This window comes from Equus quagga, chromosome 16, assembly GCF_021613505.1.
Source record: "Equus quagga isolate Etosha38 chromosome 16, UCLA_HA_Equagga_1.0, whole genome shotgun sequence".
NCBI lineage: Eukaryota > Metazoa > Chordata > Mammalia > Perissodactyla > Equidae > Equus > Equus quagga.
The window spans coordinates 37,184,782-37,256,870 of record NC_060282.1 but is presented as its reverse complement, the minus strand read 5'-3'; the positions used below and the strand labels follow the sequence as shown (position 1 = coordinate 37,256,870).

The window sequence follows — 72,089 nt, the reverse complement described above, 5'->3', positions numbered from 1 at the left end:
GTGGGCATAGATGTTAGCTCAGGGCCAGTCTTCCTCAGCAAAAAGAGGAGGATTGGCAGCAGTCAGTTCAGGGCTAAAATTCCTCAAAAAAATAAAAAAAATCCCACAGTATTGTTAACTATAGTCACTATGCTGTACATTACATCCCCAGAACTTATAACTGAAGTTTGTACCTTTTGATCACCTTCACCCATTTCCACCACCTCCCATCCCCACCTCTGGCAACCACCAATCTGTTCTCTGTATCCCTGAGTTCAAGTTTTTGTTTTGTTTTGTTTGCTTGGTTTTAGATTCCACATATAAGTGAGATCATAGTTTTTGTCTTTCTCTGCCTGACTTATATCGCTTAGCATAATGCCCTTAAGGTCCATCTGTGTTGTTGGTAATAGCAAGATTTCCTTCTTTTTTATGGCTGAATAATATTGCATTATACACACACACACACACACACCACATTTTCTTTATCCATTCATCTGTTGATGGACTCTTAGCTTGCTTCCATGTCTTGGCTGTTGTAAATAATGCTGCAATGAACGTGGAGGTGGGACAGATGTTTTCAAGTTACTGTTTTTGGTTTTTTTTCAGATAAATACCCAGAAGTGGAATTGCTGAATCATCTGGTAATCCTATTTTTAATTTTTTGAGGAATCTTTGTACTGTTTTCCATAGTGGCTGCACCAATTTACATTCCCACCAACAGTACACGAGGGTTGCCTTTTCTCTGCATCTTCGCCAACACTGGTTATTTGTTGTCTTTTTGATAATAGCCATTCTAACAGGTGTGAGGTGATAACTCATTGTGGTTTTGATTTGCATTTCCCTGGTGATTAGTGATGTTGAGTACCTTTTCACATACCTGTTGGCCATCTGTATGCCTTCTTTAGAAAAGTGTCTATTCAGATCCTCTGCCTATTTTTTAATTGGATTGTTTGGTTTTTTGCTGTTGAATTTTATGAGTTGTTTATATCTTTTGACTATTAACCCCTTTTCGGATATATTATTTGCAAATATTTCTTCCACTCAGTAAGTGTCTTTTCATTTTGTTGATGGTTTCTTTTGATGTAGTCCCATTTGTTTATTTTTGCTTTGGTTGCCTTTTACTGACCTTTTTTTTTTTTTTTAAAGGAAGATTAGCCCTGAGGTAACATCTGCTGCCAATCCTCCTCTTTTTGCTGAGGAAGACTGGCCCTGAGCTAACACCTGTGCCCATCTTCCTCTACTTTATATGTGGGACGCCTACCACAGCATGACTTTGCCAAGCAGTGCCATGTCTGCACCTGGGATCCAAACTGGCGAACCCCAGGCCACCGAAGCTGAACGTGCAAACTTAACTGCTGCGCCACTGGGCCGGCCCCACTGACCTTTTTTATTTTTTAAAAAAATCAACCCTTGTCTTTGAGAAGTCTGAAGTCAGAAGAAGAGTATGAATTAATAAAAATCAAAGAAGATCCCTGTGAGACAATAACAGGGTTGTCATTTGTCTGTGTGCAGGAGTTGTTTGTGAACTTCAGGTGTCTAATGACAGAATGGAAAATTCCACAAATCATGAATTGGCATGCAATGCCCCCCTGTGGACTATTGCAACAAGAAGTCTCAATGTTTACATTGTTTTTAGAACTTTTAATCAAATACCTCAGTTCTTTCCCATCTGCATCATTTTATTGTCAATCCACCTTAGAATATTAAATACAGAGCACATCTTAGGCCTTGAAAAGTACAAGAAGAGAGAATACACCTTAAAAAGTGACATTCGACCAAAGTAACAAAGGACTTCAAAGGCAAGTACAAAAGGCTACATAGTAGTACACAAAAGTGAACTCCTTTAATGTTAGAAGAACTGATAAAAACAATGCAGGAAATTATTCTGATAAAGCAAAAAATCTGCTTTCTAGGCATATTACTTAAAAGGTAAAGAAGCTTTCACAATCTGTTATCAAAAGCAGACCAAGAAAACCTTGTATTTTTAGCAGAAAAGAAAGCCAAATTTCAATTTTGCTTTTTTGATATTAAAACTCATTCATTCCAATCTTATCCAGCTCTGACTGTGCATACAATTCCTTTCCCAAGATTCCTTTTCATAAACCTTCTACAATTTTCTTTTTATGTTCAGATTTTGTCCTATGCTTTCCTCTTTCCCATTCTGAAATAACCAGCCTCTCTTTAAGACAAAAGTGCTTTCTTTTCCCTCAACAAAATGCATTTTCATTCCTCATACCTTCTTTAACCAAAACATACATCCTACTTTCCTTGCATATGAAAGTGTTTCCCTTTTAATTTCTGGTAGCTTTAGATACATATATTAGAATTCTTAACCCTTAGAATCCTTAACTTCTAGTGAAAACTAAGAAAAAAGTAATTGTGAACTGGCAAATTTATAAATATATTTTCTAGAAGTATATGCCCTTTTAAATAGTGCAATCTTTCAATGTGGTACAAGACGTGATTAATAACAGACCCAAATTTATCTTCGGTTTCTTTGCAATAGGAAGCCAAAAGTAGATAAATCTATGTTCAGTAATTAATGTTTTAGTATTTTATCTTGTTAGGAAAGTGATCCAGGTATTCAATAAAATTCCATCATTTAATTTAACTTAGCAAAACTCAGGTTATCAAAAAGATTTTGGAAGCTATTTTTCAAGCACACATAGCATAAAATATAATTATTGCACCCAAAAAATCTTCTCATTTTCATCTGTCTAAATAATTTTGTTCCCGACAATTATGTTTAAATTACTCACAAAAACTTCATGTGCTATTAAAGCAATTAGCTATCATCTTATTTTTTCTTGCTGACAAATTTTGCAACAGAGGTAACATGAACTTGATAAACCCAGGTAGAGTGAAAGTTGTGTGTCTGCATTACTGAGTGTTGATGACTCTAAAGACATGCCTGTTTAGATTAAACTAACAACCTTAAGATAGCTTTTATTTACTAAAGATTAATCATAGATAACATAAACTTGAAAAGCATCTGGGTTAATTTCTATTATATTTCTGAGATTTAGGAATACTTAATTTATAAGCACTTAATTTCAAGCCAATTGAGTAGAGCTCTTTTACAAATTAATTTTGGTAAAACCATCCAGATGTTTAAAAAAATCACATAACTATCATACATCCATAGACACATAGACATAAACAGGACTCTTATAGCTTTTGTTTTAAATTTTTTAACCATGTCTCAGGTACAAAACTCGAAAGAATAGTTGGATCCAAATTGCGTTTCTGGCAGATAGATTAAGTTAAGCTTACCTGCCCAGATGGCCAAAGAGTTTGTTGTTTTTTAAACCAAGATTTTTATTTGCGTGCTGTTGAATTCTAGAATTATTTACCCCTTTTGAGAGAAAGAAATACAGTATGATATTTTCTAAAAAATATCATCCTAATAATGAATAGGACTGGAGTTTCAGAAGAGAAAAATGTATGGTGTCATAGCTGAAGCCTGAGACAAGTCAGGGGAGAGGAACGTGAGGCTTCAGAAGCCGCTTTGACTTCTTTCAATGGTTTGTTCATCTTGGTTGATTTAGAACTGTCATCTGGCAAAGAGGCTATTCTGGAGTCTTGGATATGTTTGGAAGACTCCAGGTACCAATTAAATAGGCGTACCACTCAGTTTGTTTTATTTTAGAGCCATGACTGTCTAATTTAATTCTAAGAAAAGCAAGTTTGGGGAGATCAAAAGTTCCCTATGATGGCCATTGGTGTTCTAAATTTTTTTTGGTTAAATCAGTTCATTTAGTTAAAAATTCACCTGAAGAGGGACCATAGTTTTGTTTTGTTTTGTTTTGTTTTTGAGGAAGATTAGCCCTGAGCTAACTACTGCCAATCCTCCTCTTTTTGCTGAGGAAGACTGGCCCTGAGCTAACATCCATGCCCATCTTCCTCTACTTTATATGTGGGATGCCCACCACAGCATGGCTTTTGCCAAGCGGTGCCATGTCCACACCTGGGATCCGAACCAGCGAACCCCAGGCTGCCAAGAAGCAGAACATGCAAACTTAACCGCTGCGCCACCAGGCTGGCCCATAGAGACCATAGTTTTTAAACACAAAACTAGCTGGGGTCCCTGAAGGAGGGCTGCCTTTAAACATTTAGATGACTGGTATCCCATTTCTCACATTTCCCCAAGGACAAAAGAAAATTCCTAGCTAGCCCACTTCCAAAAGGAAACTTACTGAAGTTTCAGCATGCTTCCTAAAGGAAAATAACCAAGCACTCACCAACAACAAAGCCTTGACACCAAGGATGAAGCCCTGAATCAGAAAGGACAAAGCCTCTCATGATTCTGAATAAAGTTGGAGAGTTCAAAAAGCAAGGAATGCTGAGCTCAGAATTCAAGAGGAGACTTACCAAACTGAAGGTAGGTGGTGACTCATGGAAGCAATGAACACAAGGGGCTCAATGGGGGTACTTGCTCAATTTCAGGGATTACCATCTTTTGGGGGTCACCTCCCTCAGATCCCACTTCTGACACCATGTAATGTCAACTTTGAAATAAAATAGCCAGTTACCTTACTAGCAAAATGAGTTTATTCAAGAATAGCCAGACAAACTGAAGTTCAGAAAATGGAAACAATGGTGGACCATAGACAAATCCAGAAAACAAAGGAGGGGAGCTTGCTTTTATAGAGAAAATGGGGAGTTGGTAGGGGCTGTTCTAAATGAAACATTGGAGGAGAGTGAGAGTTCAGGGTGGCGATGGCTCCATTGGCTGGGCTTGTTGCTGGGAGGAAAAATTCTTCCTCCTTCTGGGGCAGTAAAGTAGCAGCCAACTTCCTGTGGGAGATGTAAGGTGCATCTCTTCCTGTTTGGAGTAATTGACAATGAGTGGTAGAGCTTGACAGCTTTCTCTACAGGCTTTCCTGATTCCAATTTTATTTGAGGTCTCCTTAATTTTCACAATACCAAGGGACACAGTCCTCTTGCTTCAGGAGGCCTCTGGGTAAGGTTTCCCATTGTCAGGTTTACTGTCATAGGCACACACTGCAGGGGCACTGTTACTCCTCTCACTCACTCCCTGGTCCCTGAGGTGGCCAACTATGTTCTGTTTGGCTCCAGCTTAAATCAGAGGTTAAAAGAGCAGAGGGATTAATTCCAAGTTTCAGCCAAATTGGGAAGTGGCAGCAGGAACTAAAGTAGTGCTGCACAGGAACATTTAGTCCTGGTTTTGCATAACACCTGCAGAGACACTCACACTCACACAATCTTTGGCATTCTTTAAATCTTTCCCTAGCATGTCATGGAGACACAGATCTTGAGAAGAAAAAATGTTCTTTGTTTATCTTAGGTATTTCTTTCAGTGGTACGTGGATGCCGTTGGCAAATATGTTAGAATTATAAACCAGAATGATAAGCCAGTGAAGAGTTAAAATAACAAGAACTGGCCTTTCACAGTCCCGTAAGGTACTCAGGAAAATCGGTTATATTAATGACAAAGTAATAGAAGCCAAATTACCCAGGATGTTGATGAAAATGATTGTCACTTTTTGTGTATCCAGTGACAGATGTGGATTTGCCAGGGTTTACTAAGTCCTTGTAAAGGGACAGTCATGGCTGCAGGCTTTATCATGAAGAGGGTTGTGCAAAGTCAAGTGCTATATCTAGCATGTTGGTTTTTCAGTTTGTTTTTCTTTTTTAAAGTATTGTTTAAAAAGATGTGTTGGAAGTAGTTCAAGTAGTCAAGAAAGGAAACCAAATTCAGGGAAAGAAAAGATATTGTGCCATAAAATAACAAACAGCAAAGTCCTGGGTATTTGTCATAAGGGTGCTAAATAGTAAACAGAGCTAGTTGCAGTCTTCTCTAAACTGGTGGGAATATTTACTTGAAGTATTAGGTAAATCAATGGCACATCCAAGTTGGTGGTTTCTGTACTTCCTGTGAAACAGATCTATGGGCCCAAGTTCATCGTCGGGGCTGGCAACCATCTTCAGGGAGGTTATATCTTTGCTCATGGTAGTTCTGCTCAGTAATAATAATGTTCAGGAAGAGGTCACTCTGGGTCAAGTGCTCCAAGAACTTTGCATGGATTATTTCAATTAAATCTTTACAACAGCTTGTGAGGTAGCCCTATACTCATCCTCATTTTGACGTGAAGACATTGAGGCGTAGTGTGCAAACTTAACTTGCTGAAAGTCCTACAGCTAGTAAGTGACAGTGCTGGGATTTGAACCTGGAGGGGTCTGCTTCTAGAGTCTTCTCAACCAGCTGAGCCACTGTGCTAAACTGCGCCTTCCACAGTTTCTCTTCTACCTTGTCGCTCCTTGAATCCTGACCCTCACTCCAGTCTGGCATTGGGCAGAAGGTGGGGTGGGTGGGCATAATGGTAACAGAGTCTGTATGGAAGGCAGATTTTGTCTTTGTGCTTCATCTCTGGGATGACTATGGTGACCTCCCTGCTGTCCACATATGGGTGATTTGTTGCTGTGCTCATCTTGGCTGCTGCTAACAACAAATTCCCAGCATGCTAAGAGGACACAGAGGGATTACTAAGTAAGGCCAGAGGGGCAGAGTTTCCTATAACCTACCCAATATTCATCATTCCCTTTTATCCTTAGAAACAGAATGCTAATTTTATTCCAGGTGGCAATGAGCTCAATTGAAAGAATAGATTTCCCTGACTCCCTTGTATGCAGCCATGTGACTAGGTTCAAGCAATGCGATGTTAGCGGAACTGTTATGAGAGTCTTCGGGATTAAAGGATGCTGATTCAACAGGGAGGTGAGTTCTTTTGCCTCCTTTCTCTTTCCTGATGCTTTAGATGCAGCTGTGACAGCTGGTGCTCCAACATCTGGCTTGGATATTAAGGTCATTTACTCTATAGATGGGCAGTGCTTCTCAAACTTTAATGTGTATGTGAATCACCTGGGGATGTTGTTAAAAATGCAACCTTGATTCAGTAGGTCTTGGGCATATTCCCTAGCACTTTTCACTGAGAGAGCTTAGGTGCAATGATCCTCTTAATATATATGAGCACACCTGATGCCCAGATCTTCACTTATAAATGCTATTTTTATTTACACTAAAAGAAACCAGGGCTGCTTGGAGAAATGGCTGATTGTAGGGCTGGAGCAGAAAAAATATAAGAAAAATCTGTAACTTGTTCCAGGAGTAAGACAGTGCTCAAAAAATAATGGGAGCATGTCAAAAAGGACACAGAAGCCAGCTTTGAAGGGACTGCCACTACTCACATCAGAGGCAATTTGAGCACTATAATTAATAGTAGTAACAGATGATAACTCATTGAATAAAGTAGGAAACCATGAATACATATAGATATAAATAAATCAATGCATAAATGGAATGTCAAGGAGGAACTGGATATTTACATAGTTTCAAAATACCTCCCTACAAAATACTTATTAATTACAAGGGGAAAAATAGTAGCTTCACAGTGTCAGATACCAGCTTAATCAAGCATTCAAAATGGACATCATTCGTAATGGGATAAACTGAAATTATGGGCCACATGACAGGATGTGATGAGAAGAAAGCATCAATTCTGTGATATTTCTACCAAAAATATATGTAATCTCAATCTTAAAATAGGGAAACATTAGACAAACCAAAATTGTGGGACATTCTACAGAATATCTGGTCTATAATGTTCAAAACTGCCCAGGTCATGACAGTTAAGAATGAACTGAGAAATTGCTCCAAATTAAGGGAGACAAAAAGTCACGTCAACTAAGTATAACACATGCTATTAAACTAGATACTTTTGCTGTAAATAAGATCCTATCCTTATTGAAACAATTGCAGAAACTTAAATGAGATCTGTAGATGGTAGTAGTTTATCTATGATTTGGATGGTGATATTATGGTTATATGGGAAAATGTCCTTGGTTATAGGAAATAAACACTGAAGTGTTCAGGGTGAGGGACATCAGATTGGCAACTTACTCTCAAATGGTCATAAAAAAATTCTTTGTGCTATATTTCCAACTTTTCTATAATTTTGTGATTGTTTCAAAGTAAAAAATTAAATTTGATTTAAAGAATAGCATGCTCAGCAGTGTGGCAGAACACCGATTCAGCTGCTCCATGGACATAGACGTAATTATTTTAATTTGGCCATGTCCGAATCTCTTGTTTGAAAATGTAAAAATCATTGTTGTAGGATGTAATGGACATTGCTGAGTTTTGCTTTATAACTCCCCATCCCCAATCCCCCCACTGCCCCAAGTTATGAGGTACTTTTACTTTCTGCTTTATTCTGAATTTGTTTTTAAGAGAAGTCATTACTTTATTTTTTTTTATTTTTTTTTGAGCAAGATTAGCCCTGAGCTAACTACTGCCAATCTTCCTCTTTTTGCTGAGGAAGACTGGCCCTGAGCTAACATCCGTGCCCATCTTCCTCTACTTTATATGTGGGACGCCTACCATATCATTGCTTTTGCCAAGCAGTGCCATGTCCACACCCAGGATCCAAACCCGTGAACCCCAGGCCGCCAAGAAGCAGAACGTGCAAACTTAGCTGCTGCACCACCAGGCCTGCCCTGGAGTTTGACAATATTAAGCATAATACCTTTACATTACTGAGTACTGAGAGAGGACCCAAATAGCATGAACCATATAAGAAAAAATTGATATTTTGGACTTTATCAAAATTAAAACCTCTGCTCATCAACAGTTATCATTAAGAGAAGGAATAGGCAAGTCACATACTGGGAGAAAATATTTGAGACACATATATATATAACAAAAGACTTGTATTCAGAACATATAAGGAACTTCTACTTCTTAGCAATAAGGAGAAAAAGCCCAATTTTTAAAAAATTGGGCAAAAGATTTGAACAGGTATTTTACAGGATAAGATATACATACAAGTGGCCAATAAGCAAGGAAAAAGTGCCTAGTATCACTAGTGGTGAGTAGTAGAAATCTTTCAATTAAGAGAGGCTTAAGGGACATATCAGAGACATGTCAACCAATACCAGGAAATTGAATTTATTTAAATCCCGATTCAGACAACCTGTAGAAAAAAATTCTAAAATAATTGAAGATATATGAACAATGACTGGATATTTTATGGTATTAATAAATTATTGTTAATTTCTTTTAGCTAGAATGATGGTATTGTGGTTATAGTTTTAAAACAGTCCTTATCTTTTATAGATACCTCCTGAAATAGTTACCAGTAAAGTAACATGCTGTTTGAAATTTGCTTCAAAATAGTCTGGGGGGGTGCTGGCCCAGTGGCATAGTGGTTATTAAGTTCATGTGCTCTGCTTCAGCATCCCGGGGTTCGTGGGTTTAGATCCTGGACATGGACATACACACTGCTCATCAAGCCATGCTGTGGTGGAGTCCCACATACAAAATAGAGGAAGATTCACAAGGATGTTAGCCCAGGGACATTCTTCCTCAAGCCAAAAGAGGAAGATTGGCAACAGATGTTAGCTCAGGGCCAATCTTCCTCACCAAAAAAAAAAAAAAAGTGTGGGGGGCATGTGGATTTGGGGGAGATACATAAAATAGGCCAATAGTTGAAAATGAGTGATGGGAAAATTGGATTTATTACATTATTTTCTCTATTTTTGTATACAGGTGCAAATTTCCAAAATAAAAAAGGAAAAATGCCAAATATGAAAATTGAGAGAAGAGAGAGAAAAGAGGTAGAATAGGATAATTGACCATAGATAGTTAATATGTAGGCATCAAAGGATACTCTTAAAAATTCAGTTAAGGTAATCCATAATATCAACAGGTCAGAGAAGAAAAATCACATGATCATATCAATAGATGTAGAAAAAGCATTTGACAAAATCCAACACCCATTCATAATAAAAACTCTTAGCAAACTAGGAATAGAGGGGAACTTTCTCAAGTCGATAAAGATTATTTACAAAAAAACCCTACAGCTAATATCGTACTTAATAGTGAAAATCTTGAAGCTTTCCCATTAAGATACAAGGCAAGGATGTCCCTTCCCACCACTACTTTTCAACATCATACGGAAATCCTTGCTAATGCAGTAAGGCGAGGAAAGGAAATAAAAAGTATACAGAAGGAAGGAAGGAAGACATAAAACTCTGGTTGCAGATGACATGACCATCTATGTAGGAAAAAAAATTTACAAAAAACCCCTCCTGGACTAATAAGCAATTAAAGCAAGGTTGAGGATACAAGGTTAATATACAAAAGTCAATTGCTTTCCTACATACCAACAATGAACTAGTGGAATTTGAAATTAAAAACATAATACCATTTACATTGGCACCAAAAAAAATGAAATAGACATAAATCTAACAAATAGTGTACAAGATCCATACAAGAAAACTACAAAACTCTGATGAAGGAAATCAAAGAACTAAACAAATGGAAATTCCATGTTCATGGATAGGAAGAGATTGTCAAGTAATTTTGTGGATATCAACAAACCAATTGTAAAGTTTATATGGAAAGCAAAAGACCCAGAATAACCAACTCAATATTGAAGAAGAAGAACAAAGTTGGAGGACCAATGCTACCTGACTTCAAGACTTACTATAAAATGACAGCCATCAAGATAGTGTGGTACTGGTGAAAGAAAAGACAAATTGATCAACAGAACAGAATAGAGAGCCAAGAAATAGACTCCCACAAATATAGTCAACTGATGCTTGACAAAGGAGCAAAGATAATACAATGGAGCAATGATAGTCTCTTCAACAAATGGTGCTGGAACAACTGGACATCTACTTGCAAAAAAAAAAATTTACACACAGAACTTACACCCATCACAAAAATTAACTCAAAATGGATCATAGGCCTAAATGTAAAATGCAAAACTATAATACTCCTATAAGATAATCCATCCTAGGAGAAAACCTGGATGACTTTGAGTATGAAGATGCCTTTTTAGATACAACACCAAAGACATGATCCATGAAAAATAATTGATAAGCTAGACTTCATTAAAGACAGAATGAGAAGGCAAATCACACGCTGGGAGAAAATATTTGCAAAAGACGTATCTGATAAAGGACTGTTACTAAAATATGCAAAGAACTCTTAAAATTCAACAATAAGAAAACAACTTGATTAAAAGATGGGCAAAGATCTTAGCGGACACTTCAAAGAAGATATACAGATGACAAGTGAGTATATATGCTCCACATCATATATCATCATAGAAATGCAAATTCAAACAATGAGATATCACTACACACCAATTAGAATTGCCAAAATCCAGAACACCAACACCACCAAATGCTTATGAGGATGTGGAACAACAGGAACTCTCATACCTTGCTGGTGGGAGTGCAAAATGGTACAGCCACTTTGGAAGAGTTTGGAGATTTCTTACAAAACTAAACATACTCTTACCATGTGATTCAGCAGTCGTGCTCCTTTGTATTTACCCAAATGAGCTGAAAATTTATGACCACACTAAAACCTGCACATGGATGTTTATAGCAGCTTTATTTATAATTGCCAAAACTTGGAAGCAACCAAGATGTCCTTCAATAAGTAAATGGAACAGTTACATCCAGACAATCGAGTATTATTCAGTACTAAAAAGAAATGAGCTATCAAGCCTTAAAAAGACATGGAGTAAACTTAAATGCATATTACTAAATTAAAGAAGCCAATATGAGAAGGCCACATCCTGTGTGATTCCAACTATATGACATTCTGGAAAAGGACACTATGGAGACAGTAACAAGATCAGCGGTTGCCAGGGCTGTGTGTGTGGGAGAGAGATGAATTGGCAGAGCACAGGGGATTTTTAGGGCAGTGAAAATATACTGTATGATATTATGATGATGGATATATGTCACTACACGTTTGTCCAAACCCATTGAATATAAACCTAAGAATGTACAATGTGAATACTGAGGTAAATTGCGCACTTTGGGTCATTATAATGTGTCAGTGTAGGTTCTTCCTTGTTTAAAAAAAGTTACCATTCTAATGAATAATGCTGGTGATGAGAGAGGCTATGCATGTGTTGGGGCAGGGAGTTTATGAGAAATCTCCATACCTTCCTCTCAATTTTGTTATAAACCTAAAACTGTTCCAAAACAATAAAGTCTTTTAAAAAAAGAAAATGTTATATTTTGGAGAATATGTGAAAATTCTCAATACTACTCTTGCAACTTTTCTGTAAATTAGGAATTGTTTCAATGAAAGGTAAAAAAAAAAGCAAAAGTATGTCATCTTTCGAGTAATTAGTTTCTAATTTTAGAAATTCATAACCTGAGAAAAAATATTCAATGTTTGAACTATTCATTCAAAAAATATAACTGAATACCTGCTATGTGCCAAGCACTAAAGCTAGAGAGAATACTCAGTCAGGACCCTACGCTTAAGTGCCTTTGCGGAGAGAGAGGTCTGACTCTATTATCTGCTTTTTCCACTTTGCTGAAGTTACCCTCATCTAGGATCCTAGCATTAGGGGTGGACTTCAGTGCAAATCCCTGAAATGTCATCATTACTTTTGTTGTCATTGTTGTTACTGTAGTCCACTTCTTCAAATAGCAAAAGTCCTTTGTAGCACTTGAGAAAAGGTGAATAAAGATAAAGGAAATTAAATATTGGTTTGCTTGAATATCATAAGTAATACTATACACTTTAAGACATTTCATTATATTAATACAATGATAGTCCACATTTTAAGACTTGCTCTGATTTACCAAGGTTTTGAAGACATTTTCTGTTTCTTTGGGAATCAATATGAAAATGTCGATTGCACTGCAATTTATCAATGTTACATCATCTCTGGAGTTTTTGTCTTATTCCAATGCACTAAATCAAGTTGTAGTTTGCTGGTGACCTTGGCAGAGCAATTGTAACTACAGCATATAATATCTTACTTGCTGCCTTTTCTGTGATTCAGAGACCTAGTCACAAGCTTGCTTTTATCATAACAGCCAAAGACCGACAACCCAAGTTTCTATGAACTATAGAATGGATAAATTGTGATATATTCATATGATGGAATACTATACAGCAACAAAAAGAGAGTACAATATGGATAAATCTCACAGGCATGATATTGGACAAAAGAAGTCAAACACAAGAGTCCCTTTTGTGTGAATTCATTTTTATGACGTTCAAGAACAGCTAGCAAATGTATGGTGATAGAGGTAGGAAAAGTGTTTATCTTTGAGAGAGGGAGTGAATATTAACTGAGTGGGGACACAAGGGAGCCTCCTAGAGTGCTGAAAATGTTCTATATCTTAATCTGGGTGGTGATTATAAATATTGGCTAAAAATCATAAAGCTGTACTGTTTAGATTCTTACACCCAGCTCTATATAAATACTTAATTTAAAAAAATTGAGTAGAGAGGCTGGCTCCGTGGCTGAGTGGTTAGGTTTGCACACTCTGCTTGGGTGGCCCAGGGTTTTGCAGGGTCTAATCCTGGGCTGGGACATGGCACTGCTCATCAGACCCGCTGAGGTGGCGTCCCACATGCCACAACTAGAAGGACCCACGACTAAAAATACACAACTATGTACTGGGGGGCTTTGGGGAGAAAAAGGAAAAATAAAATCTTTAAAAAAAATTAAGTGGAATTCATGTAAAACTAAAATCTGGTTGTAGTAAAAACGACAACACCACCAAACTCAAGGCAGAGCGAGGGGTGTGATGTTCCCAAATTGCCAAGTATCAAAGATGTAATTAGAAGCAAATACTCCAAGAAAATACTCTATCAAGCTTGTTGATGGTATGCTAAAAGTCTTCTAGCTGCCTTCACACATGATAAATACACCATCTCTCCACAAGTCCACTGGTTTGCTTCTTCACAGGGAGAGCTGAGATGGAATCTGTGTTTGTACAGGATCTATGTTTACACTCAAATGCCACAAAACAGATCAGTCATCTCTTTTTATGGAAATATGTTTGACATATAACATTGTGTAAATTTAAGATGTACCACACGTTAATTTGATATATTTGCATATGATAATATGATTGCCATTGTAGCAATAATTATCACCTCTATCATGTTGCATAATTATCATTTCTTTTTAGTGGATGGAATAATTAACTTCTAGTCTCTGAGCAAGTCTGATGATTATAACACAATATTGTTGTCTATATTCACTATACTGTGCATTAGATCTCTAGGACTTATTTACTACTAGTTGCAAGTTTGTGCCCTTAAATAATATGTGTCCCATACCCCCAGCCCCTGGTAACCACCATTTTACTCTGTTTTTGAGAGATTGGCTTTTTAAAAAATTATTTATTTTTATATTGAGTATAATTGGCATATAACATATAGTAATTTTGCATGGACAGCCTAATCATTCAAGATTTGTATACATTGCAAAAAAATCACTATAAGTCTTTTTAACATTGATCACCATACAAACTTACAAAAATTTTTTTTCTTGTGATGAGAACTTTTAAGGTCTATTCTCTTAGCAATTTTCAAATATGTGGTACAGTGTTATTAACTACAGTTACAAGCTGTACATTACATCTGCAGGACTTATTTATTTTATAACCATAAATTTGTACCTTTTGATCCCCTTCATCCATTTTGCTCACCCCAAACCCTTGACTCTGGCAACCACCAATATATTCTCTGTATCTATGAGCTTGGTTTTTTTTTTTTTTTATTTCACATATAAGTTAGATCATATGGTATTTGTCTTTGTCTGACTTATTTCATTTGGCATAACATGCTGAAGGTCCCTCCATGTTGTTGGCAATTGGCAAGATTTCCTTCTTTTTTATGGCTGAATAATATTCCATTGTGTATATACTACATTTTCTTTATCCATTCATCTATTGATGGACTTAGATTGCTTCCATGTCTTAGCTATTGTAAATAATGCTGCGGTGAACATGGCGGTGCATACATCTTTTTGCGTTAGTATTTCCTTTGGATAAATACCCGGAAGTGGAATTGCTGGATCATATGGTAGTTCTATTTTTAATTTTTTAAGGAACCTCCATACTGTTTTAAATAGTGACTATGCCAATTTATATTCCTACCAATAGTGTATAAGGCTTTGCTTTTCTCCACATTCTTACCAACACTTGCTATTTTTTGTCTTTTTGATAATAGCCATTCCAACAGGTGTGGGATGATAACTTGTGGTTTTGATTTTCATGTCCCTGGTGGTGATATTGAATACCTTTTCATGTACCTGTTGGCTATCTGTATGTTTTCTCTGGAAAAATGTCTATTCAGATCCTCTGCCCATTTATTAATCAGATCAAATTTTTTTGCTATTGAGTTGTATGCATTCTTTATATATTTTGGATATTAACCCCTTATCAGATATATGATTTATAAATATTTTCTCCTATTCTGTAAGTTGCCTTTTCATTTTGTTGATGGTTTCCTTTGCTGAAAGAAGCTTTTTAGTTGGATGTAATCCCACTTGTTTATTTTTGCTTTTGTTGCTTTTGCTTTTGGTATCATATCCAACAATTCATCACCAAGGCTGATGTCAAGGAGTTTACCACTTATGTTTTCTTCTAGGAGTCTTATGGTTTCAAGCTTTATATTCAAGTCTTTAACCCATTTTGAGTTAATTATTGGGTATGGTGTTAGATAATGGTTCAGTTTCATTCCTTTGCATATGGCTGTCCAGTTTTCTCAACACCATTTATTGAAGAGACTCTCCTTTCCTCATTGTATATTCTTGGCTCCTTTGTCATAAAAATTAACCATAAATACATGGGTATATTTCTGGGCTCTCTAGTCTGTTCCACTCATCTATGAGTCTAATTTTATGCCAATACTATACTATTTTGATTATAGAGTTTTGTAATATAGTTTGAAATCAAAGAGCATGATGCCTTGAGCTTTGTTCTTCTTTCTCAAGATTGCTTTGGCTATGTGGGGTCTTTTGAGGTTCCATACAAATTTTAGGATTGTTTTTTCTATTACTGTTAAAAAATGCCATTGGAATTTTGATAGAGATTGCATTGAATCTGTAGATTGCTTTGTGTAATATGGACACTTTAATGATATAAATTCTTCCAATCCATGAGTATGGAATATCTTTCCATTTATTTATGTCGTCTTCAATTTCTTTCATCAATGTCTTATAGTTTTCAGTATACAGGTCTTTCACTTCCTTAGTTAAATTTATTCCTAGGTATTTTATTCTTTTTGATATAATTGTAAATTGTTTTCTTAATTTCTCTTTCTCATAGTTCATTATTAGTATATAAAAATACAACAGTTTTTGTATATTGATTTTGTATCCTGCAACTTTACTGAATTTATTAGTTCTAACAGTTTTTTGGTAGAGTCTTTAGGGTTTTATATATATCATGTCATCTGCAAATAGTGACAATTTTGCTTCTTGCTTTCCAATTTAGATGCATTTTATTTCCTTTTCCTGCCTAATTGCTCTGACTTGGATTTCCAATACTATGTTGAATAAAAATGAGGATAGTGGGCATTCTTGTCTTGTTACTGATATTAAAGGGAAACTTTTCAGCTTTTCACTGTTAAGTAGGATATTAGCTGTGGGCTTGTCACAGATGGCCTTTATTATTGAGGTATGTTCCCTTGATACCCACTTTCTTGAGAGCTTTCATTATAAATGGCTGTTGAATTTTGTAAATGATTTTCTGCATCTATTGAGATGATCATATGATTTTTATCTTTCATTTTGTTAATGTGATGTATCACATTGATTTTTGCAGATGTTGAACCATCTTTGCATCCCTGGAATAAATCCCAGTTGATCATGGTGTATTATCCTTTTAATGTATTGTTGAATTTGGTTTATTTGTTGAAGATTTTTGCATTTATGTTCATCAGGGATATTAGACTGTAATTTTCATTTCTGTGGCATCCTTGTCTTGTAATGCTATCAGGGTAATGCTGGCCTCTTAAAATGAGTTTGGGAGTGTTCCCTTCTCTTCTACTTTTTGGAAGAGTTGGAGAAGGATTCGTATTATTTCTTTAAATGTTTGGTAGAATTCACCAGGGAAGCCATCTGGTCTTGGACTTTTGTTTGTTGGGAGGTTTTTGATTATGATTCAATCTCGTTATTAGTAATTGATATGTTCAGATTTTTTATTTCTTCATGATTCAGTCTTGATAGGTTGTATGTTTCTCGGAATTTATCCGTTTCTTCTAGGCTCTCCAATTTGTTGACATATAGTTGTTCATGTTAGTCTCATGATCCTCTGTATTTCTATGATATTAAATGTAACATCTCCTCTTTCATTTCTGATTTTACTTGACTCCTCTCTTTTTTTCTAGGTGAGTCTAGCTAAAAGTTTATCAATTTTGTTTATCTTTTCAAAAAACCAGCTCTTAGTTTCCTTGATCATTTCCATTGCCTTTTTAGTCTCTATTTCTTTTATTTCAATTCTGATCTTTGTTTCCTTCTTTCCACTAACCTTGGGCATTGTTTATTCTTCTGGTTTCTTGATGTGGAAAGTTAGGTTGTTTGAGATTTCTTTTGTTTCTTGAAGCAGTCATTTATTGCTATGAATGTGCCTTTTAGAATTGCTTTTGCCTCATCCCATAAGTTTTGGTATGTCATATTTCCATTTTCATTTGTCTTAAGGTATTTTTTGATTTCTCTATTGATTTCTTTTTTGACCTACTGGTTGTTCAGTAACATGTTGTTTAATCTCTACATGTTTGTGGATTTTCCAGTTTTCTTCTTTGATTTTTTAGTTTCATAACATTGTAGTCAGAAAAGATGCTTGATATGATTTCAATCTTCTTAAATTTATTAAGACTTGTTTGGTGGCCTAACATATGATCTATCCTGGAGAATGTTTCATGTGCACTTGAGAAGAAAATATTCTGTTGCTTTTAGATGGAATGTTCTGTATATGTCTGTTAAGTCCATCTGGTCTAATGTGTCATTTATGACCAATGTTTCCTTATTGATTTTCTGTCTGGATGATCTATCCATTGATCAAAGGAGTATTAAAGTCTCTTACTATTATTGTGTTGCTGTTTATTTCTCCCTTCAGGACTGTTAATATTTGCTTTATATATTTAGGTACCTCTATGTTGGGTGCATAAGTATTTACAAATGTTATAGCCTCTTTTTGAGTTGATTCCTTTATAATTATGTAATGTGCTTCTTTGTCTCTTATTACAATCTTTGTCTTAAAGGCTATTTTGTCTGATGTAAGTATTGCTCCCCAGCTTTCTTTTGGTTTCCATTTGCATAGAATATCTTTTCCCCTCCCTTCACTTTCAGTCTGCATGTGCTCTTACATCTGAAGTGAGTCTTCTGGAGGCAACATATAGATGGGTCTGTTTTGTATCCATTCAGCATCTCTGTGTCTTTTGATTGGAAAATTTAGTCCATCTGTATTTAAAGTAATTATTGATATGTATGTACTTATTTCCATTTTGTTAATTGTTTTCTGGCTGTTTTGTAGTTCCTCTGTTCCTTTCTTCTTCTCTTGTTCTCTTTCTTTATGATTTGCTGATTTTCTGTAGTGGTATGCTTAGGTTCCTTTCTCTCTATCTTTTGTGTATTTACTATAGGTTTTTGTTTTGTGGTTACTATGAGGCTTACAAATAACATATATATAACAGCCTATTTTAAGTTGATAACAACTTAAGTTTGAAAACTTTCTGAAGCTCTACATTCTTATTCTTCCCTGCTACAGTGTTTTGTGTTTTTGATATCACATTTTACATCTTTTTTCTTGTGTTTCCTTTAATTATCATAGGTGTAGTTATTTTTGCTACTTTTTCCTTTTAATCTTCATACTAGCTTTATAAGTGGTTAATGCACCACCTTTCAACATTAGATTATTCTGAATTTTACTATATATTTACCTTTTCCAGTGAGATTTATTCTTTCATGTATTTTCCTGTTATTAATTATTGCACTTTCTTTTCATCTTAGAGAAGTCCCTCTAACATTTCTTGTAAGGCCTGCCTAGTGATGATTATTAAAGAAGCTAATTATTTAGCTTTTGCATTTTTGGAGAATTTTAATCTCTCCTTCAATTCTGAGTGACAACTTTTCCAGGTAGAGTATTCTTGGTTGGCAGTTTTTTTTCTTTCAGCACTTGACTATATCTGGCCACTCCCTTCTGGCCTGCAAAATTTCTGCTGAAAAAATCTTCTGACAGTCTTATGGGGCCTCCCTTGTACATAATAAGTTGTTTTTCTCTTGTTGCTCTTAGGATTCTCTCATCTTTAACTTTTGACACTTTAATTATAATGTGACTTGGTGTTGGTCTCTTTGGGTTTATCTTTTTTGGAACTCTTGGGGCTTCCTCGACCTGGATGCCTATTTCTTTCCCTAGATGTGGGAAGTTTTCAGCCATTACTTCTTCTAATAAATTTTCTTCCCCTTTCTCTCTCTTTTTCTTCTGAGATTCCTATAATGTGAATGTTGGTCTGCTTGATGTCCTATAAGTCCCTTAAGCTATCTTAACTTTTTTTTCATTCTTTTTTCTTTTTGTGCTCTGATTTGGTAACTTACACTGTCCAACTGTGGGCTGTCTGTGAGTTCACTGATCCTTCCTTCTGATCCATCCAGTCTGTTGTTGAACCTCTTTAGTGTATTTTTCAGTTCATTTATTGTATTCTTCAGCCCTATCACTTATATTTGGTACTTTCTGATATTTTCTATCTCTTTGTTGATGTTTTCACTATGTTTATCCATTCTTCTACTGAATTTGGTGACCATCTTTATGACCATTATTTTGAACTCTTTATCAGGTAAATACTTATATTTGTTTCCTTAAGGACTTCTTTCTGAGGTTTTATCTTGTTCTTTCTTTTTGAACATATCCCTTTGTTTCTTCATTTTCCTTGATTTGCTGTGTTGGTTTCTATGTATTAGATAAAACAGCACCTCTCTCTGTCTTAAAAAAGTGGCCTTGCATAGGAGATGAACCTTCTCATTTCAACCCTGCCCTATCTCTTGGTTGTCTCAGATCTTTCCTGATTGTCCAAGCAGCCTATTTTATTTTTAGCTGCTCCCAGTAGTAGAGAGTGTTCCAAAGGGGAGGATCTCAGTCAGCACCTAGATTCAGGCTGATTGGAAGCTTGACCCTCAAGCAGCAGCTTTTAAGGTATGCAGTATATACAGTCCTGTAGGACTGCAAGCATAAGTCCCACTGGCCACCAGAGCCAGGTGATGTGAAGGTGTCCCCTGGGCAGCAGTCACAAAATCTGACACTCCAGATGAGAGTAGAAGCTCTTTTCTGGGAGATACTGGTGACCTGGAGTGAGGTTGAAGGAGAGTGGAAATATGGCATCCACTGGCCTCCGTCCCCAGATTGTACTTTGGTAGGCTCCTAGATGTGTTCCAAACCAGAATCCTGCCCCTCAGGCTGAAGCGCCACGACAAGCAAATAGGCCTCTTTCATAGAAAATGTGGGGGTGTGTTTCAGTCTGCTGTCTGCACAGTGCCCTGGAGGTGGTAGCTGACTGAGAACTGTATCTCCATTTGTTGCAGTCCCATGGGACCCAGGAATGCAAACTCTGCTGGCCACAAGAGCTAGGTGATCAAGTGGTGTCCTCTGGGAGGCAGCCGCAAAAACTGAGCACCAGACACATGTACAAGGTCCTCTCTGGGAGATAATGGCACTCTGGAGTGCAGCAGAGGGAGAGTGCAAAGATAGCACCCACCTTTGGGGTCTCTGGAGAGGATTGCAGTGGACCCTCACATGTATGTTTAATTAGAAGCCTACCCCTTAGGCCACGAATGTGAAGATAAGCTAATAGGCCTCTTTCACAGTAAGACTTGATGCCTCAGTTTGCCTCTTGTTGTGCCCTGGGTGTGGTAGCCAGTTAAGAACACTTTATCTAGGGGCCAGCCCCGTGGCCAAGTGGCTAAGTTCATGCGCTCCACTGCAGCAGCCAAGGGTTTCGCCACTTCGGATCCTGGGCGCAGACATGGCACCGCTTGTCAGGCCACGTTGAGGCGGCATCCCACATGCCACAACTAGAAGGACCTGCAACTAAGATATACAGCTGTGTACCTTGGGGGATTTGGGGGAAATAAAGCAGGAAAAAAAAAAAAAAAGATTGACGACAGTTGTTAGCTCAGGTGCCAATCTTTAAGAAAGAAAAGAAAAGAAAAGAACACTATCCATTGGTTACAGTCCTGTGGGACCCACGAGCATAAGCCCTGCCAGCCACCAACTCCTGGTGATCTGGAGGTGTCCACTGGTGGCAGCCGCAAAAATCAGAGCATTAGAGAAGGGTACAAGCTCCTTTCCTGGAGATACTGGTGAGCTGGAGTGAGGCAATGGAGAGTGCAAAGATGGCACCTACCAGCCTCCATCCCTGGAAAGTATCCTGGAAGGGCCCTAGTGTGTGTTAAATTAGATGCCTGCCCCTTAAGCCAATTTTTTAAGATAAGCAAATAAGCCTCTTTCACAGAAAGTCTGGATGCATCTCAGTTGGCTGCCTCTGCCTTAGTCCCTGGGGCGGGTGACTCCAAGCACATGAGCCCTTTAAGAGTCATTTTTCAGTTCGATATATCCTTGTGGTTGTGATCCTCATTGTTTTTCAAAGCTAGATGTTTTATGGGCTTGTCTCTCAGGTGCAGGTCTTAAAAGCTGGGGTGCCTGATGTGGGGTTCAAACCCTTTGCTCCTCAGGGAGAAGCTCTGAATTTTGAGCTCCCTCCCAATTCAGTCTCCATGCCAGGGAGGTGGTTTAGGGCAAGATGGTGGGTGCCTCAGCCTCTCCCACCTGCTTTGATCTAAGTTTTTTCTTCTTTGTCCCCTGTGTAGGAGTTGCTCATCTACTTTTGGGGTTTTTTTTTTTTTTTCAGAGGAAATTATTCTGTATGTATATTTGATGTGTCCATGGGAGGAGGTGGGTTCAGGATCTTCCTACATCACCGTCTTGAACTGGAATCCCACGAGTATGGCTTCTGTAGATTCCACATAGAAGTGATATCATACAGTATTTGTCTTTCTCTGATCTCACTTAGCCTAATGTCCTCAAGGTCCATACATGTTGCAAATGGTGGGATGTCCTTCTTTCTCATGGCTAAACAATCCATATATATCACATTGTCTTTATCCATTCATCTGTTGATGGGCATCTAGGTTGTTTCCATATTTTAGCTAGTGTGAATAATGCTGGAATAAACATGAAAGTGCCTATACCTTTTCCATATCCTGTTTTCATTTTTCTTAGGTATATACCCAGAAGTGGAAATGCTGGATCATATGGCAGATCTATTTTAAACTTTTTGAGGAACAACCATATTGTTTTTTATAGTGGTTGCACCAATTTCATGCCGACCAGCAGGGTGCAAGGGTTCCCTTTTCTCCATATCCTCACCAACAGTTATTATCTCTTGTCTTCTCTTTTTTTTTTTTTTTTTGAGGAAGATTAGCCTTGAGCTAACATCTGCTGCCAATCCTCCTCTTTTTGCTGAGGAAGCCTGGCCCTGAGCTAACATCCGTACCCATCTTCCTCTACTTTGTATGTGGGACACCTACCACAGCATGGCTTGCCAAGTGCTGCCATGTCCACACCTGGGATCCGAACAGACGAACCCAGGCCACCAAAGCAGAATGCATTAACTTAACTGCTGTGCCACAGGGCCAGCCCCTCTTGTCTTCTTGATAGTAGCCATTCGAACAAGTGTGAGGTGATATTTCATTGTGGTTTTGATTTGCATTGCTCTGATGATTAGCGATGTTAAGCATCTTTTCATGTACCTGTTGGTCATTTGGATGTCTTCTTTGGGAAAATGTTTATCTGATTCCACCGCCCCCCCCCCCCTTTTTTTTTTTGCTGAGGAAGATTCACCCTGAGCTAACATCTGTGCCAATCTTCCTCTATGTTTCAGTATGTGGGCTGCCAGCACAGCATGGCCACTGACAGAGCGGTGTAGGTCCACACCCAGGAACTGAACTCAGGCTACTCAAGCAGAGCATGCTGAACTTAACCACTAGGCCAGCAGGGCTGGACCGCCTATTTTTTAATCAGATTGTTTGTTTTTTTGTTATTGAGTTATATGAGTTCTTTACATATTTTGGATATTAACCCCTTATCCAATATATGGTTTGTAAAAATTTTCTCCCATTTGATAGGTTGCCTTTCATTTTGTTGATTATTTCTTTTGCTGTGTAGAAGCTTTTAAGTCTGGCATAGTCCTATTTGTTGATTTTTGGTTTTGTTTTTTGCACTTTTGGTGTCATATTTGAAAAATCATTGCCAAGACCAAAGTCAAGGAGCCCTTCCCAATGTTTTCTTCTAGGAGTTTTATGGTATCAGGTCTTATGTTTAAGTCTTTGATCCATTTCGAGTTAATTTTTGTGAGTGGTGCAAGATAGAGTCCAATTTCATTTTTCTGCATGTTTATCCAGTTTTCCCAGTACCATTTATTGAAGAGACTATCCTTTCTCCATTGAGTGTTCTTGGCTCCTTGATTGAATATTAGTTGACTGTTTATGCAAGGGTTTAACTCTGGGCTCTTTATTCCATTCCATTGGGCTATGTGTCTGTTTTTATGCCAATACCATCCTGTTTTAATTGCTATAGCTTTGTAGTATAGCTTGAAATCAGGAAGTGTGATACCTCCAGCTTTGTTCTGCTTCCTCAGGATTGCTTTGGCTATTCAGAATCTTTCGTGGTTCCCTATGAATTTTAGGATTTCTGTGAAGAATGCTGTTAGAATTTTGTTAGAGATTGAGTTGAATTTATAGATAACTTTGAGTAGTGTGGACATTTTAACAATATTAATTCTTCCAATCCATGGACACGGGATGTCGATTTGTTTGGTTCTTTTCAATTTCTTTCAAAAGTCTTGTAGTTTTTGTTAGATCTTTCACTTCCTTGGTTAAATTTATTCCTAAGTATTTTATTGTTTTTGGTTATATTGTAAATGGGATACTTTTGTTTCTTTTTCAGATGTTTTACTATTAGTGTATAGAAATGCAACTGACTTTTTAAAAATTGTGATAACATTGGTTTGTATCATTGTGTAAATTCAGGTGTACATCGTTATATTTCATTTTCTGTGTAGATTACATCATGTTCACCACCAAAAGACTAATTATAATCCATCCACACACACATGTGCCTAATCACCCTTTTCCCTCTCCTCCCTGCCTCCCCCCTTCCCTTCTGGAGACCACCAATCCACTCTCTGTTTCTATGTGTGTATTTGTTTGTTGTTTATCTTCTACTTATGAGTGAGATCATATGGTATTTGACTTTCTCCCTCTCACTTCTTTCACTTAGTGTAATTCCCTCAAGGTCCATCCATGTTGTCACAAATGGCCAGGTTTCATAATTTCTTATGGCTGAGTAGTATTCCATTGTGTATATATACCACATCTTCTTTATCCATTCATCCCTTGATGGGCACCTGGGTTGCTTCCAAGTCTTGGCTATTGTGAATAATGCTGTGATGAACATAGGGGTGCAAGTATATTTATGCATTCATGTTTTCATGTTCTTTGGATAAATACCCATCAGTGTAATAGCCGGATCATATGGTAGATCTATTCTTAATTTTTTTGAGGAATCTCAATACTGTTTTCCATAGTGGCTGTACCAGTTTGCACTCCCACCAGCAGTGTATGAGGGTTCCCTTCTCTCCACATTCTCTCCAAGACTTATTGTTTCCTGTCTTGTTAATTATGGCCATTCTGACAGGAGTAAGGTGATATCTCATTGTAGTTTTGATTTGCATTTCCCTGATAGTTAATGAGGCTGAACATCTTTTTGTGTGCCTATTGGCCATCTGTATATCCTCTTTGGAGAAATGTCTCTTCAGATCGTTTGCCCATTTTTTAATTAGGTTGTTTGTTTTGTTGTTGAAATGTGTGAGTTCTTTGTATATTTTGTATATTAACCCCTTATTAGATATACGGTTTGCAAGTATCTTCTCCCAGTTGTTAGGTTGTCTTTTCATTTTGTTGATGGTTTCCTTTGCTGTGCAGAAGCTTTTTAGTTTGATGTAGTCTCATTTGTTTATTTTTTTCTATTGTTTCCCTTGCCTGGCCAGACGTGGTACTTGAAAATATGCTGCTAAGAATGATGTTGAAGAGTGTACTGCCTATGTTTTCTTCTAGAAATTTAATGGCTCCAGTCTTAAATTAAAGTCTTTAATCCATTTTGAGTTAATGTTTGTATATTGTTTAAGATAATGGTCTACTTTCATTCTTTTGCATGTGGCTGTCCACTTTTCCCAGGACTATTTATTGTAGAGACTTTCCTTTCTCCATTGTACGTTCTTGGCTCCCTTGTTGAAAATTAGCTGTCCATAGATGTGTGGGTTTACTTCTGGGCTCTTGATTCTGTTCCATTGATCTGTGAGTCTGTTTTTATGCCAGTACCATTTTGTTTGGGTTACTATAGCTTTGTAGTATATTTTGAAATCAGGGAGTGTGATGCCTTCAGCTTTATTCTTTTTTCTCAGGACTCCTTTGGCTATTTGGGGTCTTTTGTTGTTCCATATAAATTTTAGGATTCTTTATTTCTGTGAAAAATGTTGTTGGAACTTTGATAGGGATTGTATTGAATCTGTAGATTGCTTTAGGAAGTATGGACATTTTCACTATGTTAATTCTTCCAATCCAAGAGCACAGAATATCTTTCCATTTCTTTGTGTCTTCGATTTCTTTCAACACTGTTTTATAGTTTTCAGTGTACAGATCTTTCACCTCTTTGGTTAAGTTTATTCCTGGGTATTTTATTCTGATTTTGCGATTGTAAATGGGATTGTATTCTTAATTTATCTTTCTGCTACTTTGTTGTTAGTGTATAGAAATGCTGCTGGTTTTCATATGTTGATTTTGTATGCTGCAACTTCACCATATTTATTTATTATTTCTAAAAGTTTTTTAGTAGTTTCTTTAGGGTTTTCTATATATAAAATCATGTCATCTGCAAATAGTGACAGTTTCACTTCTTCCTTTCTAATTTGGATCCCTTTTCTTTCTTTCTTTTTTTTTTTTTTGCCTGATTGCTCTAAGACTCCAATACTGTGTTAAATAAGAGTGGTGAAAGTGGGCATCCTTGTCTTGTTCCTGTTCTTAGAGGGATAGCTTTCTGTTTTTCTCCATTGAGAATGTATTAGCTGTCAGTTTGTCATATATAGCCATTATTATGTTGAGGTACTTTCCTTCTATGTTCATTTTATTCAGAGGGTTTTTTTTTTAGCGTAAATGGAAGCTGTATCTTGTCAAATTCTTTCTCTGCATCTATTGAGATGATCATGTGATTTTTATGTTTCATTTTGTTAATGTGGTGTATCATGTTGATTGATTTGTGGGTGTTGAACCATCCCTGCATTCCTGCAATAAATCCCACTTGATCATGGTGTATGAGCTTTTCAATCTATTGTTGTATTCTATTAGCTGGTATTTTGTTGAGGATTTTGCATCGATGTTCATCAGTGATACTTGTCTGTAATTTTCTTTTTTTGTGTTGTCCTTGTCTGTTTTTGGCATCAGGGTAATGTAGGCTTTGTAGAGTGAGTTTGGAAGCTTCCCCTCCTCTTCAATTTTTTGGAAGAGTTTGAGAAGGATAGGTATTGTCTTCTTTGAATGTTTGGTAGAATTCACCAGGGAAGCCATCTGATCCTGGGCTTTCATTTTTGGGGAGGTTTTTGATTACTGTTTCGATCTCCTTACTGGTGACTGGTCTATTTAAGTTCTCTACTTCTTCTTGATTCAGTTTTGGAAGGTTGTATAATTCTAAGAATTTATCCATTTCTTCTAGATTATCCACTTTGTCGGTGTATAGCTTTCTGTAGAATTCTCTTATAATTTTTTGTATCTGAGGTGTCTGTTGTAATTTCTCTTCTTTCATTTCTGATTTTATTTTTTTGAGTCTTCTCTCTTTTTTTCTTGGTGACTCTAGGTAAGGGTTTCTCAATTTTCTTTAATTTTTCAAAGAACCAGCACTTGATTTCATTGATTTTTTTCTATTTTGTGTTTAGTCTCTTTCATTTATTTCTGCTCTGATTTTTATTATTTCCTTGCTTCTACTGATTTTGGGCTTTGTTTGTCCTTCTTTTCCCAGTTCCTTTAGCTACCCTGTAAGATTGTTTATTTGGGATTTTTCTTGTTAAGGTAGGCCTGAATTGCTATAAATGTCCCTCTTAGAACTGCTTTTGCTGTATCCCATAGATTTTGGCATGTTGCATTTTAATTTTCATTTGTCTCCACATGTTTTTTGATTTCTCCTTTGACTTCTTCATTGACCCATTCATTGTTCAGTAGCATTTTGTTTAATCTCCACATATTTGAGGCTTTTCTGATTTTCTTCCTGTAGCTGATTTCCGGTTTCATACCTTTGTGATCAGAAAAGATGCTTGGTATTATTTCCATCTTCTTAAATTTATTGAGACTAGTTTTGTGGCCTAAGATGTGATGAATTCTGGAGAATGTTCCAGGTGCATTTGAAAAGAATGTGTATTATGCAATTTTGGATGGAATGGTCTGTATATGTCTACTAAGTCCATTTGGTCTAGTGTATTGTTTAAGGCTAACGTTTCCTTATTGATCTTCTGTTTGGATGATCTATCCATTGTGTAAGTGGAGTGTTAAAGTCCCCTACTATTATTGTGTTACTATTTCTCCTTTTATGTCAGTTAATAATTGCTTTATATATTTATGTGCTCCTATGTTGGGTGGATAGATATTTACAAGTGTTATATTCTCTTGTTGGATTGTTTCCTTTATCATTATGTAGTGTCCCTCTTTATCTCTTGTTACAGATGTTGTTTTAAAGTCTATTTTGTCTGATATAAGTATTGCTGCCCCAGCTTTGTTTTCTTTGCCATTTGCATGGAGTATCTTTTTCCATCTCTTCACTTTCAGTTTTTGAGTGTCTTTAGGTCTGAAGTGTGTCTCTTGTATGCAAATACATACATCTTGTGTTTTTATCCAATTGGCCACCCTGTGCCTTTTGATTGGAGCATTTAGTCCATTGACATTTAAAGTAGCTATTCAGGGCCAGCCCTGTGGCCGAGTGGTTAAGTTCACATGCTCTGCTTCAGCGGCCTAGGGTTTCACCAGTTTGGATCCTGGGCACAGACATGGCACCACTATTGGGCCATGTTGAGGTGACATCACACATGCCACAACTAAAAGGACCCACAACTAGAATATACAACTGTGTACTGGGGAGCTTTGGAGAGAAGAAGAAGAAAAGAAAAACAAAAAGAAGAAGATTGGCAACAGATGTTAGCTCAGGTGCCAATCTTCGGAAAAAAAAAAGTAGCTATTCATAAATATATACTTATTGCCATTTTGTTAATTTTTTCTGGGTGTTTTAGTAGTTCTTCTCTGTTTCTTTCTTCTTCTCTTGCTCTCTTCCCTTGTGTTTGGATGGCTTTCTTTAATATTATGTTTGGGTTCCTTTCTCTTAATTATTTGTGTATTTATTATAGGCTTCTAGTTGGTGATTACCATGAGGTTCATATATAATAATCTACGTTTATAGGAATATACATTGAGTTGATGGTCTCTTTAGTTTGACCTCTTTCTAAAAGCTCTACTCTTTTACTCCCCTTCTCCCACGTTTTATGTTTTTGATGGCATATCTAACCTCTTATTTTTTGTATGTGTATCCATTATCCTGTTATCATTGAAATAGGTAATTTTAGAACTTTTGTCTTTTGACCTTCATATTATCTTCATAGGTGGTTGATCTGCTACCGTTACTGTATTTTTGCCTTTACCAGTGATTTTTTTGCCCTTTTTTTTTTTAAAAAAATTCTTATTCCTATTTGTGGTCTTCTCTTTCACACTTAAATAAGTCTCTTTTGCATTTCTTGTAAAACTGGTTTCTTGGTGATAAACTCCTTTAATTTTTGCTCATCTGGGAAAATCTGTCTCTCCTTCCATTCTGAATGATAACCTTGCTGGGTAGAGTATTCTTGGCTGTAGGTTTTTTCCTTTCAGCACTTTAACTATATTGTGCCACTCCCTTCTAGCCTGTAAAGTTTCTGCTGAGAAGTCAGCTGATAGCCTTATGGGATTTCCTTTGTATGTCACTTGTTGCCTTTCTCTTGCAGCTTTTAGGATTCTCTCTTTATCTTTAATTTTGGACATTTTAATTATGTGTCTTGGTGTGGGCCTCTTGGGGTTTATCTTGTTTGGTGCTCTCTGTGCTTCCTATACCTGGATGTCTGTTTCCCTCCTTAGGTTAGGAAAGTTTTCAGCTATTATTTCTTCAAATAGATTCTCTGCCCCTTTGTCTCTCTCTTCTCCTTCTGGGACACCTATAATAGAAATGTTAGTGCCGTTGATGTTGTCCCAGAGTTCCTTCAGACTGTTCTTGTTGTTTTTAATTCAATTTTATTTTATCTGTTCTGCTTGGGTGATTTCCTCTAGTCTTTCATCCAGCTCACTGATCCACTCTTCTGTATCATCTACTCATCTATTGAGTCCCTCTAGTGAATTTTTCATTTCCAGTGTTGTATTCCTCATTTTTGATTGGTTCTTTTTTATATTTTCCAGTTCTTTGTTGATGTTCTCACTGAGTTCATCCATTCTTCTCTCAAGATCAGTGAGCATCCTTATGACTTTTTGTTTGAACTCTTTGTCAGGTGGATTGCTTATTTCTGGTTCATGTAGTTCTTTTTCTGGTGTTTTGACCTGTTCCCTTGCTTGGAATGTATTCCTTTGCCTCCTCATTTTGCCTGTTTCTCTGTGCTTATATCTATGTATTGGGTGAGTCAGCTATGTCTCCTGAACTTGGAGAAGTAGCCTTATGTAAGAGATCCCTTATGAGGCCCAGCGGTGTGCTTCCCTATCTTCACCAGTTCCAAATGTTCTAGGAGTCAACCCTATGTTGGCTACATGCGTCCTTCTGTTGTGGCAGGGTTGCTCTTGCTGCAGGTGTCCTTGGAGGCTAGGCTGTCCCCCTGGCAGGCTGGTTGTAATGCTCAGCTGCATATGGTTGCTATGGACCCTTCAGTCACTTTGTCAGGTGTGGGGTGCCCCAGCACAGTTGGCTGCAAGGCCTAATAGCACATTCCTGTTGCAGTTTTCCTTTTAAGTGAGTAGACCCCTAATGTGGCTGTTTGCTAGGTTCAGGGGCTTACATTTGCTATAGGCCTCTGGCCTGCAAGGGTCTTGTCAGCTTTCTCAGGATTGCAGCTGAGTGGGGCTGGCCCTAGGCATGGGAGAATCCAGTTGTTTCAGGGTTTGGATGGTGGGGCCAATCCCCCTGTGGCTGTTTGAGAAGCACAGGCCTTCTGCCACTGATAAGCCCCATGACCGACAGGTCCATACTTACCATCAACACAGTCCTGGCCCATGCACATGTCCCGACTCCCTGAAGCAGACTCAGTCACCCCACTGCAGAGGCCCCCACACACTCCACCAATGCCCCACATATTCCCCCTGCTCCTCACACACACCCTGCCCTGCAGAGGTGCACCCACTGGCTTGCCTGAAGAGGATCCAGGCACCCAGTCTATGCAGGCTGACAAGTTGCCTAAGGGCTTGCTGTTGGGTGGGGCCTGTCCCTAGGGCAGGCTGCCTGCCCTAGCTGAGCTGGATAAAATCAGTGCTCTAGTGAGTGGGGCAGACCCTGGGCTAACAGGCTGCGGGAAGAACTCCAATGGCGTCTGCCAGTGTCTGTGTCAGCATGCCTGTACTAGGTCACAGTAATGGTTGCTGCCAATGTCTCAGTCCCTGGAGAGGTCTCACCTCTAACCGAGATGCACCCAGAGCCTATCAGGTGAGTCTCTTTTCACCATAGGACTGTATACCTTTCTTTCCGGTGATTTTAGGTTGATTTCTGAAATGGGTGAATTTGTGCATGGACCCTTTAAGAGCTGGCTTTTTTCCACTTATGTCTGATAGCGTTTTTAGGGGTATTCCCCATTGTAGTTAATAGCCAGCATAGCCATACATTTTCACACTCGTCTAAATTGTGCTGAGTCCGAAGGATGCTTATAGTGGTAATGCTCACCCACACAGGTACCCCGTTCATCCAAGGAAGGCTGTGTACCTTAGGATTGCTCCCAGCCAGCCATGAAGATCCATGGCTCGTGAAAATGGCTTTTTTCTCTCCAGAAGGAATTCCTGCCTCTTCCACCTCAGTCAGAACTGTCCCTTGTTGTGGGGGTTCTTTTTATCCAGTTCTCTCTCAGGGATAGTTGTTCCAAGAATAGTTGCAACTTAGTTGTGTTTGTGGGAGGAGGTGAGTTCAGAGTCCACCTACACCACCATCTTGCTCACTATTTGTAATGGAACTGATTTTTGTAGGTTGATTTTATATCTGCAACTTTACTGCATTCATTGATTAGTGTCACCACTTTTTGGTTGAGTCTTTGGGATTTTCTGTATACAAAATCAAGTCATCTGAAAATAATGACAATTTTACCTCTTCCTTTTCAATCTGGATGCCTTTTATTTCTTTGTCTTGCCTAATTGCTCTAGCTAGGATTTCCAGTATTATATTGAATAAAACTGGTAAGAGTAGACATCTTTGTGTTTTTTCTGATCTTAGAGGAAAAGCTTTCAATTTTTCACCACTGAGTGTGATGTTAGCTGTGGGCTTGTCATATATGGCCTCTATTATGTTGAGGTATGTGCCTTCTATACTTTTATCTCTTGAGGGTTTTTATCATGATGAGATGTTGTATTTTGTCAAGTATTTTTCTGCATCTATTGTTATAACCATGTGATTTTCATCTTTCATTCTATTAACATGATGCATTACGTTTATTGATTTGCCTATGTTGAACCATTTTTGCATCCCAGTGATAAATCGCACTTGCTTGTGTTGTATAATCTTTTCATTGTGCTCTTGAATTTGGTTTGCTAATATTTTGTTGAGAATTTTTGCATTTATATTCATCAGGGGTATTGATCTATAGTTTTCTTTTCTTGTAGTGTCCTTATCTGGCTTTGGTATCAGAGTAATGGTGGCCTCATATAATGAATTTGGAAGTGTCCCCTCCTCTTGAATGTTTTGGAAGAGTTTGAGAAGGATTGGCATTAATTCTTCTTTAAATGTTTGGTTGAATTCACCAGTGAAGCTGTCTGGTACTGGGGTTTTCTTTGTTGGGAGATTTTTTTTTTTTAAAGGAAGATTAGCCCTGAGCTAACATCTGCTGCCAAATCCTCCTCTTTTTGCTGAGGAAGATTGGCTCTGAGCTTACATCTGTGCCCACCTTCCTCTACTTTATATGTGGGACGCCTGCTACAGCAAGGCTATATAAGTGGTGTGTAGGTTCACACCCGGGATCCAAACCAGTAAACCCCAGGTTGCTGATGCAGAATGCATGAACTTAACTGCTATACCACTGGGTTGGCCTGTTTGGGGAGATTTTTGATTCTGATTTAATCTCTTTAGTATGTTATTGATTTGTTCAGATTTTCTATTTATTTCTGATTCAGTCTTGGTAGCTTGTGTTTTTCTAGGAATTGTGTGTTTCTAGGAATTTATTTCTTCTAGGTTATCTAATTTTGGGCATATATTGTTCATAGTAGTCTCTTAAAATCCTATGTATTTCTGTAGTATCAGTTGTAATGTCTCCTCTTTCATTTTAATTTTACTTATTTGAGTCTTCACTCCATGTGGATTTTTGTGTTTTGGTTTTTTTGTCTACATAAAAGTTTGTCAATTTTGTTTATCTTTTTGAAAAATCAGATCTTAGTTTCATTGATCCTTTTATTGTTTTCTTGTCTCTCTTTCACTTTCCACTCTGATATTTATTATCTCCTTCCTTCTGCTAATTTTGGGCTTAATTTGTTCTTCTTTTTCTAGTTCCTTGAAGTATAAAGTTAGGTTGTTTATTAGAAATCTAATTTCTTAGTATATGCATTTATTGCTTCAAATGTTACATCCCATAGGATTTGATTTGTTGTGTTTCCATTTTCATTTGTTTTGAAATAATTTTTTATGTCCCTTTGATTTCTTTTTTTTTGACCCATTGGTTCAGGAATTTGTTGTTAATTTCCACAGATTTGTTGGTTTTCAGCTTTCTTCTTATTGATTTCTAGTTTTATATCATTGTGGTCTCACAAGATAGCTGGTATGATTTCAATCTTAAATTTTCTAAGCCTTGTTTTGTGTCCTATCATATGATCTATCCTGGAGTATGTTCTATGTACATTTGAGAAGAATGTGTATTCTGCTGCTGTTGGATGCAATGTTCTCTGTGTCTGTTAAGTCCATTTGGTCTAAAGTATGGCTCAATTCTAATGTTTCTTTGTTTTTTGTCTGGATGATGTATCAGTTGCTAACAGTGGTGTATTGAAGTCCCTACCTTATTATTGTATTGTTTTCTATTTCTCCCTTCAGATCTGTAAGTATTTGTTTAATATATTTAAGTGCTCTGACGGGTGCATATGTATTTACAATTGTTATATCTTCTTGATATATTGACCCCATTTATCATTATATAATGAACTTCCTGGTCTTTTTACCATTTTTGGCTTTAAGTCTATTTTGTCTGATATAAGTATGGTTACCCCCGCTTTCTTTTGGTTTCCATTTACATGGAATGTCTTCTTCCATCCCTTCACTTTGAGCCTATGAGAGTCTTTAGGGCTGAAATGAGTCTCCTTTAGGCAGCATATATTTGGCTCTTGTTTTTTTATCCATCCTGTCACTTATGCCTTTTGATTGCTGAATTCAATCCATTTACATTTTGAGTGAATATTGATATGTAAGGGCTTACTAGTGCCATCTTATTGTTTGACTTCTGGTTGTTTTGTATTTCCAATGTTTCTTTTTCCATCTGTTTCTGCCTACTTTTGTAAACTGGTGATTTTCCATGGTGGTATGCTTTGTCTCTCCTTTATTTGTTGTTTTGTTTTGCAAATCTACTTTAAATTTTTGCTTTGTGGTTACCTTGAGGCTTACATAAAACATCTCATGGATAAAACAGTCTGTTTTATGCTGATAGCAACTTATCTTCATTCACCTATAAAGTCTCCACACTTTTATTCCTCCCATTTTATATTTTTGATGTCACAATTTACATCTTTTTATGCTGTGTATTCATTAACAAATTATAATAGCTATATTTATTTTTAATACTCTTTTTCTTTAACCTTTATACTATAGTGAAGTAGTAAACACCATTCTAATACAGAGTTACAGTTTTCTAATTCTATTTTTTACCCTCACTAGAGTGTTGTATACTTTCGTATGTTTTCATATCTCTGATTAGTGTATTTTCACTTCAGCTTAAAGAACTCCTTTCAGCATTTATTGCAAGGTAGGTCTGATAGGCAGGCTGTGGTGATAAACTCTCTCAGCTTTTGTTTGTCTGCGAAAGTCTTTATTTCTCCTTCATATCTGAAAGATAGCTTTCCCTGATAAAGTATCCTTGGCTGGCATTTTTTATCCTTTAACACTTTGAATATGTTATTCCACTCTCTCCTGGCCTGTAGAGTTTCTGCTGAGAAATCTGCTGCTAGTCTAATGGGAGTTCCTTTGTAGATTACTTTCTTTTTGTCCCTGGATGCCTTTAAGATTCTTTATCATTGATTTTTGACAGTTTCATTAGAATGTGTCTTGGAGAAGATCTTTTTGCATTGAGATAATAGAGTGTTCTATTAGGTTCATGGACATGTATGTCCAAGTCCTTCCCCAGGCTTGGGAAGTTCTCAGCTATTATTTCTTTAAATAATCTTTCAATCTTTCTGCCCTCTTCTCCCTCTGGTATACCAGTTATGCTTATATTTGCCTTTCTCATTGAATCTAATAGGTCTCATAGGATTTCTTCACTCTTTTTAGATCTTAGTTCTCTCTCCTCTTCTAACTGAATCCTTCTTTCCTTCTTTCCTTCCTTCCTTCCTTCCTTCCTTCCTTCCTTCCTTCCTTCCTTCCTTCCTTCCTCCCTTCCTTCCCTTCCCTTTCTTTCCTTTCTTTCTTTCTTTTTAACAGGCTTAATTCACTCTGTTTTTCTTGTATAAAACTATATGGTAGCCACAAGCTGGAAGCTGGGTCCTCTACACAGAGACTTTGGTGTGGGTCTTTACAGGAAGGTCAGTGAATTTCTGGTAAAAAGACTTGATGAACATGTTTTCTTTCCAGAGATCGGAGGTGAGATAGTTGTAGATCTTGGAGATGGCATCAAAGCTGGCCTTGGCAAAGTTGCCCATGGTGGCAGTGCAGTCCCTGGCTGGGGTGTAGCAGTCGTCTATACTGGCCATCAGCAGCAGCTTCTTGGCCACAGGGGCTAAGATGATGCCAGTGCCTCTGGAAGCAGGGATGAGGCACACCAGCACAGAGCCACAGTAGAGCCACAGTGGCCAGTCACCTTGCAAGGGGCTAACTGATCTTGTTCCCCCAGTACCCTTGCAGCATGGGGATGATGAAGAGCTTTGCAAGTATGATGGCCCCACAGATGGCAGTGGCTACCTCCTTAGAGCACTTAACACCCAGACTGATATGTCCATTGTAATCCCCAATGGCAACAAATGCCTTGAACCTTGTCCGCTGGCCAGTATGGGTCTGCTTTTGTATAGGCATAATCTTCAAAACCTCATCCTAGAGGGATGCCCCCAGAAAAAAAGTCAATATTCTCAGATTCCTTGATGGGCAGGGAGAAAAGAGATCTCTTCCAGGGACTTGATCTTCACATCCTTGACCAGGCAGCCCAGCTTGGTGACAAGGATCCACTCCTTGTCCTTGTCCTTGCCTCTGCAAGTTCTGCAGCCTTGGCCCCAACCCAAGCTACAGCCTCAGCCCTGGACACCACTGCTGAAGCCTCTGCAAGTCACCATGTCCTCCCATTCCAGGGCCTCCAGGCCCTCCCACATCACCCGCCGGTGCCTTCTTGGAGAAGCCTGAATTATTTTTATATTCCTATTCTCCAAGTCACTTATTCTTTCTTCAATCTAGTTTGCCCTGTTGTCAATGCTCTATATTGCCTTCTTCATCTCAATTATCAAATTCTTTAGCCCTACAATTTGTTTGGTTCTTTTTTATAATTTTAATCTCTTTGGTGAAGAACTCCTCTGTTCACTAATTTTATTCCTGAGTTCACTGAATTGTCTGAGTTTTCTTGTAGCTCGTTGAATTTCTTCATAAAAGCTATTTTGAATTCTTTATCACTTACATTGCAACATTCTATGCTTTTGTGTTTGGTTGCTGGAGAATTATCAGTTTCTTTTTGTGATACTGTATTTCCTTGACATTTCATTGTGTTGTAGGTATGCAATTCTGCTTTTGTATTTGAAGTAGCAGACACCTTAACTAAGGTTTTATGTCTTCTTTTGTTCTTACAATTCAATAGGCTGGCTATTGGAAACCTTTCTTTTGTATTCCAGATTGTGGCACTATAGCTTGTTTATGGTTTCTCCCTTGCCCATCAGGCTTGGCTTATTATCTGGGCATTCTGTGTCTTCTGGAGCTGGCACTTGGGATACACTTAGGATTGTGCACAAGGAGCCAGCAGCAGAGTTGGGGGAGGTGTGGATTTGGCACTTGGAGCATTGAGGGTGTCCACAGCCTGGTGGGGGAGGATCCTCCAGTAGGATACTCCCAGAGCTTTGTGGGTGGACTTCCTGTTGAAGTCCTGAAGCTGTCAGCAGGAACCATGTCTCTTTAATGCCCTTTGATATTCTTATCTACTTCCTTCCCTTTCTTCTTCCTCCCCCAAATCATGGAGGTGCCTTCTCAGAAATCTGGGTGCTACTGGAGAGAAACGGGTTCCTCCAGCAGACACCGGCACAGCTGTGGTCGCTGGGTATTTACTCACTTTCGCTTTCCACCTCCTCCATGGAAGAGGTCACCGCTTTCCACTTCCTCTGTCATAGAGGTTGCCATTGCTGCCACGAAAAGCCCAGCCCCTTGCAATGTCACCCTGGGGAGGGGGGTCACCCTGGCGAGTTCCTTCCTCTCCTCTGCATCCAAACTTGTCTCTCTCCATCTCTATCCTGCTTTGGTGGCTTGCTGGAATCTCCCCTCAGGCAGGCCAGACTTCCACAAATCCTCTCTGGCTTGTGGGTATCTGCCTGGTTTTGCACTCTCCAGGCTCTTTTTCCTTCCATCACAGTGAGTGGGTGTGTGACAGGTTCACTAAATCCCTTGGATCTGCAGGTCTTACATAAGACCTGTTTGTTTATTTTTGGGTGCACAGGTGGCTGATGTTTCCCTTGGTGTAATATGCAGCGGCCTTTTTTCTCGGTTGTGGATGTCTAGTTAGTTGTTATAAAAGGGGAGAGAAAAGTGGGATGACTTACACTGCCATGATTCTGATGTCACTTTGGTCATCTTTGAGACCAGATGAATGCTAAGTTTAAATGACAAAAAAAAAAAATCTTTTATAAGTTATTATCCATTAATATAATTGGTAAAGAAAATACAAAGAATTCCTGTCTGTCACACTTTTTCAGCATAAAGGATTAGCAAGAGAAACAAAAGCTTAACTAAAACAAAAGTTAAATAGCACAGACTCTGGAGTCAGAGAGCCTGGAGTTCTAGATTTGGTTTTGCCACTAACTAGTAGGATGTTACTTAAATAAAAACATACCTAATCTGTTGGGAATTTCCTCTTTAGCAGCAGCAATTGACATTTTATCTAACATATTTCTTAATAACTGTTGAGAAAATGTTGGCATCTCCCTAATTGGCACAGAAGTGTAATACAGGGTCAGAAGGTTAATTCTACAGGTTTTATAAAAACACGTATGATAATTAAAAGGCTTTGGTTAAGTCCATTTACCAATTCCAAGAGACTAGAATGGGAAGATGAACAAGCTCAGAAAAATGATCACACAGTTGCTAAAGGAAATGTTTGATATTTCCAGGCAGTCCAAGATGCTCAGAAGGAAGGAAAATATTCTATTTTACAATTTTAAGCTCAGCCTGTTTAAAGACGACCTTTTCCTTCTAAATAATGAGTTTCTCTTTCCCTTAGTTTTTTGATTCCCCTAAAATGTGACAACAGAAAAGCATAAAGCAAAGTATCTTTATATTTTGCCTTACTATCATGCGCTTGGATATACCTGTGTCATTCCGCTTCCTGCCCCACCAGCTGAAAGTAGCCCAAGTACTGAGATTTTATGAAACTTTGCTTTCTTGTAGCTTAAGGCAGTTTATACGAAGCTTGAGAGCATGAACTGCAGAGCCTGGAGGTCTGGATTAGAATCCAGCTTCACTACCACTGACTATGTGACTTTGGGCAAGTCACTAAACTTCCTGAAACTTCAGTTTCCTCATCTGTAAAATGGAACTATATTACTGAAGCAATCTCATACGGTGGTTATAAGAATTAAATGAGATAGTGCATGTAAAGAGTTCACTTGATAAACATGTAGTACATTCTCAATATTAGCAGTTACAATTATTGATTCAAAAGCAGGCATTTCATTGTTTTCTTTTCACAATATTTGTTGCGGGCCATAATTACGATGCCACCAAATTATCAGTACATCACAACTGGTATTGAAAATAACAGTGACCAGTATTTGTGATTACTTATAAAAAACTGGATCTATTGAACAAGAACGTGTGTTGAGCATACATTTTAGCATCTGACTCATTTTACTTAACTTTTTATGCTGTTACTTAAGAAATAGTTAAAATGTCTTAGATTGATTTCAGTAGTTTGGGAAATATTAAGATTTGGGGGCTGATAAACGTGCATTTGAATGTCAGGCTAGCACATCTACTTGGCAATTTGAAAATGAGCATAAAATACTCCAAGTACATTTTCTTTACTTGGGGGTGGGTACATAGAAACAAAACTCCATCAGCAACTATAAATCCCTCTACTCAGATCTGTTTTGCCTTACTATCACGCACTTTGATAGACCTGTGTCATTGCACCTCCCACCCCCCAGGGCGGAAAATCAACCTAAGACATCTCGGATAACTAAGGGAAAGAGAAAGTCATTATTTAGAAGAAAAAGGAAGTCTTTAAACAGGCTGAGCTTTAAATTGTAAAACAGATTATTTTCCTTCCTTCTGAGCATCTTGGACTGCCTGGAAATAGCAAACATTTCCTTTATTAGCAGTTATTATGTTTTGAGGGGACCTTGCAAAAAATACAAATATTCTTTCTTTGACTTCCAATGTGAAGAACTTTTTCTCTACAGAATGTTAGTTCAGGCTATTGAATATCCCATGTCGTCTCAAGGTTTCTGGGGATACTGTCAGTTAACAAAGTCAGTAAGTAAATTGCATGTTTTTCTACCTTTGTAGATAAGACAATCTTTTTTCCCCCAAATTTGCCAGGACTGTGGACAGATAAAACACCAAGTAAGACGACACGTAAAATTTGAAATTGGGTTACACTCTAATTCTGCCATGTATATACGTAGCACTTGCAAGTAGGTGGGAGACAAGACAGGGCAAGACCTGAGATCTATCAAAGTGTTAACTAAGAACCCTTAAATCTAACCAATTGGATCATCTAACTGAAGACAGGTTATATTTACAGAAGAGAGTCAACAGGAAGCCTAGAAAAAGCAGACAGACATTCATCAGTGTAGCTTTGGCATTGTCCAAAGGTGTGCCTGCCCCAATCAGGAGACTCCAAGATGTCCTCATGACGGTTTGGTCTCCCTGCAGAGAAGTGTGCATCAGACTATCATGGCTTGATGGTACTGGCCAGTGTATTGACCAACTCCACCCATTTTGTTTCCAACTTGAACCAAACTTCTAATTTTACTGTTTCCATGAGAACTGGTCTACAGGGAGAATGCACTCATTAAATGCAAGTATCCAGGTGCTCTTCAAAATCATGTACTCACTGCAAGTGAATAATCAATAGGATCACAGTTTTACATCAAAAGAATAAGAAAATTTCAAAGTACTCTTCAGAATGTCACTCACTTGTGATGTATTAGTTTGATGGGAAGGAAAGAGGTACAATCCAAGATAGCCTACTGTATTACTTAGCTTATTTTATCCATTCAAGTCTTAGTGTACATGTTGAAATGGAGAAAAGATTCTAGGCTAAAAAAGCTATTTTCAATTAGCTATTACACATCCACTACCCACAGAAAAACGTCACCTATCAACTTAGTTTGTTTCAAACCTCCCATAGAAGGGGCCACACACATGCTTTAGAAGGAAAGATACATATGGCAGTACAGTGTCATGTTTTATTCTGCTTCACCTCAAATCCTGCCTGAAACTAGGTGGTTTAAAATAAACTACTTTAGGTTACGAGCCATATATCTATCAGATACTGGTCAGTTCTTGTTAATTATGGCAATTATCAAATACTTAATCATTGCCCCTTGGGAAAATACAGGGTTAGGTACCTGGGAGCCTGTCACGTTTTCGTCAATCACTACATAACCATGTTTTATGTGTGTTTCTGTTCAAAGACACTTTATTTAATACATATTGTTGATTAACATTGAACTCACAGCCAACAGCTCTCTAACTTATACCTGAATGCTTATCTAAGTATTTTCTCTAGAAGGCACAGGATAGGCTTCTTGTGCTTAGGAACATGAGACGGTACTTTTAGCAATATGCCTGGTGGCCATTTAAACAGCAAAACCACCAAGAAAAAGCACAAAATCGTCAAGAACATGGCACTACACAGATTTCGAAAAGGATACCTGTTTACCATCTGAGAGCTGAAACAAGGCAGCAGACTTATTTGATCTCAGCTGGGAATGTGTGCGTTTCAGGTGACTCAGTTTTTTCAATGCTCAGTGCATGTTTGCAAATGACTGTGAAAACGCATGAATAGATTTTGGGGTTACAAATAAATCTTAATGAGTAGGTGAATTTGCAAATACAGAATCATCAAACAATGAGGATCAACTGTTTTTTTTCCCTAAATCAATTCTTGCAGATTACAAAGGACAACTTTACATTTTCGTTGGCTCCTCTCAACAGTCACGAAAGTTTGCCATACCTAAGATGAAGACATTTCAGGAACAATGGAGATGATTTATCTTCATTTCATAAAAGAAATACCAAATTCCAACTACTCAACATATAAAGAAAGCTACTATCTGTGCAAACCCTATCTGCAACTATAAATCTTGGAATCGTTTTTAAGTGTGGGAACTTCTAGATTAAGGTGTCTCAAACTTGTCTGCTCCTTTGAAATCTCAAAGATTGAACCATTTTGTATTCAAAGTTTGATATGGTAAATACTTCTCTGCCTTCCCAAAGCACTGAAGAAAAGCATTCACGGTTACTCAGAAATTGTGTTCACCTCCGTAAACTGTCAGCCCATTAGAGGGTAGGTCATGTAAAACACAGGATTATCCTTAGAATGCCTAGTGGGTGCACTGATTTAAGCCATGGGGTAGGAGGGAGGTGGAGTTTATGTGTGTATCTTCAGTTTCAAAAGAGCGAAGCATTCCAGGTACAGAGGCATTATAAAGCTTCAGCAAGCAGGGAGGGCTGACACTATCATAGCCATGATTTTATTTGCTCCCAAAGGCAAGAGAACTGGTGTTGAGAGAATTCTAGCATGGTGATAAGATAACCAGAGGTGCAACTTACAAAGCTAACTCTGGCAGTAGTATACATAGGAGGGAATAGAGATTAAAACTAGGCCATTCTCAAAAGTGCATTCAAATTGCGAGGGATAACTGTTTTATTATGCAGACGTACTGGGCCCCGGCCTGATGGTCTAAATCCATTCTCCACAGGTAGAACCCCTAAATCTTCATTTTTCAAAAGTACTTTGGATAAGGCATTATACTGAGGTGAAGTCACAATCATCAACTATCAAAAGATGCTTAAAAAATAAGGCTTAAAACTAATCCTAACTTTTTGACAATCAATATAAAAATTATACCAAAGACTAGATATATTATCTCTACCCTCCTCTCCAACAGAGTAGCTACTGTCACTGTTTCATACCATATAAATGAGGGTTTAAGTTACCGCCCAGCCTAGAAACCTTACTATAGTCATAAACTGGCATCATCTCCAAAAACATTTAGATGGTTCAAGAATTCATGTGGAAATCTAAATTCATAAAACACATTAGAATTGTCTTGTGCCTCTTTTCCATAAAACCAAGACACCCCTGAAACTTACATAACAGTACCTTTTTCATGAAAGAATGCCAATTATGCCAATTCCAGCTTATCACCTATTCACGCAAGCCAATTCCAAAGAGAAATAAAACAGCATAACATCACTGTGCACTGTTTAAGGAATTTTTATTAAAGCAAGAATTTTATAATCCAAATTACGTTTCCTTGCTCAGTTATCAGTTCTGTTATTTAAAACAGAAGTGACATTCTGAGCTATTCCACAGTAAAGAATTACAAAATTAAAGAAAGGAATGCTTTAAATTTTTGTACTTTGCTGAAAATTTTTTCCCAGGGTCTATAAAACATTAATTTGTTTTTATATTTTACTATTTTTTTGTGGTTTTTTTGTTGTTTTTAAATCAATAAGTAATCTAGGACTAGCATTCTGTTTGCTAGACCTGGCATTTGCTCGGTACATAAGGTTCAAAGTTTCCTTTCCTTTTTTTATTTATTTTATATTTTGCAATGTTTTTTTTCCATAATATTTAAGTTTTTCGATGTTTAGATATTTTTCTTCGGTGAAGCACGAGTTTCTTTTCGTGGTCCCTGATCAATCTGTAAACATGGAAAAAAAATTATAATCATGAAATTTGCTAAGAGATTAGAACTTAATGATTCCAACCACTAAAAAGAAAGGATTGCTCAGTAACATAACAGAGGTGCTAATTATTGCTATAATGGCAATCATTATAGTATACAAATGTATCAAATTAACATGTACACCTTAAATTTGCACGTTATATGTCAAGTATTTCAAAAACAACCCAAAACCAACAAAAAAGAAAAATAAGACTAATACTGGCACTTTTCAGTAGCAAATTAAAGCCCTTGGCCAAATTTAACCTACAGCCTGCTTCTGTAAGTTTTCGCGGAACACAGCCACACCCATTTGTTTACATACGGCTGCTTTCACACTGTTAAGAGTGTAGAGTTAACTGCAACAGAAAGAACATGGCCCACAAACCCTGCAGTATTTCCTGTCTGGTCCTTTACAGAAAAGCTTGGCCAATCCCTAGTTCTGGCGACCCTGCTTTATCACCTCATTTCTCAGGAGTAATGAACAGCAACAGTCACTGCTGCCACTCAAGAAAAGGCGTGTGCTATGAAAACCCTCTGAGGATAAGTACACAAAGAGCCAAGCCCTGTCACAGGCCATTTCATACCAATTACTATACAAAATGTCTGAAAGTGCTCTGACTCAAAATATTCAAGTCAATAGCAGGGTAACGGGAAATTTAACTCCTCTATATTTCTACTTTGAACAATTTACAATACATTTGGATCAATGGTAAAATGAATTTTTGCTATGTCTCAAAATATACTCAAACTGTTATAAGGATTAAGAAAACAAGCTTAAAACACCAGACGGAAAGCTCACTTTAAACAGTTGGAACACCGGTGGCACTGTTAACTGCTTTCTGGGCAGCCTCTTTAGCTTGGTGGGCTTGTAGTACAGCTACAGCTTCATCAACCTAAAAAAAGAACAAACTGCCTCTGAAAGGGAATAACTAGAAGAATTTCAAATTAACAATATAAAACTTCCACAAAGGCAAATTCCTTTCCTCAGGTGAAAGTGGAAAGAACTATCAAAAAAACATTCCAAGTGTATCCATATCCTTTTGGGTTCCATTCCACCACTGTTCTAGAAGAACCCTCTTGTACATCTTACTCTCTCCCCACCAAAAGTCCAAGAAATACTAAGAAATATCAGCAAACATCTTTCTCCAAAAAAGCAGCAGCACAGTTAAGAGAGCACAGATGCTGGAGATAAACTGACTGGATTTGAAACCAAGCTCTGCCATGTACTAGCTGTGTGGGTGAGCACTGGGCAAATTACTCAGCCTTTCTATGCTTGTTTCCTCACCTATAAAATGAGGATAACACCACCACAGGTTATTAGGGTTTAAAAACAATATTTATAAAGCTTTTAGAAACGTGCGTGGGTTGTATAAAGCACTTATAAAACTAAGTTCCTACAAAGTGCTGGAATCATAATGTAAGAGGATGCTAGATAAATGATAAATTACTTTAGAACGGAGAGACTCTGGAGACTCAAGCATATGAAGAAGTTCTGAATTATCAATCTCCAACAACATGCCAGTGATTTTCCCAGCAAGAGTAGGGTGCATGGCTTGAATCAGAGGAAAGAGCCGTTCACCTAGGAGCAAAAACATTAAAAAACTCCTTCAATAAAAAAATTCTGTAAAAGGCATTCTACTGTATTAAAACTAGGGTTTAAGAAGCTTACTTTTGTATATAGCAAATATACAGTAACCCATAATCTACCATTTCAATATATCTTTTGTGGGAAGACTGTGATAAAATAGATTAAGATCCACCACAAGGCAATTAATTCCTGGCAGTATCAGTTTGCCAAAAAGTGAAATTAAGCCACATTACTATTAAGTTGTTAAATCTGTGCTCAGGCAAAGTCAAAGCTGTTTCCCCATTTGGGTCAAATTCCCTCTTCCAAAATTGTGGCGGGGTCCTATTATCCTATCCATCAAGAACAACGCATTTTCTTCATAGCTTTCCAGGTGTTTGATTAGTTAAGCAGAAAACTGGGCCATCACAGTCATTATGGCAATTCAGATCAATGCTGCAGCCCTGGTCATCATTTCTAAGTGCAAATGAGGTCGAAGTGTCTTCCTATTTTCCAGTCTCTCTCTAACTGACTAGGTGGGACAAAAGCACTTACCCAGCATTTGCTTTTGCTCTTGAGGAGGTGCAGATGCCAACATGGAAGCAGTCAAAGGCTCCTGACCTTGTACATGAACAGCAGGCTAGAAATATAATAAGAAAATTCCTAAGTTTCAAGTACAGAAGTTATGGCAAGTTCAAATACAGTCATCCCTGAGAAACCTCCGAAGCGATCAAGACTGCAACCTAAACACACACAGGGAAGCTGAGCGAATCAGAAGTGCAGCCTAAGGTAGCTATTAACACCTGTATGCTCAAGAACTACAACCACATGGCGTATTTCATTTCCTTTTTTACCTGGAGTATTCTTTGGAACCATATTTCTATTATGATCGATGACACTTTTGGTCTCAGAGTCAAAAAAAAAAGGGGGGTAAGCCAAATCTCACAAACTAAACTTTACTTCACTCTTTCTTCCCTATAACTAGGCCAAACAAAACTCTCAAACCACACAAGTAATTCAAGATGGGGACTATAGAATGCTCGTCTAATTCCTATAGTATAAGGCAAATAAAATAATTTTACATATTATCAATTAATGAGACATCAATTAAACAAATATTCTAGATAGCTTAAGCTCTCATATCATACAGCTGTGCCTTCAATTCTTTTGATTTCAATCAAGGACTGTCACCTTTACAAAGTCATTTAATTCATACCTGCTGCATGGTAACTTGTGGCTGTGCATTAAGATGCTGCTGAGGATTGCGAACTCCCGCAGCATACTTATACTGCGGAACGGTGCGGACAGCAGGAGTAGCTGCAGCAGCAGCAGCTGCAGGACGTGGACCCATTGTCTGTGTTGATGTGTTAGCTAAAAAAAAACCCAAACGAACATATTTTCGTACTTTTACCTTGCTATATCAAATTGGAGATCAATTTTTATAGGAAGGGTTAAGACTCACCAACACGCTGTGTCGACATGACTCGTGGAACCTGTGAAGAAGCTGGTCTCATAGTACTAAATGGTGGTCTAGGAGCGGCTGGGCGGATAGCACCGGGCATATTTTGGAATGCTACATTTAAAGATACGAATGTACATTAATTGGGAAGAACTCACTGAAAAGTGTTCATGCTGCTTTTTTAGAGCTGAGGTTTGCAGAAAGGGCTGAAAGTGACCAAATACAAATACCATCTTTTAAAGCTTAGTCTCACACCTGCCATTTCCCCAGACTTACCAGATCATGAGTAAATAAACACGTTCATTCATAGGAGGACAAGTACTTATTAATATCTGAACATGGCCTATGAACCTGGCTCCAAGTGTTCCTGCGATACAGCACTATTCTGCAGGGTAAGGCTGAAAATCCCAGGACCCTAATCCTCATATATGAACAAGAACTTATAAAACTACTGCCTAACTAAACATTAAATTAATAGTTAGATCCATTCTCAAACTTGTCAAAGAGGAAAATCAAGCTAGCATAGAAATTACTATGTCAATAAGAACGGTGAAGCATTTATGATTTTTTTTTTACAAAGTGCTAGAATCCCAAAAATGAACACTACAGCCATAAATTATGAAAAGCAACAGTTAGTATTGTTTCACACATATTTTTAGTCCAAATAGTTCTCAACCTTAATCAAAAGAAAACCAAAAGGCTTACGATGAGGTCTGGCACCCTGAGCAGTCCAGCGAGGACTTGGTCTTAGTTGAGCAATTTGGCTAGGAGGATAGTATGCAGCACGGTTCTGAGTCTGGAGAAAGCAAACAAGTGGGTCAGCTAAAGAAAAAGCAAGTAATCAACTAGTTATCTCTAAAACATTTAGCAGGTCCACACACACTAAGCGTGTTTTCGAATTCAATCATAATTCACATGTCTCTCAATGTTTTCATCTTGAGGCTTTATTTTTTTGGCACAAAACACTAAAAATGACCAAACATGAAAATCTTCATGAGGGATTTGTTCTAAAACTTACCTGTGGGATAGCTGCCATGAAGTAACCTGAAGGAGGTGCTGGCTGGTAGGGGTTGATTACGGGGTTGGGGACAGCTCTGACGCTAGCCATTCTCTGCATATACTGGTTAGTGAGGTGAGCCTGGCGCTCTTCTTTGCGCTGAGCTAAAGCTACATACAATGGCTTGGTGGCCACAATTCTACCGTTCATTTCTGTAACTGCTTTAGTGGCTTCTTCTGGGGAGGAGAAACAGACAAAACCAAACCCTTTGCTGCGACCACCCTCCATCATAACCTATTAAAAGAAAAAAAATTAAACAAGGTTAATGGAATGGCAGAAGGAGGCACAAAAACGGAGAACATTACTATTTAGTCAATTATAGCCATTGACTCAAATAACTAAACCTTGTTAATGCTTTCATTCTTTGGACAATTTTCCGTAATACCCAAATATTAAGGCAAGCTACACACATGCATTATCCTAGCCAAGCAAAAGAGGAAGTAAAAGGGTGCATGCACAACAGCAGCTTTGGTAAGATTTTAGATATTCCATTAGATACCAGATTGTCAATATTAAGGTTTAAATATCTAAATACATTCAAGGCCTACTAAATTTGACTCTTCAGTATCACTGAAAGCATCCACAATTAAAATTTGACTATTCAAGCTGACAAGATGCTTTACTATTATTTGGGGGAGGGGGAGGGAGCAGGTGAATCTTATGCACGTTTCAAAACAAAAATTTCACATTCAAGACTGAATGGCCATAAATGGGGGGTATAAACAATATTCCTAAGGAAGCTGCCAATGACTGCAAAGATTGCCTCACTGGCCCTGCAATATGTAAGCATGCTAAATCTACAGCTATACTGAACAGGATGCTGGTGGCAGAGGAACAAACAAAACAGCAAAAACCAGAGTCCAATGATTTCACTTATATGTGGAATCCAAAAAATAACAAAAAACCCCAAACAAATTAAAAAAAAAAACCCTGAGCTTGTGGATACAGAGAACACATTGGTGGCTGCCAGAGGCAGAAGGGGTTGGGGTGGGAGAAATGGGTAAAGGGAGTTAAAATGTACAAACTCCAAAGCTATAAAATAAGTCATGAGAATGTAATGTACAGCATGGGGACTACAGTTAATACTGTATTCTCTATTTGAAAGTTGCTAAGAGTAGATCTTAAAAATTTATAACTATGGTGATAGATGTTAACTAGACTTATTGTTATGATCATTTTGCAAGTCGTGTGTTGCTTAATGATGGGGATATGTTCTAAGAAATGCATCGTTAGGTGATTCTGTCGCTGTGCAAACATCAGAGTATACTTACACAAACCCAAATGGTATAGCCTACTATGCACCTAGGCTCTAAGGTACTAATCTTATGGGACCACCAAATGTTGTTACAAGGTTCACTGAAGCATTACATGTTGTACATTTGAAACTAATATAATGTCTGTTATATCTAAATAAATAATTAAAAAAACAAAGTAGAGTCCACAAACATAACCATGCAATTATGGGAATTTAGGATGTTAAAGTTAGTATTTTAAAATAGTGGAGAAACGACAGACTTTGGACTATTCAGTACATGGTACATTAGGACAACTGAAAAGAATTAAGTCAAATCTCTTATTCACATCACACTGAAAAACCAATGGCCAGACAGATTCTTAAAGTAAAATCCAAAAATACAGAGAAAATCCAAGATAACAGACCCCAAAGACCTAAGTGAAAGACTGAGAGAAATATCTGCAATATAAACCAAAGGGCTGACATAAAACTCTCTCTAAATCAATAAAAAGATAACCAATGCCAATATAAAAATATGCAAAGAACAGGCAAAACTAGTAAACATGTGAAAACCCTCTCACCATTTGAAAAGATGTATTCTACTTTTTATTAAACTGACAAATTAGGAATTTCTTCAGCCTTTTTGGACAAGTTGCTTCTATCAATTTTAAATGCAAATACCCACTAACCACCAATTTCAATTCTAGAACTTTAGAAATACTGGCATGTGTGCAAAGATGTATAAGAATGTTTATTAGAGCGGTGGGTCTAACAGCGGAAATATGCAAAACAACCCAAATGTTTATCAGTACAGGTACAGTAAAATAAGTTATGGTACATCTATATCATGAATATTCAGCCCTTAGCAGAAAAATGAGAAAATGCTTGAAATAAATATGTATCTAGATCTACTGTTAAGTAAAAAGGCAAACTGCAGAATATGTATAGTATGATCTTGTTTTCTAAAACCTGTTTATACATATACAACAAGCGTTTGGACAAGCATGAAAATCATCTGGGAAGGCACTCAAACTCCTTTTGGAGCTGGAAAATGGGGAAGAGGGATGTCACCTTGCACTTTTTACTTTCTGCCTTGATGAGTTTGTTTTTTTGGCAAGCATTGTTAAATTAACATAATGACCTCTCCTCTAGAATAAATTCTTGCCAAACTTCTCACCTCCTTGCCAACAGTGATACTGTGATCCACAAAGTTTCCTTTGTAAAACATGCATGCTTTATACATTTTTTAAAAACCTGATGCACAATATTCAATTTAAACAACTTTCAGGGAACATACTGAGGATGAAGACACTCAGGAATAAATCCTATCATACTCCAGGAACTCTTAAAAAAGCACAGGCTGAAACACAAGGCAATCCCATCCCCTGCATTTTTATTTGTATTCATCTACTCTGCCCCTAACATTTCCTCACTATCACAGAAGCTTCTTCTGTCAATGGGGCTGTCAGGAAAAGCTGAGTAGAAAGATCAGCCATGAGGTCATTCAAGAGCACTCAGTTTTAACTTTTCCTCTACTCCTTTGAGAATCTGATGAAAGTTTGACACTCCTCCCACCCCTAACATACATATACACAAAACTTTACATACAGAGGGATTCTTGGACCATGGACACCAGAAAAAACACCTAGAGCAAAGGTTCTTAAATCAAAGTTTCACAATTTAGACTAGAATCCTACTGTTGTATTTAACTTCTGATTTCAAGTAAAAGGAAATGTGATCTCTATCTTCGCTGCCAGAGAGCTTGAAGTCTGATTCCCCAGAATGAACTGTCAACACAGATTAGCCCAATACTAACAATTTTAGTTCCACAATAAACTGCCTTTTTTGACCAGAAAAAAAACTAGTTTAACAGAGTATAGAACAGTGCATATCACATAAGGATCAATCACTAACTATGGTCATTAAATGCCACATTCCTCAGGAAAGAATTCAGAACTTGCCATCTGCAAAAATAAACAATTGGGCTACAACATCCACTTCAAATTTGAATATAAGTTTTTCAAGTAAAGAAGCAAAAACCTGATTTCCAGAAAAACGAAAACATTTTTTTTGGAAGAAAAAAAAGCTTTGATTATTCATTTACAAATCATAAAAACATTCCAGTAGGTATATTAATGTGAAATTTTTATACATGTATCCACATGAATTTTTCCCAAATCTTGGGGGGGAAAAAAAAAGCATCATACGCTTTACCTTTGCACTAGTGATTGTACCAAACGGAGAAAACTCTTTCCGGAGACGTTCATCATCAATACCATCATCCAGATTTTTCACATAAAGGTTAACACCCTAAAAAAAAAAGAACAGAAAACTGTAGAAAAAGGACTAAGAAAACCATAGCGGAACTTAAGGACACTTCCTATTATTTTATCCCATGTGTGTCTTCTCCTTTCCCCGTCAAACCCTCCAGTTACCTGACAGTAACTGATATGATCATAAAATGGGTTTCCTCATCCCTGTCTTATTTTGCTTGCTCAATTAAAAACGAACCTGGTATCTGGTGATCCTATCTTGCTTCATCTGTTCAAATTTGCGCTTAAGTTCCGTCTGCCGTTCCACTTTTTTCTGAGCTCGACCAACATAAATTTGTTTTCCATTGAGCTCCTTTCCATTCATCTCATCCACAGCCTTACAGAAATCACAAAAATTTTAATTACCAACTTGCAAATATAGAAGTTTAACAACAAAGAAAATCTGTTAGATTTTATGAAAGATAAAGACGGACCCATCACAAAAACTAAACTGAGGTTTTGGGAAAACATAGGTTTCCAATTTATACTCTCAAACATGTAAGATACAAATAATTCACAACAACACATGTAAAGATGAACGTGTGAAATAGTCAATGCAAGAGCAACCCAGATTTACATCCCTCCCCCTCCTACTACAAAACACAGGAAATCCACAGTGCCTTTTATTAGTATATTTAAGACGTACTTTCTGTGCATCTTCATGCCTTTCGAAGCTTACAAATCCAAAACCTTTGGATTTCCCACTTTCATCAGTCATTACTTTCACACTTAAGGCAGGTCCTAAAAAAAATTTTTTTGAATGATTCAAAGATACTCCATACATTTAGTTTATACATTTCAAATTTCAACACACAAAAACAAAGCCATGAAACAAACTAAAATGGAGATTAAAAAAAATTCCAAGCCTCCAGAAATTTATTCCTCCTCTAACCACCCCCACCTGAAACGGGCAACTAAATATTCTCTTCGAAGTCCCTTTATTTCTACTAAGAAGCTAAATAAATATTCTACTCTTTGAAACATTCCTCCTTCCATTTAAGGATGTTTTTAGACAACGGAAAAAGATGAATTTTTATTCTTAGCATTAGTACAAAACATTTGCATTTTTTTAGCCAATGATTTGATTTTTCTTGACACCAGAATTAAGAAATAAGATTCTTAAGCCTTTGGTCCACTTGATTTCCAACAGGGAATGGGAGGAATACAGAGTTTGAGCCTTGGAAAGACACAGCACAATCACCCGGAGGAGATGGCTTGTTTCTAAAGGCACATGTCACCCCCACCCTCTCAAAGTGAAAAAGACACTTAACTGAGGTGGGTGTTATCTCAGGTAGCTGGGGCAAAAAAAGGTTAAAAATCACATTTGATTACAGAGAATCTGGAAGATGTACGGGCAGAAAAACTGTTTCTTCTGAATGTGCCTCCTGTCCTAAGGCTGTGCACTTCCAATCTCTGTTACGCAAAGCAGCCAAGAAGATAGTGGACAAATTTAGATTATTGGTGGTCAGCTCACATAGCATTATTCATTTGGGATAAGTGGTTAACAATATCCAACTTTAGAAATAGCTTCTAGTAAAAAAGGAGCAAGAAGGATAAAATATACAAAAGCCAGTCACTAAAGAGAATTTGGAGTAAGATGTGAGACGCGATGTCACATATTTTCTTCATCTCACACAACTTTATATCTTTGTACAAAATGACAAATATTTTGCTCAAAGGTGTAAAAGGTTCGATATGACATGCTAGCTTAGCAATAGAAAAGTATTAGATTTCCTTATTCTTTACCATCTTAAGTGCTCAACAAAAAGCCACTTATTTTAAACTTTAATGAAGTTAACTTGAAATGCAGGAAAACAGTTTAAAATCCCATGGATCCAGAAGGCCATCAGAGGGAGATACCATCACAAGAAAATCTGGATCTTTGGCTTTGTCTTTCAAAGTCTTGGTTTCAAACTGCTCAAACATGATGCCACTCAGACTGGCCAAATATTCTAAAGCTGACCAGCTTTCCTACCCCATAATTAAAGACTGGACTCTGACCTAAGTTGGCTGTGTCACATGTATGCCTCTGATGAGATAGGATCTTTAAGAGCTTAAACTCAGCACAATTTCTTAATGTAGCAAAACCTTTTAAAGTCTATTCCAACTATGCACACAGAGTCACACCTTTATTGTGTTAATACAATGCTACTAACCTTTAAGCCAGTGAGAATTCTATTTTCATGCTACTTTGTAGTACAATGCACTATCAGTAGCTTAATCCAGGAACTACAAATATTAAGTACTGTGTTAAGTCTCATTTCATTTACTTTTTCAGTACAAAGTATTAGCCAAAACTAACACTGAGCTGTTACCCAGAACTTTGTAAAAATTTAATTCAGACACATTACCAAACTTGCCAAAGAGATCCTTAAGGCGCTCATCATCCATGTCTTCTCCAAAATTCTTGATGTAAACATTGGTGAACTCTTTTGCCCTAGCTCCGAGTTCTGCTTCTCGTTCTTTACGAGACTTAAATCGTCCAACAAATCTAATAAAATATGTAAGGACTATAAAATTAGTTCTATTTTATGAAGTTCAGATTAAGCAAGCCTGATCATTGATTTTGTTAATTGTTGCTGATCATTTCAGAATCTCTAATAAAGAGCACACTATAAAACAGAAACAGGGCCTTAACTGAAGATGAAAGCATATCTTAAGAACAGACCTCTTAACTACAATCACAACAAAGGAGCATATTTCTTTTTTTTTTTTTTTTTTTTTTTAAAGATTTTTTTTTATTTTTTCCTTTTTCTCCCCAAAGCCCCCCAGTACATAGTTGTGTATTCTTCGTTGTGGGTTCCTCTAGTTGTGGCATGTGGGACGCTGCCTCAGCGTGGTCTGACGAGCAGTGCCATGTCCGCGCCCAGGATTCGAACCCTCGAAACACTGGGCCGCCTGCAGCGGAGCGCGCGAACTTAACCACTCGGCCACGGGGCCAGCCCCAAAGGAGCATATTTCTTAATACACACTTCTCTCCCTTCCCTCTAGCTAACCTAGGGTGAAAGAGTTCATGCCTATTGATACAAACGAGTGGGAGGATACATACACCACACCAATGAAAAGACAGAAAAGCTTTCATCATGACTGTTTCAAAGTGGCTCTTGCACTTTGTTTGCAAACTCCTAAAACAGAAATTTAAATTTCCAAATTCTGTACTCTAACATACAACAGCCTGGCATAACTCTCTTTGCCACATTACCAACATAAAGTGTTCTGAAAATTTAGTTTTTCCCTAACATAAAAGTAGTGCATGTGTCATTAAAGATTATTGTAATATACATCAGAGTTAAAAAACCATCTCCCATAATACCACCCAAACCATGATTGACTTTTAGTATGTCTCTTGTTTTCTGTTTAGGAACATTAATGAAGATACCAATGATTTTATTTCCTTAAACCACCAGCCACCCACATGGTGGTTCTTTTCCATGCTATTAGTTTTATAAATGTTCTCAGTGGGAGCATAATATTCCACCATGGACATCACAACCTTCTGCTTTTGTAAACAATGCTGGAACTTTATGAGACTTTGTTATTTGTCCTTAGGATAGAATTACAGAAATCATAGTAATTCAAAGGGTATATAAAGGATCTTAAGTTTATCCATACAAACTGTTTTCCAAAAAGATTGTATCTTATACTCAAAACAGCAATAAATCAATTCTTTATTTAATCTAGACTCCAACCAGTGGTGGACATTTTTTCCCCCTAAAGCACTGCAGACAAGCAAACTATAAGATACTTTGATCTGCAAATACTAATGATAAATATTTCTCATTTAAAGATGTACTACTTCTAAGAATTGGCCTTTGAAAACATTGTTCATACTGAGGAGTTGCTGGTTTTTAGACTTATATGGGGTTCTTTACATCCTACAGTCTTGTCTTTTCTTAATCATGCAACTGACATATACTTCAAGCCCATGTGCATAATGACCCCTTCATGTACAGACTGACCACATCACTTGATGCAGTGATTTACGAGAACCACACCTTAAGAGTGATGCAGTTGAGTTATAAGGATAACCAAACCCAATTTGCATGCTATCATTGCAATGTACACAAGCAACATGAACTCGCAGATCATTTACAATATGACCTTACAGCTGAATTTGCCCAGATAATTAAGCAAAATCCACTGGCATTGAGGATAAAAAAATTTAAGATCTGTCATTTCCTTGGACTCATAATATCTGTATTTTTAAAACTTGAAGTAGAAATAGTCTTACAGAGATTTTCTCAGTGTTACAATATTTTAAAAGTTTGCAACTTTTAAGAACAAGTTTATTTCAGGAAAGATTAATCATGAAGACTTCAGGTTTAATTCTGCTTTATCTTTAAATGGCTGAAGGGAGTCATAAAAAACAAAAGGAAAAAAAACACCTTTAAATTCCATCAATAAACTGCAGCAGTATGGCCAAAGGAAAGCCACCCTGGGCTCTGAACTTGGACCACTGAGTTTGTACCACAGCTCATCTGTCATACCAGCACGTAAATATAGGCAAATTATTTTAGCCTCAACTTCCTCAAGTGTAAAATGGGCTAATTACTACGTCAGGAATTATTACTAAGTTCATCTGGATTCCTAGTTTTTCAACGATGCACTTATTTTGAAAAAGCTTTATATTCCAATATACCTATCTTCTATCTTTTCTTTTTGGTCTGAATGTTGACCAATTATACTAATTCACTGATCTTTGTATGTTACATTAAAATGTGGAGAAAAGTCAATTACAAACTCTACCAAGATGTGTTTTATTAATTTTGACTCTAGGAGTATCTCTTTAAGAGCACAAATATATTAACTATTAAAAGCAGACTTGAAGTAGGATTAAATATTTATACTTACACTTTGCGATCATTTAGAAGCATCCCATTCATTTTTTCTATAGCTCTTTCAGCTGCTTCCTGTGTCTCAAAATGTACAAATCCATAACCTTTGGAACCATTTTCATCACAAACCACCTAAGGAAAAAATGTATACCAATTTTTCATTACTTGCTACTGATTTAGCATTTTTCAAGTGTTCAGAGATAACTTGTTAGTCACCTAACCTGGGTATTTGGGAAATAAGGATATCCATTAACAGATGGTACGGTTGCTATTTTAAGGAATAAACCACAAGTAGTTAAAACACTACAAATGTGTATTTGTCACATTTTTGCTTACCTTACATGAAAGGATGTTACCAAAAGCAGAAAATGTATCATACAGTGCTTTATTATCAATGGATTTGTCCAAATTTTTAATGAATATGTTGCCCACTCCACTTTTGCGAAGTGATGGATCACGCTGAGACCACATGATGCGTACTGGCTTGCCCTTTATAACATCAAAATTCATGGTGTCCAAAGCACGCTCCGCTGCAGGAAGGACATTTTCAGAGTGAATATTACTTCAAAACTTTTACAGCCTACTTAAAAGTACGCACATTATTGCAGGGGGAGGGGTTGGACACACCATTTCTCCACCTCTTCAAACTTCAAGATGGCTGGACCTTACCACACACTAGCCTAGAGTTAAATTGTATAATGCAAAACAGGAGACAAAAATCAGAAACACCAAATGTTCCACATGGTAACGGGTGACAGACTGCTATTAATTCATTTCTGAAACAATTTCTTCCTTAAATTACCATCAAATTTAAAAGCACCTTTTTGTTCACAGTCAACATAAAACCAAGATTTCCCTTCACAATCTGCTTAACCAGCAATGTAAAAGACATTAGGGAACTGTAGATTATCCACAGGCTGAGAGTAGTTTCTGGATTTTGAGCATTTTAACTTCTTCCCTATTACTTGCCCAAATTGGTCATTTCATTGCTTATCACTGCTAATATTATACAAAAATCAGTCCATTTTCTTAAAAAAAAAAAAACCCTGAATTATTGAGATTTCAGTGATTCATGGGACAACTTCCCATTGTCACATAAGAAAATGAAAGGCTATATCCATTCAGATCAGGATTTGAATTAGGCCTTCAAAAGCTAATGTGCAGTTGGGCATACTTAGCTGGATAATACAGAACTTCTGAAACACTACGTCTACAATATTCGTAATTCACTATTAATGCTTCTTTCACAAAGGAAATCAACTTTATCTTAGATCACCGATTTACTTAATAAACTGATGATTTAACCAATTATTTCTAGATAGTGGTAGAAATTTCAAAATCTACCTCATGATTTCAGAGTCCATGAAGGTTTGAATTACGTGCACCCGTATCACCAAGAAAACACTTTAAAGAAGTTGAGATTCTAAATGGAAAAATATATCAAGTAAAAAAAGACTAGTCTCTGAAGGGAAAAACATACTCCATTTGAAGTCCTGAAACACCAGTTTTCACAAATTCCATGCCAACATAACAACGATAAAGTTACTGAGAGGACAAATCTTCCAGTCGCTTTTTATGAATGATGAAAGTCTCAGTTTCTAGAAGACAGTGACAATCAGCTGTCAGCTCACTATCAACTGACCACACCTACTCAGCTCCCCCTCGTTTTTTTAGCTGATTTTGCCTGAGTTTCTTTTGAATGAATCACCCCTTCCTGTTAAATTGGAAACTGGTCACTTTCAGAAACTATTCTCCAGGTCCATCAATGTAGCAATAATTAGGGGAAAAAAGACAAAGAAAACCACTGAAAAAGCTATTTGGAAAAGAGAGTAATTTGTACATATAGAAACCAAATAAATGGAAGATGGAAAATGCTATCTTCTTTTAAACAGTTACAGTACTGGTCTACTGGTATAGACCGATAATATATAGTGTACTGTAACCATGGTAACCTCAAGTTCAACTTTGCAAATCCCCAGAAATTAAAAAATCGTTTTTTGTTAATTAAAATTAAGTTAAAAAGAATAACAGCCACTTTCAAAAGTTACCATTTTATGGTCTCTAGAATTTGTTCAAGTTTTCTGTCAACTCTTCAGATTGTGATTACCTGCCTCTGAAGTTACCTTCCCTAATCTTACTTCATCTTGCATTCAGTGATAAATCCTGTCCAGAGTTGGGAAGAACTGTTCTGCAGTGACATCTGGAGCTACTGCTTACAGAACAAAAGGGCAGGAAACCTGCAGTGCAGCTTTACAACTTCTGGCTCAGTGTCACTGAAGAGTCTGCCTACCCAAAAACCTCAATACCAACTTCACCTAGTGAATAGCTAGTCATTAAGTAACCTAAGTTTTACTGAATCAACTGAATGACATAGATGTTTGAATTCCACCTTAAGGCCTTTTCTACAAAAATAAAAATGAATTCCTTATATTTTGTAATATTTGCTATGTTTTCAAGCAGCCTGAAAAGGAGAAAAGTGGGCCATAAAATCCAGTGAAGCTGACTTTTGGAAGTCAATCGATCCAGATATAAAGAAAACTCCTGGCAACTCACTAGGCCACGTATTTTACGTTTGCCAAATTTTGTTTTGTGAACGGTTTAACTTCAAAACAAAAATACAAAGTTGGCTGGATTCCCCCCCCCCATAAATTCAAGGTAACTCTGACCTCTACTATTTTGTACTTAATCATTCCCCACGATTTATGGATATTCCGGACTACTTTAAAAATAAAGAAACTGAAAGATTGGAATACCACATTAAGTCTAACAGTCCAGGTCCACGATACATTCACAAGTAACATTTTACAGCTAAAGATGGTGAATCCATTTTTAAGTGAAACCCCTCAAACCATGAGAACTATTTCACAAAGGAAATAACATTCTGAACAAATTACCAGTACTACCAAACTAATGTGAGAAAAAAACTTAAATGATCTAAATCGCCTGAGAAAACGATGGCCTTCAAAGGGTCATCCTCCACATCCCATCCTCCCACCCTGCTGTTAAGCTTAGAAAGAGAAATGCCTCAACTAGGGGAAAACCCCAAAAGACGTTTCATAGGTAATTTACATATCTACAGCCATCAGTCACTGACAAGTCATTACGAATGGAATCCGAAACCTGAGGACCACCACCACATCACCATCTTAACTTTATTCTAAGGCCCTGTGGCTCCCCCAGGCGACTGGGCCAGTAGCAGGAACAGGAACAGGCCTCGGGCCTGCGAGGTTACGGGGTTCAACACGTGGTATTTTTCGAGCACCGAATTGCACTTCCTCCCGGTCCTGGGGCACCGGCGAGAGGCCCGGGTGGTGGGTGCGCCTCCACCCAGGACCACGGAAAGAGGCTCCGCTTCGACGCCCCAGAATCCCGTGGCTGCTGGCGAGAGCGCCCTGGAAGAACCCAATCTCACCCACCCTCCCGGCGCGTCATCACCCTAAAGTTTGAGAGCGGCTGAGGCCGAGAAAATGGTCGCAAAAGAGGAAGTGGCCAGGCGTGCGAGCGGCGTGCGGCTGCCGGCTGCGCTGGTCCTCGCGGGCATGGGGAACCGGGTCTGGGCGCCCGATCCTCTCCCCGCCGACCCTCGGGGGTGACATGCCCTCCCGCCCCCTCCCCCCGGGCCCGCCGGCCTAGCCCGCCAGCCGCCGCCGCCGAAGCCTCATGGCCGCCCGCCCGCCCGCCGGGCCCGGCTCTCACCGTCCGCCGGCTGCTGGAAGTTCACATACGCGTAGCCCAAGGAGCGGCGGGTGATCATGTCCCTGCAGACACGGATGGAGAGGATGGGCCCGGCCGGGCTGAACTTCTCGTAGAGCATCGCCTCGGTCACGTCGGGGTGTAGGTCCCCCACGTAGAGCGAGGCCATGGGGTAGCTCGGGGCGCTGGGGTTCATCTCGGCACGGCTGCCCGCAGGGCCACAGGCCGCGACCTTTCCGTGGGAGGAGAGCGAGTGCTGGGGCCGGGGGCCGGAGCCGGGGGGAGGGGAGCGGGGGCAAGCGCAGAGGGACAAAAATCAACCGGAATCGAAAACTACTCAACGGCCGCAGAACGGGGACGATCCGCTGCCGCTGGCTGCTGGCTGTCGGCGGGGGCGCGAGGGTGGCGGTGTCGGGTCCGGGCAAAGGGAAGGCCTCAGTCTCTTGGTTCCTTCTTGGAGCTGCTGCGGGGCCGCGGGCGGGCGGGTCGGTCTCGGCTGCTTCACCGGGTTATTTTATAAAAGAGGAAGAAAAAAAAATAAAAGTCTCCGGCGGGGGAGACGCGGAATTTTTGTAAATTTTTTTTTGGTTTTTTAAAAGATTTTTTTTGATTTTTTTTGGATTTTTTTAATAATAAATGTGTGTTCCGAGCCCGGAGCACACACTCCGCACTCTCAGCACTAACCGCCGGGGAGAAGGGGAAGCCCCGCCTCCTGCACCCTCTACTTATACCCACCGCCGCACTCGCCCCGCCCCCCGCGCGTCTGACGCCAGGGCCCTACGCGAGCGTCAGCGCCGGAGGAGGAGGAGAAAAAGAGGCGAAGGGGAGGAGGGAAGAGAAAACAGTAGGAGGAAAGAGCAGAGAGGAAGAGAGAGAGGCGGCGGCGGCTGCTGCGGGTGTGGGGGTGGGGCTGGGGCGGAGGGTGGGGCTTTTGCGCACGCGCCGCTGCCGGGGGGCGGGGCACGCGCTGCGTAGGGCCCGGTGGGGGGGGAAGGGCGGGACGGATCGCGCGCGGCTCCGGGAGGAGTCGGGTGGGACGGCCTCTCATCCACACACCCCGCCCCCACCTCCGCCCCGGAGAAGCGTTAACCCGTCTCCGCGGCGGTGGGCGGTGCGCGGGGCTTCCGGGTTCTTCGGCGCTAAGCACAGCTCACGTGCGGCGCCGCTTTCCCGCCGCAGCCAGCTGTGTTCCGCTCGTCCCGCGGAACGCCGGGCACGGGTGGGCCGGCGGGGTCGCTCCCAGGCCCAGTTTCCGAAACGTGCGCGAAAGGAGTCAGGGCTAGCTCCCCCTTTCTGCTACCCGGACCGCACTACGAGTCCCAGCGGGCAGCGCCGCCACGTGCGTCGGCCACCGAAGCGGTGCCTGCTGGGAGCTGGAGTCCCCAACGGCCGCGGTTCGCTGACCCCAACTGGCCGCGGGTCTTGCCTCCCGCTCGGCGAACCCCAACCGTCCTGGCGCTGAACCCTGGTCGCTGTCCTGCGGTGCTTCAGAGAGAGGGGAGGGGAGGGGTCCTTGGGCTCCTTGTCCTCTGGTTTTCGAGGCCCAGACTTTCCTGGGTCTTTCCACTGGACGCTGTCGTTGGTCAAAGTGGCTTTAATTTGGGAAAGCTGTTTTGGGGTCTTTGCTTTCCTTTTAAAAGTATCGTGATCACTATTAAGATGCTAGGTTGGACTCATTGATTCGTGCTATTTCTGCCAGAAAGTTCTTTGAGGTAGAAAACAGAACTGGAGAAAAATGTTTTCCTTCAAGTATGAGTCTGTTACAGTCGTGCATGGCACCACAGACTTACAACCAGGCAAAATTAGGAATAGTCCAAATGCACTGTTACAAGTCTTTAAAACAATTTTGTGCATAAGTTGTGGGCTTTAATAGAAATGCTAAATTTATGAATTGATAGCCATAAAAAATACCAGTTAATAGGAATGACTTTAAGTCAACATGCAAATTCCCACTTTAAAGTAGTAATGTGCTTTACAGTTTTAAAGCACTTGCATAAACATCCTGTAGTTTGTTCCCTACAGCAATCTTGTGTGGGAGACGGAGCAAGTAGTAATAATTTTATTTTACTGTTAAGGGAACAGTTTTAAGTTAAATGATTGCCCAGTTCATTCTTTAATTCAAAAAACTTTAATGCATGCCAAATATACTGCCAGGCGTGGACTGGATACTTTATTCTCATTTAATTAAAATTTAAAGCAGCAAAATCCCACCTAAGCGGTATTTTGTCCCATCTTGGTGGGAAGAGGATAATATTTTTGAAAAACATTTTGCTTCATGTACTTTTTTAGGCAAAAGAGCAAAACTTCGGACTGTGCATTAGGAAGACACATCTATTACTAAATGATAAATCATCATTCAATCTATTAGAATTCTGTGGTTAAAATCACTCCATCAATATAGTATTGATAGAATGCCTACCAAGTGGAAAGGGCAGTATCTGTAAATAAGGAAGATAGGTGACAGGCAAAAACAATTTCTGTCCTCAAGAGGCTTAGGATGAGCTCTCTGGTAACCATATAAATATAAACATTAAAATCTGTATGATAAACATCCAATCCCAGCATTTATCTGGCTGTCTAATAGACAATTTTCTATTAGATTCTAAATTTGTTTTCTTAAAAAAAGAGGGTGGAAATTCCATTATTAAAAGAAAATATGACTTCATTTTAGTATTTTGATTAAATAGCTGAACAGAGACAATGAGAAAAACCAAACAGGGATAAAAGAAGAGGTATACTCAATAAAGAAGGTGAACAGAGATCACCTCCAATAATTTGGAAATTAGATTACACCAAGAGTTAAAACTACCCCAAACCATGCAGAATTACTAAGATGATCTATCCAGGGGCTTTATCATACACTTCCGGTAGAGGAAGATGAGGGTACAGTTTCTGGTGGACCTCACTAAAACACGATTGTAAGTAACAAAGGTAAAAAAAAAAAAAGGTCTGCTTGGAGTCTAGAAAGTTTTGTCAGAGAGCAAGAGTTTGGCAAGCACTGTCTAGGGTGGGTTTCAGTACTCCAGTCACTAGAAAGCACTTTCAGGTTTCACTGGAGCCTGAATTAAATAACCCTCAAAATGCTTCTCTTTATTATAAATCCATTTTGAACAAGCAATTTCCCAATTGATACATCCAATTAATAGTTGAGCCTTGAGGGTACCTTGACACAGGAAGTGGATGCTCTGGATGGTAGACTGAAGTATTCTACTCACTGGAAAGGTCTATCAGTCCTTTGTAAATTAATAAATACTTTGGGAAGGAAGCTGGTCATCAGGACTTCTATGCAGCTGTGGGTCTTGACATTGAATGGATATCATTGTCATATTTTAGGGAGGTACAATTGAGAATGTTCAAGACAGACTAAAAGCAAAGTCCATCCCTGGGGGGAGGCAGCTAGTAGAATGAGGAGAGGGAGTCAGAGGCTACCTCAGGAGGGAACAGGAGTGGCATCTGGAACTGGAACCAGAACCTGTTCCCTTGATCCATCAATCGCCTGTCTTTATCTCTAACCAGCTCCTTTCTCTCAGATTAGAAACCTGTCTTTCTGATCAAAAATCAGAACAAACAAACTTTCCCTTAATGACATATTCCTCTTTAATTCACCTCTTTTCACAGCCAAGTTTTTTATTTTTACTTCTTGTGTCTCCTTAATTCCTCAACCCACTATGATATGCCTTCTTCGTCTCTATCTCTACCTCCACTCAAACTGCCGTGTCAACATCGCCAATGGGCCCTCTTCTACTTGACAGACCCAATGGACGTTCTTCAGGTCCATTTTGCTTGATATCTGCATAATCTGACCCTGTTTTCCTCCCTCTCTTTTTTTGGCACACTCTCTTGGCTTCTGGGTTACAACTCTCTGGTTCTGCATAGCTCTTAGACTATTCCTTGTCTCCTCGTCACCCTTCCCTGACCACCAGAACAGACTGGGTACCCTTACTTTGGGCTTTACCCTGACCACCCATCTGCCTCTACATTTACTACATTATATTAATATAGTGTGTTTATGAGCTGTCTCCCCAAATAAGTTGTAAGCTCCAAAAGAGAGCCCAGGTCCTATTTATCTATTTTCCTACCACAGAGCATGAATCCTGGCATATTGAAGGTGCCTTTTTTTTTAACCTAACCTCGGGGCAAAGACCAGCCAGGCTTGTGGACTGACCACACAGGATGGGGGCTAATAGGGAGATCTCAACCTGAAGTTCACATGGGCACCTAGGGCTGCATTCAAGTCCAGACGGCTTGGCCTGCTGCAGTGCGCTACTTCTAAACTTCACAGGCTACTGGAGGGAGTATTTCCTAACATATTAGCTAGGTGCTCATTTCCAGCGCTGAGCTTGGTGGTGGTAGACTTTAGTACCCAGAGTCAGGCAAGCAGGAACAAACAAGGACAGCTGGATAAAAGGAGTTTCTGGACCTCCAAAGCTGAGGACACTATTCAATGGCAAGCCCATTAATGTTCTGTGACTCTTCAGGGGCTATCAGACAGCTCCCTCCTTAGACTTTAATGGTATGATCGCTTCTGACAGAGGTCATTAAGGCTGCAAATAAAAGGCAGAAGGTAGAATATTTTTCAATTCCCTTTGACTTTTTGATTCACTGTTCTCATTTTTCTCTCCCATCATTTCTTTTTGGTCTTAAAAAATTGCTGTCTGTGTTTATCTGGCTTGCCTGTGTATATCTAATTTTAGATTGCAAGCTGTGGGACAGAATAATGTCTTTATATGTGCAGCATCTCACTGTGGCTGCCTAAGAAAGTCTAATGACATCAACATCATTCAATTAATGTGTTTTTATCTTAGCAAATAAACTGTAAAGTTCTCCAGAGAACTTGTTCACTTGAACTTCACTAGAGATTTATAAATAATTTTTCAGGCTATATCCAGGATATATTCAGAATATCTCCAGAATATTTATAGTATTTCAAGTAATGTATGACAAATTAAAGTTGACTGGCCTTATATGATCTTTAGGTAATGCTGAGAGATATATCTGACATGAATAATAAGGGAATATAGCAGCTCATTCCAAACTAAAGAGAAATACTTTCTGTACATCCTAGAAATAGAGAAATATTAAACAATATCCATGATAAGACCCAAACTATACAACCTCTAAAAAGATTAACAATCTACTTCATTGGTTTGCTGGGTTGGTGAGGAATACAGTGCCTACTCAAATTTGTAAATTGTCATGCCCATGATCAGAAGGGTTTTTTATAATAAGAGTCCCATTCAGAATTCATGTTTTCTTCCATATACATTAAGTAGCTTCCTCATACTAACCAAGAATGAAGAAAGAGGGGCTGGCTCAGTGGCGCAGTGGTTAAGCGTACGTGTGCTGCTTTGGCGGGACGGGCCTCGCTGGTTTGGATCCCAGGTGCAGGCATGGCACTGCTTGACAAGCCATGCTGTGGGGACGTCCCACATATGAGGTAGAGGAAGATGGGCACGGATGTTGGCTCAGGGCTGGTCTTCCTCAGCAAAAAGAGGAGGATTGGCCCCAGATGTTAGCTCAGGGCTAATCTTCAAAAGAAAAAAAAAGAATGAAGAAAGGGATTTATAAAAGAGTTTAAAATGGTTCTCACATTGTGTGTCAGATGATGTAACATGACATTAGTTCTGAGAAAATGGCTGCCAAGTAAGAAGACATAGATCCTGAAATAGAGACCCAATTAGGCCCATAAACATAGACTTAAACACAAACACAGGTACACAGGGTATTTAATGACTTTGTTGTAGAAGAGAGTATGAAACTCAGAGAAATCTCAGAATACTTAGGTTTCCTACAATGTGCTCTTCTAATGGTGTAGCCACCCATGTTAAACCAGTGTATTTGTTATAATGATAACAACAGGGATGCCATTACCTACCTGATAGGATTATTGTGAAACCTGAATAAGATACTATATGTAAACTTCAACTACATAACATACAGTGCTACCATTTATTGAGCAACTCCTATTTCTATAAATATAACCACACGTTGATTTGGCAGACACTAAATTCAAATTCATGGCAGAAGTATTAAAGAGAGATGTATACATACAGACATACAAAAGATACAACTGTCACTGTCCTAAACTAATCTGGAGAACAGAAAAATGCAATGGCTACATTGAGACAATGTTAAACATTAGGTGAATAACAACACAACAAAACTAACAAGTCAGTTGCCCATCTAGGGAGTAGATTATGTGGGGAGAGGTCAATGTGAGAATTTGAAATGCATTATACTCTAGGACCATGGTTCCTAAGGCACAAATAACCTAAGTACATAAATTAAGGTATAAAGAACAAAAATACATTTCAAGCAAATAGAATGTTATTAATATTAAGAACTAATATTTATTGAGCATTTACATGCCTCCTCACAACAACTCTATCAGGTGTGAAACTACAGTATTGCCAACAAGGAAACTAAGGCTTAAAGAAGTCAAACAACTTTGATTTAAACATAGACAGTACAAGTTCAAAGGATGAGGTCTTTGATCTGGGAAGTAAGGGGGGCCAGTACTTGGAATAATAAGAGGAAAGGGCATTGTAAGGTGGAGAAAATAACATCAGGAATGTCATGGAGGTGGGAATAAGCAAGATGTGTTGAGGGTATGACAAAATACCAAGGCTAAAATGTGGCAGACAGAAGAGGGTAAAGGCAAATGAGAGAGTAAGAGACAAGGGCAAGTACAAGGAAAAATAGATTAGGGCTTAAGTATTGGAAAAACAGATTAGGGCTTGAGTATTGGAAAAACAAATTGGAGCTTGAATGAAAAGGGAGCGTGGGATCTAATCTTGTGGCCTTGTGGTTTATTGGAAGGTAATTCTGGGGCAGTGTAAAAGTATTGCATTTAAAAGAGGAGAGACAAAGGGAGACCAATTAAGTTATTCTTGGAATGGTCCCACTTTTATTTTCCTGGAAATGAAGTCAAAGAAAACAAGTTCTTAGTGTCTAATGAAAAAAAGCACACCAGTTTATTCAGGAAGACATTTTTCCTATGGTAAATCTTAAACAGAATTTATTGTGTAGTTCTTTATATAAAGGACATTAAATTATAGAATTCATTCATTCATTTTCTACAAATCAAATATTCATTTAGGCCTACAGTGTATGCTCTTTCAGGCACTGCACATAAAATATTAAAACAAGTAAAGTCTCTGCCCTCATGGAGCTTACTTTCTAGAAATTTGGGCAACTGTCTTAGTGATTTTACAAAAAATGCGGGAACAGTTTTCGTGTGGATGTTTTTCTTTGGTCAACCCTTAATGATGACTAATTACAATCCAGCAAAGGTATTTCTGTTGAGAGCTGAATTTGACATAAGGCTATAGGAAACATTAGGAAACATATCTCAAATATCAGTGGGCTTTTTAGAAAAGGTAGATTGAAGTCACTTTCAAACTGAGGTCTCTGGTAGGTGACTAACAGACAACTATTCTGGGTTGGGGATTAAAAAGTTAATTTGTGTATATATATTTACAGATATATACTTCACTCATTCGATATAGCTTAACTGAGTGATATGTTAAGAACCTTGAAACTCTGCAGATATAGAAATGGACAAGAGAATCTCTATCTTAAAGAATGAATAATGACATTAACACTATTGAATTTACCTCTGTGTATGGATTTTTAAAAATCTTAGTGAATATATTGCCAAGTTCTCTATAAAACTTGACTGGGGCTGGCCCCTTGGCCGAGTGGTTAAGTTTGCATGCTCTGCTTCAGCAGCCAAGGGTTTTGCTGGTTTGGATCCTGGGCGCGGACCTAGCACCGCTCGTCAGGCCATGCTGAGGCAGCGTTCCACATAGCACAACCAGAAGGACCTACAACTAGAATATACAACTATGTACTGGGGGACTTTGGGGAGAAAAAGAAGAAGAAAAAACAAAAGATTGGCAAGAGATGTTAGCCCAGGGCCAATCTTAAAAAAAAAAAGACTGTTATAATGTCATTGGAGATTTATAAATAATTTTGAAGCTACTGCTATCTAGGATATACCTAAAATAACTTATACCTCGTGATGTGAGATAAATCAGAGTTGACTGGTTTCATTCGATATGTAAGTCTAACACTAAGAGACCTTTTTGATGTGAATAATCAGGGAATATAGCAATTCCCAACTAAAGGGTATACTTTCTGGAGACCCCTATAATGGTGAAATATTACAAGAAGGAAGAATAGTCTAACGGGGTGACAGACATGATTGCTAACAATTACAATGCAACACAATAAGTGGTATAGTAGTAGGGTGAGCACAACTCTAGGTACACAAAGCAGGTGCATTGAACTCAGCTCTGGGTGTTTGGGGCTGGGGGCATGAGAGGAACAATCAGGCTAAGTTTCCCTAGTTTAATAACAGCCACCATTTAGCGAGCGTGTTTTCTCAACAAACAGCTCAAGGGAGGAGCAAAGTGAGGCCCAGAGACGAACAGCACACAGCTAGAGCTCAGGTCCAGGCCCACTAGCGGTGCATTCAGTGATGGTGCCACCTCCTCTGGGTTTGGCCCTGATAGAGCACTGTGGCAGCTCTCGTGAGTCATTAAGTGACTCATCTGTCAGATTAAATGAGGAAAACCAGTTCTGGTCTTGTGTTATTAATTATTAGGCAACTCCTGTAACTATGGTTCATTGACTGATTTTGTTTTTTCTTTTAGGAAACCAACCAGGTATGAACAACTTCCTTCTAGAAATCTTTCTTTGAGCTCATTCATAGGTTGAGCAAGAAAATGTATTAATGCTAAATGATGGATAACTGCCTATGTCCTCACAAATGTCCATTGAATGATTGCAGTGACAGAATTATGTGTGTAGGTACCTGTCCAGTGTGTCTCTGACTTGGAAATCTAAAATTGTATAGTCTGGATTTTAAGCCTACTAGAATTACTCCAGGTTTACTTCATGATACCCTTTCCTTTCCACTAATAATTTTGGAACTTTGTCCATTTATTTCCATATAAAAATCTATTTTTAAAAGATAATGTGAAGATAGCCTATCTGACTATCTATCATTTGACTATTGATAAGATAATTTGCATTTGAAAAACAAAATCCTAGTTTCTTGAGAGGAAAAAGTGAGAAGCTGAGGCTACTACATCCAAGAACTCAGAAGTGTTAGTTATCTGCCTGCTGATGTGCTCATGTGGACAAAGACAAGAGGATCAAACTATACTGTTGTGTTATATAAGCATGCAAAATGAAGACTTGAGTGGCAAAATAATTGGCCTGGACATCCTTAGTGAGATGCATTCTAAGAGAAAAGCAAAGAAAAATTTGAATGTCATGTAATAGTTTCACTGTTAGTATTAATATTTATATTACTATTTTATGATTTTATCATTAGATAAAAGAAATGAGTGATTATGCTAACTTTGTTAAGAATCCAACATTTTTCTTTAGAATGATAATTGAATGTTTCATTGAACTATAAAAAAGGGAAATATAATTATAAATTGGACAAAGAATAAAAATTGAAGTAGGTATACTGTAATGTGAGAACTAAGTTGAAAATATTAATATAAACTAATGACATTTAGTAAAGTATACCTTTTTGAACTCTGTTCAATGAAATGACCAACCAATAATATTACTCCACCATGATGAGCCTGAGCACATGCACTCCTAATGCCTAAATTTGGGGGTCTAATACTATTTTTCACTTAAAGGAAACAATATGACTTAGGAAAGTGGCTGATTCAAGTCTGGGTCTAGGAAGGTACAGATGAGTCTTTGAACATTTTATTGAGCCAGAAAGCAAGAATGCTTTCAAAAATAATGATGTGGCATGGAAGAACACAGAAGCCAGTTTAAAGGGACACTCATTGGCAATTTGAGCATCAAAAGGAAAATGATGACTATGGTTAGTTGAAATGTGTTAATTTGTGAAAAGCTAAGTTCATAATGATAGCAAAAATGAGAAATTTGATGAATTGTACTAAAGAAGTTGAATATAATTGAATCTTATTACTCATCCTTAACATGTTAGTACTAATGACTCACTTATTGAATGAGTGCAGAATATCAAATTCAGTAAATTTCAAGTATGTTAGTTTTGCTTAATCTAAGTTTACATTTAGAAAAATAATTCTTAACTCTTAGGCCATAACTGCCAGTGTCTGTACTAGTGTGAACTGATTTTTGGGAGTGACAAAATTACATCCCTACCTGCCTTAGAAATCTAATGCTGGGAGTTTTGATTGGCCCTCAAAGTGCCATTCCAGTGAGTCATCTTGGGGAAATTAGCACTGGAATATATTAGAAGTATTGTACTCCTGAGTCTCTAGGTATTGATCAGCTAAGTTTTAAGAGCTAGTTCATAACCTTGGTGGTATTTTACCTAAGTCTATAGCAAGCGGTCTGATAGGACTTTGTATGATGTAGAAATGCTCTATATCTGTGCTGTCCGATATGGTAGCCATTAGTCACATGCAGGTGATGGCTATTGAGCACTTGAGATGTGGCTAGTGTGACCAAGGAACTGAATTTCAAATTTAATTTTATTTAAAGTTAAAGTTAAATAAACAAAGCCTCGTGACTACTGTATTGGATAGCATAGGTCTAGATTTTAAACCTCCTTTTAATTATATAGAATAACTTTAGGTTCACCCAGAGATGCAAATTCCTTCTCACCAATTCTGGAACATTGTCCATTTACTTTAAGATAAAGATCTGTATTGAAAAAATTTAGGATTACAATTTTTTTAAATAGGTAACACATTCATGTTGTTTAAAACATTAAAAAATATAAAAAGATACACAGTAAGAATTCTCTCCCAATGTATTCCCCAGCTACCCAGGTCTCTTTACCGTGGGTGTGACCAATGTTATGAATTTCTTACGTATCCCAGAGGTACTTTATACATAAACAAGTAATGATAGCACACGTTTGTTGTGCACAAACCTTTTTCCTCAACTTATTTTAGGGATCACACCATATGAGTACAACAGTCTCCTTCCTTATGACTGTATAATCTTAAGAATCATTTAAAGGATCTCTGAAGGTGGCCTGTCTGCTATCTTGACAACTGATGAGATAGCTTTCATTTGGAATGTGAAGAATCCTAATTTCACAAATAGATGAAGATAGCAGGTAGAAGCTATGGCAGCCCCTTACTCAGTGTGTCCCGCTCGTATGGAGGAGGCCCAAATATAAAAATGCCTAGTCCTTTTTCTTTGAAACTTATATTTTGAACCAAGTCATGCTAAGTTTTGTAAAGTGACCCAAAATATTATATTATAATACTATGACTTTTTAAAAAATAGCATAATTATAATTTCAATAATATGTAAGCCCCTTTAGTGGCTTTTCATTGCACACAGAATAAAATCCAAACTCCTCACCAAGGCCCACCACATTTTGCATGATCTGTCTCCAGACTTCTCCTTAATCACTAGGCTTCAACTACATAGGTCTCTTAACACAGCCAGCCCTTTCCTGCGTCAGGGTCTTTGCACTGGCTCTTCTCGCAATACGGCATGCTCTTTTCTGGACTCTTTCTGTGACTCTCAGCTTAAATGTCACCTCCTCCTTAATGTCTTTCCTGAATGTGCCATTTATAGTGCTCCCTCACCCTGCCCCCACACTACTACTATCTTCATAGCACTTATTATAATCTTTAACTATTTTATTTATGTACTATCTCTCTCCCATTAGAATGTAAAATCCTTGAGAACAGGAACTTGAACTCTCTTCACCAATGTATCTCCAGGACCCAAAACAGTGCTTGGCATACAGTTGGTGTACAATTAATATTTGCTAAAACAAAAAATGTTGAATGAGAAAATATTGAATGCATTTCAAATATAGCACCCAGAACTTGAGACCATTTGGACAAGTGCCATGCCTTTCAATAGTCCCTCATAATTGAATAAACATAATAAATTCCTCTAAAAGGAATACTGTTTGTATATGAGGTTTTTGATTCCATTAATATTTATCTGGAGTCCTATTTGCTTCTTTTGTAAATCAGAGATGTTCAGCACATTTGAATCCCTAAAGCTACTTGTGCCTGCCATGATATGCCGTCTACGAAGTGATGCTGCTTATGTAGTAATGGTATGTGTCCTTCATCTTGTCATCTTTTTGAGTCACTAAGTCAACATGTATTGGTCATTATATAAACATTTATTAGTCAAGTGCTTACCTTGTCATTACTTAAAAATGTACATTTACATGGTACTTTACATTTTGTAAAAAGGTTTTCATTGATATCAATTTATTTCACCTTCACAATCCCCTCTACCCTGTAAGGCATCTTATGGCCATTTTACTGCTGAGGTTACTAGAACTCAGTAAAGATTAAATTTTGCTTAAAACAATGTAACTGGTGAAAGATACAGCTAGTGAGTGAACTCAACTCTTCCAAGTCCAACGTCCAAGTCCAGAGCTTTGGCTTTTTCAGCTACACCACAGCTACTCCATCACTACGCTTGAATCAAACTTGGCAGTTTACAAAGCACTTCCACATAAACTATCTCATTTGATCCTCTTTACAACCCTTGTGGTTGACAAGGCTGGTAAAATTTCTTCCCTGAAGAATTTATATAATATCTTTAAGGAAACAATACACATGCAAAACTGAAGACATTGTTACAGAGTAATATAGCACATGGAAATTAATTATGGAAATGTATACAGATGCCAAGGAGATTGTGAATTGTACATAGCCAGATGAGATCTATTACAAACCCCAGGAAGAGGTGAGGGCTAACAGGATTTGGAAGGAGAGGAAGAAACTAGATTCGTGGGGCCAGAAACAAGAGGAATCCAAGCTTTCCTTATGAGGCAGTGGGCTATGCAAACATGTGCCTGAGGGCACAATGCCATGTGGAGAACATGCCCAGCAAATTAGCTTGACAAAAATAGAGGGGGTCCATCAAGAAACAGTGAAAGCTGAGGATGCTAAGATGAGGAGTACTGCTAGTTGGTAGAAGACCTTAGATGTCAAGGGGAGCTTGGATTTTATTTGGCAGACACTGGGGAGTTGGTAAAAGCTCACGCACATGAGACATTAGAGGTGAAAACAAAGTTTGATGCCTTTTCTGGCAGCTATGTGTAGAATGAATTGCAGCAGGGGACTGACCGAAGGCTAGTGCAGTGATCCTGGTATAAGGGGACATGGTCATAGACTGTGGGGTGACTGAGGAGGGGGAAGGAAAGTGGACCTTGCAGAGAAAGGCTCATCGGGCTGGATGATAGATTCAGGGTCAGGGAGAAGGAGAGGAAACAGTGAAAAACAACTGCAAGGTTTCCAGCCTGTTGAGCTGGGCTGACTGTGGTGCAATAAAGACAGTATTTCTGAAGGGAAGCCTTCTGGCTGAGGTCTAGAGTAGAGAGGTGGGGATAAGAGAGTGTTGAGCTAAGGTTTTGCAGTGCAAAGTTGAAGGTGCTGCGGGCTGTTTAGTTGAATGCTTGTAGGCAACCAGAGAAACAAGTCTAGAAAGAAGGAATGAAGTTAGACAATTGTGGGCAGAGTGGGCAGGAAGGAATAGGCTGGGTAGAGAGCATGAGGCAGCCATGTTGAATGATAGCCAG

The 72,089-nt window shown here is 38.3% G+C and overlaps 1 protein-coding gene and 1 pseudogene across 2 annotated transcripts; both read right to left on the bottom strand.

Annotated features, from left to right (window-relative positions):
- Positions 1-34,742: 34,742 nt before the first annotated feature.
- LOC124228197 (40S ribosomal protein S2-like) lies at positions 34,743-36,581 on the bottom strand (annotated as a pseudogene).
- A 5,350-nt stretch (positions 36,582-41,931) lies between these two features.
- PABPC1 (poly(A) binding protein cytoplasmic 1) lies at positions 41,932-59,263 on the bottom strand. 2 transcript variants are annotated; one of them, XM_046641990.1, is made up of 15 exons: positions 58,559-59,263; positions 55,199-55,392; positions 54,879-54,994; positions 52,379-52,518; positions 50,674-50,768; positions 50,227-50,364; positions 49,930-50,025; positions 46,443-46,715; positions 46,130-46,220; positions 45,428-45,538; positions 45,182-45,336; positions 44,521-44,605; positions 43,850-43,980; positions 43,201-43,294; positions 41,932-42,377 (listed from the first exon to the last, which is right to left on the bottom strand). In XM_046641990.1, exons 1-14 carry the CDS (start codon positions 58,749-58,751, stop codon positions 43,202-43,204), a joined length of 1,911 nt encoding a protein of 636 aa, XP_046497946.1. In that variant the 5' UTR covers positions 58,752-59,263; the 3' UTR covers positions 41,932-42,377; position 43,201. The 2 variants fall into 2 exon arrangements, with proteins under 2 accessions (XP_046497946.1, XP_046497947.1); XM_046641991.1 differs by having other exon boundaries at positions 52,388-52,518.
- Between the last annotated feature and the right edge of the window lie 12,826 nt (positions 59,264-72,089).

Coding starts and splice junctions, on each gene's coding strand:
- PABPC1 (XM_046641990.1), bottom strand. CDS start 58,751: ATGAACCCCAGCGCCCCGAGCTACCCCATGGCCTCGCTCTACGTGGGG. Junction 52,519..54,878: donor CTTCTAAATGATCGCAAAGT/GTAAGTATAAAT, acceptor ATATTTTATTAG/ATTTGTTGGACGATTTAAGT. Junction 45,539..46,129: donor TCAGGGTGCCAGACCTCATC/GTAAGCCTTTTG, acceptor CTTTAAATGTAG/CATTCCAAAATATGCCCGGT.